Genomic DNA, 72,089 nt, shown 5'->3' with positions numbered 1-72,089 from the left:
AGTTCTTACTGCCTTCCACTCAGTCTCCTTCAAATATACTTGCTGCAGAAAGTGGAACTTGTTAACCTTATAACACTGACATTTAAAAAGTAAAGGTAATTATAAACAAGGTGAGCAAACCCTACCAAGCAAATTGGTTTAAGCTGAATACTTGTAAGGTCTTCTTCCTTTCTTTTAAAAGAGCTAAATGTGTCCTAGACAACTTTAATGAGGCAGCACAAACAGGAGTTATCTCAGAAGACATTCACCCAGAGATAACACTATCCAATTTCTGTTTGGTTCAGGATTTCACTCACAGTAGCAAACACTTATCCTGTTTAATTAAAAGAAACATTCATATAAGGAACATGAGGTTCTTGAATATGAATTTAAATATAGCAGCCTAAGAAAGCAGTTAAGATTAAGAATGGATTGTAATTCTAAACGAAATTATCTGCAATCCCTATACTTCAGAAAGTTCAATAGCTGTACAGCTATAATAAGCTTTGAATTCAAGGTATCAGATCTCAGCTAATGTAATCTGTTCAGATCAATCGATAGCATGGCAGCAACTCTGTGTATGTAAGGAGCCAAAACTTATTCATACTGAAGTTGTTGTCAAAGCCTTCAGCTACATCTGTGGTTACATGACTCCTTCCACAACAAGACAGCATGCAGTGTTGTTTGGGGTTTTTTTTAAACGCTAGCTGGATAAACCTGGGAAATGCCAAAAGCAAAATATGGCTCTACTCTGAAATAGCGCAGTAGATTTGCTCTGTCAATATTCAAACAGATGATGTCACTTTGACACCAGCTTCTCGAATATCACTAAAATTAAGGTATAAAGCTTTAATTTCTTGTTTACTTCCAAGCACATCAAGATCAAGAAGGTGACTAGGAACAGCAGATGGAGTCATCAAGAATGAATTGTGCTTGACCAACCTGATTGCTGTCTACCAGTCATCTACCAGTTGTGATGACTGGTAGCGTGGATGAAGGGAGAGCTGTGGATGTTGTTTATCTTGGCTTTAGCAAGGTCTTTGATATGTTTTCCCACAGCAGCTTTATAGCCAAATTTGGGAATTATAGACTAGAAAAACAGACAGTAAATAGGGTTGAAAATTGGCTGGATAGCCTGGCTCAAAGGTTCACTACCAGGGTCAGTAGTACAAAGTCCAACTAGTGGCCAGTAACTAGTGTCATCCCTGAGGGACCAGCACTGGAACCAATAATGTTTCGTGTCCTATAGGACAGAAAGCACTCTCAACAAGTTTGCAAATGACACCAAACTGGGAAGAACAGTAAAATACACTGGAGGGCAGAGCTGCAATTCAGAGGACTTCAATAGGCTGGAGACCTCACCAAGGTCAACAAAGTCAAAAGCAAAGTCCTGCACCTGGGATGGGACAGCTCACTGTACAGGCTTACAGGATGGGGGAAGTTTTTCTGAAAAAGACCTTTGGGTCCTGATGGACAAATTCAACATAAGCCAGAAATGGGCCCTTAAAGGCCAACCGCATCCTGGGCTCATGGAATTGCAACCAGCAGGTCCAGGAGGGTGATCCTTCACCTCTCCTTGGAACTTTTAAGACCATATCTGGAGCACTGTGCAGTTTTGGGCTCCCCAGTACATGAAGGACATTGACATACCAGAACCAGTCCAGCACAGGACAACCAGGATGGTCCAAGGGCTGAAGCACTTGGCATATGTGAACAAGCTGAGAGCTGGGTTTGTTAAGCCCAGAGAGAAGATAGGTTAAGGGATATACTGCAGTCTACAGATATTTAATGGCAGGGTGTAGAGAAGACACACTTCTCAAAGATGCACAGTGGAAAAATGAGAGGCTCCAGGAACGAGTTGGAACACAGGAAATACTGATTAACACAAGGAAAATGGGTGGTCAGACACTGGAACAGGCACCCAGAGAGGTGGCAGGAACTCTATCATTGGAGGTATTCAAATTTTAACTGGGCAACCTTGTCTAACTGACCCTTTTTTGAGTAAGGACTGAACCAGATGGCCTCCAGCAGACCCTCCAAACTACATGATGACTATGATTCTGTGATTCTAGCTCTACAGATTCATCAAACATAAATGAGGTAAATGAGCTACCTTTCTGTAGATTTCCCATGTGGCTTGGTGTTTCCACCTAAATGATCTGTAGAACTGTTTTCTAAATTATATTTAGTTTTACCCTTAGAAATGGATTCTGTCTACTGAAATGATCATTGGATCTTCTTTAGTATGCTTATCTGATCAGGTACTATATATCTTCTTACTGCTGGCTCCTAACCCTATTAAGTAGAAAGGTACCATCGCCCCATCATAAGAATGAGGAAGACTAATAAGAGAAGATTCAAGATGCTCCCAGGATCACACAAGAAGCTTTGGGGAGACCTGGGAATTCCACATATGCTCCCTGAATCTTAGGGTAACCCTAAACGTCAAGATGTTCTTTCTTTGTACTAAAGGAAGCAGACATAATTTTACAAAGGTAAAGCAACTTCTGAAAAATCCATCTCTTTCATACTACCCAAGAAGAGGTAATTTGGTGGAAGATTATTGCAGGTGGCAGCATGCAACTGCCATGGCTGGGGTGCAGGGCTAGAAAACAGAAGGTAGGAATAAAAGTTATGCATAAACAAAGTGAAAGAAGCGCCATATGACACTGCAAATGTGGAAAGTCCCCATACTACGCTTTTATAGAATCAGTTTCCAGAGTCTAGCTTCATTTTAAGCATTATATGTTGAGTCAGCCAACCAGTCAAGGGTGCCATGGTCTAAGGGTAACTGTTTTAAAACAGCAGCTGTGGTTTTTGATTCCGCCTTTCAGTGGGATCAGCTGGCCTAGCCAAATGCACACATAACACCACGCACAAGACCACATCTCTTTCACTACATGAGAAAATGTGAAAAACTCTTTAACATATAATACTATAAGCTTCTAGCTGTTAATTAGCAATGATAAATGTTTTGAGTGCATGACCTGGAATATATTATCCCCATCCTCCAATTCCCAACATAAATTAAAAACTGGATCTATTTGAATTGTGTGTGGGGGGAGAAAGCTCAAAATCAGCAAAGTGTGACTGTATTGTAAAGTTAAATGTGTAGGCAGTTCTCATCTTAAAGTTTTATGGGCTTGCAAAGATTAGATGATATGTCAGAACAGTTAGGAGGGGATTGGGAATCATATTTGCAGTTCTTCTCCAGCAGGCTCACTTCTCAGGCTGACCTGCTAATAAAGGCAACCCCCAGACCGTGGACAGAACTACTGAAGCAGAGCAAGGTGTAATGGCCAGATGCAGTATTAATACCAATTGTGAATTACATATTATTTAGGCCAAGCAGTAATATAGAAAAGGATATTTCCAGTGCTGGCTGAATGAGGAGAAAGAGGAGGAAATTGCTGACTTCAGTCATGACTTGGTATGTTGAAGGAATGTTTCTCTTCCTATGAACAACAGGAAAAAATATACATTTCTCACTTAAGCTTATTGATATGAAAAAGGCAGACTAGGATCTCAATAAATATCAGGGTGACATGTCAAAGACTGGTGAATTATTCAAATAAGTTGATGCTTTGCTAGGAATTCAAGTAAAGCAGGACAGAGACAAGGAATGGTGGGAAGTGGAACCAGGACAAGGGCAAAGCTTAGAGCTCTATTCTCATTTAAATACCTGTAGCATCTGTAAACCATATGTACTAAGTATGTGTGATGTTAAGGTTAGTCATCAGTCTGGGGACTTGTAATGGGTCCCTTGGCATTTATAGAGGGACCTGGCCTGCCCAACTCATGGTTGGAGGTAAATGAAACATCTTAAAACAAGGCAATTCACCTTAGTATACTTTAGTGCTTCACTTCACCCAGGAAACGTAAGACTTGTCTGAAGAGTATGGTCTTTGTACTATGCAGCTTTAGTAAACTTAAAAGACTCTGCCCGTGTACAAAGAGGAATTTGCACCAGACTTTTATGAAGAAATATTTTCAGCTCTAAGCAAGCAAGATAGCAGAAAAGCTATGGGATAAAGATTTGAAACAGTGCACAAAGCAGCAAAAGCTATAAAATCCTAGTTAATATACATGAGAAAATAATTCGTATGCATTGAAGCCTTGGGAAGAAAGCAGATGCACAAGCATTTTTACTGTAGATAAATGTAGTGTGGCTGCTGCTGAATGTCAAATACAGAAGACAACTTCTTTCTTCTTATTATTTGTCATGCTTGATGATCTTGCAGCAGTTTGGGATGGTAATGAAGTAGTGAACTCATCAAAATTAATGTTTTACCTCGTCCGTTTAATCTCATTTCCAGGGTGTGACTGTATGGGTTGGAATCAAGCATCCCTGTTGTACCCCTGTTGTCTGAAGGATACTGTTTCTATATGCTGCAAAAAGATGCAGAAATAATAATACTCCACATTTAGGATATGACTAAATTCTGGGAAGGGTATGAAGAGGTTCTGTACTAAAGACCAGTAACTAGCTCTGGCAGTCATCATCACCACCATTATAAAAAGCAATAATAATAATTTCCTTTGCTTTCCCTGCTTTCCTTGTTTTTACTGCTCCATTGTACACATTGTTCACTAGCATTCTTTTGAGGGTGGTTCAAGACCTCACAGTCTTCTAGCCTTTTGAAAGAAAAGTGGATAAATCGCTCTATCACCATAAAAACCTATGGAGAAGATAATTTCCTTTCCCATTCCCAGAAAATTAATGTGCAGACTACACCAGGAATACATATTCTGAGGAACTGCTGACATCTTGGTATTTCAGCTTACTATAGATATTCAGGGTATCTGGAGACAAATATAATCTTTCCCACTCTCTTCACTGTAACTATTGGATCCATAACTATAAAGTGGTTAAGCCATAGTAGCTTTATTCTCCTCTGGCATTTATGGTATAGAATATCCCAAGCAGGAGTAGAATTTAGCTTGTTTCAAGATTTGAAATGCAGGAAATTCATTGTGTGCTGTAGTAGTGGGAAATTTGAAAAGCAGGTGTAGATCCAAAGATGCAGCCTATGACATGATGACTCAAGAACTACTTAAGGCTGACTTTTCTGATACATAGCATAAAAGGGGATTAAAGATTTGGTCTGTTTGTCATCGTTGTTGAAGAGACAATCAGAGAAAAGAGAATCAGACTGTAGCCTCCACTGGCAATTACGGTGATTGTTTTTATATCATTTGCAAGTGCTTATGTTTGAACCCAAAATTAAGCCTTGAGGTGAGAGGCTTTCCTTGACTCTCTTCTTGTCTGATGAGGCTGTCCAGCATCCAGCACATCAAGAGCTCAGCTTTCCCCCTGCATGGCTGATGGTACTGTGCTGGAAGAAATGTACAAGCTGGCAGAGGCAGAGGGCTTCTGTGTGGAGAGAAGAAAGTGGTAACATGCAGTACTCTGAAAGGCTGTATAAATCTGACCATATTTCTAATTTCTTAGCAGCCCTGGCAAGGGGAACAGCATCAGGATCTGCACAGAGGACATTGCCCTGTCTTCCTGTGAAAAGCTTTGCCAGTGCCACACACACTCCCTCTGAAAACCAGCTCTGAAACGCAATCACTTGTCTTGCCAAAAGCGTCCTTTTCTCCGCAATAGTCCAAACCTCCCTTCTCTCTCTCCTTGTCATTAAGTGAACATTACAAGCCCATTCAGCACTTTCTATTGTTCCCAGAAGCACATTTCTACCACTGAGTTACACAGCAGAAGTACATGTAGCCACATGTTCATCAACCATCTTAATTTACACTCCCTCCAAAAATAGCACATTTCTGAAACCTCATCAGTTTGTAAAACAAATTACACATCACTTCCGACTTATATCAAAACTGAAGCAAAGCTCAACAGGACTCATCAATTCTCAGCAAAGACTAAACAGCATAGTGAGAGTTGTAATGCCTGTTTAAAGGGTTTTTAAAAATATGCATATGAACCTATGACTACCTTGAACTAATGTGTTTCATCATGAGTAACTAAGGGCAAACTGCAGCTGTCAAAATCAGAGAACAAAGAAATCTTTGTGCTATATATTAATATTTTGTGATAAATTTGCCATTAGCACACATTATACTTACCTTTCTGATATGTCAGGCTGAATTGCACCACATAGGAGATGGGCTCCACTGTCATTCTTGTGCCCCTTCAAGTATCAGGAGAAATCTGTCCTGCTGCTCTGGGGTGCAGAGAATTTTTCAGTTTCTTGAAATAAAGTGAAAAAGGGGAAAAGGGGAAAAAGAGCTATCTCATGGTCTTTGTGCATGTATTGCAAAGAAGAATCTGCAATTTTGATTCAAGATACTGCCTGTCAGAATCAGCAACTGGAAGCAAAGCTCAGCAGCTCTTCCAAATGTTACCTACTGGGCATTTTCTCTTAAAAAAAATTCTACCTTAAAGTATCAGTGGGAGAAAAAGAGAGCCCACATATTTAAAATCAGTGTCTCCACAGAGTCAGTGTCCATCCCCCATTGTCTATACTTTGACATGAGAGGTCTGTTTCCCCTCAATTTTAGAGTACCTTTAGGCTCTTCAAACACTGTTGCAGGAGGCTGAGGAGAGATTTCTGCCTGTTGGAGGTGTTCCCACCAGACTCAGTCACAGGAACAAAGGGCACCCCTTCTGATGTCCCTCATCTCTTTCCCTAAATCTAGTGCTTGATTGCCTGAAAGGGATATTTTTGTCTTCAGTTATACCCCTGAATGTTGCTACTCCAAGGCACAACCCATTGGGTACAATTCAGATTAGCATTTAAGGTTACAGTTATATAGGGGTTACACCCATATCTGTGAATTGTCGTTCTATGATGGTAGAAAAAAATTCCATCTAGCATCTGCCCATATTCTATAGGAAGCCCTGAAAGTCAAGGTGGGAGGATATATGCCTCTGTGGGCACACACAGACTGGATGTAACCCCTCTTATCTGAGACGCCTGTTGAATTAAAGATTGTAGTTTTGTTCTATGTGATTAGGTTCATAGGTGAAAAGGCTACGAAGCAGCTATGGTTCATTTGGGCCAGACAGAAAATATTATTTGCTTTGGTCCAGGATTGTGTAACCATTTTACATTGATTGTGCAACTTACACTTCACAGATGTAAGCTGCTCTAAAACCCCCGAAGACAAAAGAAATCCTTCCATTGACTTTAGTGGCTTTGAATCCACTTCATACTCTACACTACAATCTGTATTTCCCTGTCAGATCAATAAAACGCAAACCAAAATATTCACTATGTAGTGTAATCCATCCTGCCCCAGCTCTGTAGCAGACAAATGAGATGCCCTTTATTGAAGCTCACAATGAATAAATGAGACTTTCTGCAAGTTTTATATGTTCATCAATGTTCATTACTTCTCAATTGATTTTCTAAGGTCTGAAATATTCTTCTACCTGCATTTAATATACGCCCTTACTTTAGTTTCTTTGACTGCAATTGCAAGTGTCGTGGCTCTGAATCCAGGCTGAAAGTTCCCTATTTTTTTTGTGACTATAAGATGAAATAGTCCTAATTGCATCCTTCACTAAGGAAGGGTGGATACTTTATAACTCATCAAAAATTTACAGGCCAATGAATGAGTTTACTGAATTGAATAGCTCCAGCAATGAAAAAATTCAAATTAATATTACAGAATATTCACAGAAAACAAAACTTGAATCCAACCTTAGGGCTACATTTTAGAAATCCCTTTCTATGAATTATGTTATTCAAATCAGGAAATGAAAATGGCAGCACTATGAGTCACACAGATAATTTAAATTATCTTGAAATTTCAAAGTCAAACATTCAGGATGGCTGTCTGACTTGTACTCTTCAGACCAACGTTTAGTCACAAGAATGTTATTTTGAAAGATAAGCTAGTTTCCACATTTTCAGTACAGTTTGTGGAGGTCACTAACGCAACAGGATATCAGTAAAGGAAATGACAGGTTTCCATATGAAGCATCTGAAGCTTTCAGGAGAACATATGGTAGCCTGCAAAGAGTTAAGATGGTCTCCAAATGTGTGGCTTGCAGCCATTCCTGCACAGGTTGAAATATCTGCAGGCACCTTACAAACTCCCAATGCTGCTGCTTTTTGAGGGCTGTGTTTCAGCCAGTTACTTTCCCAGGGGTGCAAAAATTTCGCCGGAGGGAACTAGGAGCCAGAGGAACCGGGCTCCTCACCCAGCTGTACACTGCCACCCCGGTCCTCCTTTCATTTGGCTATGGCAAAGCTCAAATCTTTAAGACTCTAGGGATGTGTTTTCACACTGACTTGAGGCCTTGACTCGTCCTAAACAGTAGCCCTGCTGAAATCTCATGACTGTGACTTTAATCCTCTCTGGGATTAGGTGCCACGACATCCCAAGGACACAGCAGCGTGGATGCGAAAACGTGGGCACACAAGAAGGTGACTGAGCACATGGCCACTGCTTGATGGAAACTGACCCTTTAGCAGCAAACGAAGATTTAAGCTGATCATGAAACTACAAGCAAGACAGATGTTGCAAAGTTGAGCCAAAGCCACTGGGAGCAATGTAGACGCTGGAGGTACAGCTCAAATGGAATTTAAGCAATTGCTGCAAAAATTATTGGGGGAGCTCCTGGGCCTGTTAGCAGGTCATACTATATCTGAATAACTGATTCGTGCTTTAGACTCTCTGAATTTTGCGTTTTAGTATTTTCCAGGGCTTCTGATCCATCTGTCCTAGAAAGCAGATATTATTTGGGACTGGCAACAGCTGCCATGAAGAGAATATCTGCTCTCTTCAGTAAGGGATCACAATACAGAGACTGGGGGTGTGATAATAACCATGCATTGGCTGCAGCAATGCAGCTGGTGCCAGTTCTCCCCTGCCCGCTTGCTGGTGGTCACCCCTGCTGGTCTGTTGCTGAAATGGTCTGGGCTGAGAATGCTCACTTCCCAACCACTTCACTGTGTAGTGGATCATTTCAGTGATTCAAATTTATCATTCAGTCCTGGAAAAATATTGTATCAGAACAGCTGAGATTGTGGACAGGGGTATGGTGAGCAGGAACAAGAAGCCAGAGGTAAAGGGAAAACTGTAAGTCACTACACCCTTGGAAACAAAATCTGCCTCAAGAAATCAAGGAAGACCTGAGGCCCATGTTGTGTATTTTCTCTTTTAGCCTGAAAGTAGTTTTTCTTTCCAGATTGTAACTAATTAATACCAAGTAAATGTCAATAAGGGTAGCTAAAATGCTTTTTGGAGCAGTCAGTCGACACACAAGTCACCCTTTTCATCCAACACTGCTCTACTTAGAGAGTAAATGTCATTGCAATCTTAATCATGAAGCTGGAAACTCCACACTATAGAGGGTCTGGAAATTTTCAGGGGCTTGCCTTCGGCATTGGCATGGTGCTAGCACACTGGAGTCCTAGTCTCGGTTGGAATTCCTAGCTATAATGAATATACAAGTAACTATAAAAATAATAATTTTGGTAATAATAGTACCCTTATTCTGATTGACCTCAATCCAAGAATACAAGTCCCAAAGATACCAGAGGAAAATTTAAACACTCTTTTTTTAAACAGTGCTATATTGTCCTGAAAATAGGCTCACACAGATACTAAAAATACATTCAAGTGGCATAATGGTCAACAGTTTGTAGCATTGCTTTGTGAATAATTTTAGCTATGCTGCTGACTCCTCGAAGTGAAACCAAATTAATTTTAATTTTACTTCATTTTGCTTGGAAAGATTTTTCAATATACAGTTTGGGATTTTTTTCTCTTTTTTCTTTTTTAAAGCACTGCTGTTTCAGGTTTTGCTGGCAAATAGTGCTGAACTCATTCAGTCTGTTTGCCAGAGTTAAGGTCACTGCAGCTTTAGTTTTACAAAGAACACCATTTTTCTGTTTCTCTGTTAATCTTGGCCTGAAAAGACCACACATTACCCTTCCCAATTGAACAGTTTAGCCTTTGTTCCTTTGTTTGGGTTATACTATTAATCTGCTAGGTCGATAGCAAAAATGTGTGAACTGCTAGTGTGCCAAAATGATTGACAGGCAATTAGCAGCTTCCAGAGAACCACGCTTTGAATTCTGCAGATATGTGACTGCGTTGGGAGGCAGAGGCTGCTGATCTGACTTTTTTTGTAAACTTCTGCTGCAATACTAAAAATGGGAACTTTAAAAGAACTAGTGTAACTATTCTCAGGAGCTTCAGCTGCTGGAGTCCCACAAAATTGAATCAGAGGTGTGAAGAGCTTTAGTGTAAGCAAATAATTAATCTGTATCTATTCATATCTCTCGGAAAATAAGGTTTGCAAAGCAGCATTAACATTAAACTTTACCTGATGAGTGAGAAAGCTTCCCCACTGAAATACAAATTTGAGCAACATTCTTCTCCAGTTACCAGTTTTTGTGGAGATGATGTGTAGCCCATGAATAATGAAACTTTCGGCTTGCTAGTTTTTTGGGAGGCTCTCGTTTTTTTTTCTCCCTGTTCTTAGTTTCTTACTAAGATGGCCATCTACTTTGTCCTCTGTTAAGTTCTGCTAAAAGGTAATGGTGTGAACAGCATCCTAGAATGTCCCTATACTCTCCATTGAGATATATTCTGATTTTTTAAGTTTATACATTGAAAGCACATATGTGTGTTGTTTGGTACTCCATTTCTCTCTATATAGAGTAAGTCTAGGATATGCAGGTTACGTATCCTTCCCTGCCAACATTATAATATATTTAATTTCCTGAGAAGATTTTACCTGTGCAAAAACCTTCATCATCTTCAGTGTGTGACTGTAGGTCATTTATTACAGACACACATACGCACCAGAATACTGCTCCAATAGTGATAATTTCCACATTTTTTAAAGAGGCTGAGGCTTGGTCAGCCACCACCAGGATAGCTGGTTACACCTTTACTTATTCAGGTTTTATGCACGGAAATCTTGACAGACTCAAGCAGGGCAAAAAAAAATCAGATACTTCTTAGTTCACAGTTGCTTTGACAGCGTGAGAGCTGCTGGCCAAAGCCCTTCAGTAGCAGCGGTGCCAGACTGCACACCCCTCTGATTTGGAGAGTCGATACCCCCACACACAGGTCTGAGTACAACTGCAGGGAGAGAGGAAGAATTTGTAAGAAACTTGAAGCGGCTCCCTCTCAGCCCCCTCCCCTTCCCACATCTGCTGCAAAGACTTCTTTTGTGTAGACACAGAACAGTCAAAATCTAAGGGGTTTAGCTTTTGTCCAAGAGACTCAAGAACCGCAAGCTGCAAAAAGCATCAAATGCACTTTGTCAGGATGAAGGCACAGGCTGAGTGCACTTTGGATTTGCACCTTTGGTTCCCAAGAGAACTGGCATTTTAAAACCTGAGGCCTAAACCACCATATTGTCACACTCTTACAGCTTTAAAAACAGCCATAAAAATAAGCGTGTTAGAATTACAAGATGTTTGGTAGGGAGTATAATGGCATTGCACTTCAGTCAGGTATGGGTTATTTTCAAACAAATGAAGTGCAATCTGTTCACGCTTACGCTTCTCAGCTTCTGTTTGCCTGTTCCAAGTTGCATGATCTTTTATGTTAAAATGTCCATGTGTTAAAAAGTGCAGAATAATTCAGTAGTTTTTCTTTTAAACCAACAGCTGCAAAGCTTTTCAGATGTTCTGCAGTGAAAATAATTTTCCCCAGCTAGGGCTTCTTATTTCATTACATTAATCCCTTTTGGCTTCCCCTCAAGCAAATTTTATTGATGTAGTAATTTAAGTTGCTTCCAATTAGGCCTTGGAAATTAGGTATTCTAAACATTTCCATTAGAAATTCTTGATATTAGTTTAACAAGTACTTTGTTATACAGCTTTACAGCAGGCATCCTTACTTCAAAAGATGATAACCAGGACAAATCCTGAAATAAATGTTTCTTTTCTTGTAGCATCAAGGGAAGAAATGGGAACAGATAGAAAGAAAGTTTGTGTGCATAGGAAAGAGGGGCCATATTTCTCAGTTGCTATTAATTTCACTTTTTTCTCAGACATTTTCATTACTGAGCTATCAGCTGACAGAGCTGAAATTAGTCCCCCCAGTCCTGTTATTCCAAAGTAAGTATAATGTTCAGTCTTGCTTTCCTATTCTCTTAACTTCCATGTGGCTCAAATGTTTTAGCTTTCTTTTTCCTATTGATGAGAAAAATAGATAAGCAGTTGAAAGGGGGAAGAAGAAACCAAAACATAAAACAGACACAGCAGCTAAGGAATAATTTTAAGAGTTGAAGTTTCACAACCTGAATACATTTAATTATTTAAAATAATTCTAATATTATAAAATTCTCTGAGAAAAAAACATGATTTGTTCTCAATGAAAATAATTTAAGGTAATGGCTCTGATTCTGCCGCCTGCAGTAGTTCTTAGAACAGCAACCTGGAGACAAAGGTAAGTATTTAGGCCCATAGCAGCTCTGAGTCACTCAGAAAATATTCCTCTTATTTAGGAAGGCATTTATGAATCCATTAATCATTGTTATATACCAAGGCTTGTCTGCTACTGCAGAAATTCGTTTGTACCCTGCTGTACCATTATGATTTATCTCAGTTACAGCTAGTTTCATATTCACCAAGAGACACAGCTGTCTGCATCTAATCTTGAACTGTGGCAGGACTGAGGACCATCTCAAATCCCACCGTGTCCTGCCCAGCTTAGGTTTCATTACACAGTGGGCCACATCTCCCTTCAGGACAGGGTTTTAGTTATGGTGAACAGTACAGTACACAGAGATGCTCAGAAGGTACGTAGTGACCAAAGGCACCTACAAAAGCAAAAACATTGCAGGAAGCTTACGTTCAGTGAGAATGTGTTCAGGGCTGGAGCTGACAAGCCTCCAAACCTGCTTTGTAGTCCAGCACCTCTCAGGAAGTTGAAATTAACCCTACAGATCTTTTGGGAGTCTCGTAGAATTTGTCACCCCTGAGGCTTGGCTCTGTTTCTTCTGTAGGTGGGAAGGTCACCTACTTCTCCCAGGTGTCTCTCACCTTGATGTGGGACAACGGGCTCCCTGTTTACCACTCACTCTTTTTCTCGCTCTCTGTTAGTTTTACCCTGAACTCCAAAACTTTATCCACATCAAGCGTGCCTGGTCGACCCCAGGGAAGGGCAGTCTCCTTTCAGAAGATTAGATCTCATCCAGAGCACAGAAGGTAAACAGACAACTCCTCTCCCTGCTGCCCTGTTGTACAACCTCTTCCGTGTGACGTAACATACATGGTACCACTACAGTAACCATGGTCAGATACAAAAAACAGTTCTGATGCCTGTCCCAATACTCACACTTCAGGTGTTTCAGCTGTGTCACTCTTCAGCATCTTTGACAGAAAGGTGCCAATTTATTACTTTCCTTCTCATAAGTGAGGGGGAGGAGGCTGCAAGGCAGAGGATCTGCAATGCAGTCAGGAACCAAACCCAACTTGGATACCATTCCTGAAACACAGAATTCACCATTCATCTGTCCTAGAATATGCTGCTTCCACCAAGATGAACCCATCATCAGCTATAACATGCTCCTGGCTCCTGTCTGCCATGAACATCTGCTGTCTAGCTGTATACATTTAGATATTCTCTTGCAGTGGCAGGCCTAACATATTTATTCATTTATGTATCAAATATTATAGTTCAATAGTATGATATTGTGGGTCTGAAAAAGCAAAAGAAAATGGACAAAGGATGGAAGGCAGGAGAAGTAAAATAAGTAATAGCAGATATTGTTGAACATACGTTTTGTAATTTTGCTGTTACAATTCAAAACTTAGCTCAATGCCCATATTTCACTCACCAACAATTCATACATTCCTCACAGAAATTATGAGTTTCTCTATACCAATCAAATGAGTTGCTCTAAGACTAGGCGACGGCCTTTGGGACTGCAGACCCATTTGGTTTATTGCAGGTGAACTATGTACAAACCATGCTCTTAATGAGACACTGAATTGTTTTCCACGTGGTTGCCTGCGTCTGGTGTTTCTCCTCACAAATCACAAAACTTGGTCTAAGTATTAATGGAATAAAAGAAAAATCACAAAACTCAGCCTTCCTGTAAGTTGCAATGCTTGTCGCATCAAATTCCAGACAAACACTCAGCTTCTTTGGATACCTGGAAGATTTAAAGTCCTCTTCGATGCTACTGCCTATTGAAAAAGCCCAAGAGTACTGCCTTCCATCAAGAGAGTGCCAGGGAGTCAATAACACAGCAGAAAAATCTTCTGTATCTCCAAAATCCCACTGCACCTACACATTTAACACAAAATATGTTGACTTGGGAAATACTCCTTCAAGGTACAGTAACAAGCAAGCATTACAACTCCCTGTCCACAGACAAAACACCAAAATATCAACTTAAAGATTTTGTAAAGTCCCAATGAGTTTTGCTTTGGTTATGATTACCCGAGTTTGTACACTACAGTTTTCAGTGTCACTTGCAGACCTCAAACCATTTGTTTCCACCAAGTGCTCTGTGGCTTGTTCGTGTTCAAACTGCATTTTGGTAGAAACAAACTTGGGCTTGTACACCATCATCCACATATTTTCTCATGTTCACAACATGCCACGCTGGCCAACATCCAGCCACACTTCATCTGGTTCAGCAGCAGAGTGCTGGCCTACTTTTATGATGGATACCAAACACATTGTGAGATGCCGCTCAAGATTGTCAAGTCTGTTGGGATGTCTTTGCTACCCTGAGGATGTGCCAGGCCAGTGCTCCTGCCATTCAGCACATTTGGACGGACAAGGTTTGAGTAAGGCACCTTCACCCTATGCTTAATTTCTACCCCTGGTAAGCCAGTGGCCCCTCTGACCATGGCCAACATGTAGGCACACAGATGACCTAGAATTTGGGCATTAAGCCCAGGTCAAACCCTTGGGCAATGTGCCCCCTAAAGCCACACCCACTACAATCAGAATTTTAATGCAGATTTTAAGAAATATGCCTTCCATCACCCCTGGCTTGCTCATCAGTCCCTCGTGGCTGTGGGTTCATAGTTCCTTATAACTTCCTCCCTCATTGTACTTGCAGTTCGACAGAAAACAAATCTTCAGATACCTCCCATCCTTTCCCCCCTCCCTGCCACCCATCTTACTCACTCCCTACTCTGAATCCCTTTTCCATTACTTGATTTCCACTCTGTGCACCCCACCCTCATGCCTGTACTCACTCACTGCAATAGTCTGCTGAAGCCAAGGCTTCTGCCCTCAAGTCTCCTATCGCTTCCTGCAGGCAGCCTCTTCTTCACATTGCTGCCTGCTCACGAGAGGTACCCAGCAATGCAGAGGATGACAGTACATTATCAAACAGCAGAAACAACACAGTATCACATTGTCAGTGTTTTAAACATGCTCTTCCATTTTTGCAACAGCACATTTCAGGTTCAAAAACAGTATCTGTTTTTTTCAGGGTGAAAAGTAAACTGGCTTTCACAATCAAAATGTAAAAAAGCATTAGTTATTGGAAATGTGAAAAAGAAGTGTGCATAGAATGAATAAGTTTCTCTACTGGAACAAGGTGCTCAGTATAGAGTCCCATTTCAACACACAGCCTTGTTATTTACCACATTAAAAGCAATTTGGTTTTCTGATGACGACAATTGCATTTTTATAAAGGCTTTATGAGCTGTGTGACACCCAGACACCTACCCTGTGCTATTTATCCTATGGCCAGGTGAGATAGTTTACATCAGCAAGATCCTGCATCTCTCCCTCTCTACTCTCCTATATATTTTGATAAGACTCCTTTAGTATGGCAACTGAATACCAGGCATATTTGTTACCCTAAGCAGGTTGTTCTTTCTCACTCTGCCCAACAGAAAAGCAGGCCAGTTTCAGCTGCATAGACACATATTCCACTCGGAGCAAAACAGGCACATTTGGTTAGTGTAACAATTTTTTTTTATTTCAGTTACTTTTTCACATATAACTTCATGTAAGCTACAAAAATCATGAAATGCAGAAATGGTATTAAAACTGCAAACTTAAAAGTCTTGATAAAAAAACCCATGTGTCTTTCCCTGCTAACAATGACCATTTAAAATGAATCGTATTTTGATGGATTCATTTAATAAACATACCATACAATCCTCAAAAATAAATAAAGAACAACATCAGAAAAAACATCAACAACATGAAGCACTTAGTTGTCAGGTTTTTCTCCTTTAAAGACAGAAATGAAATTTCTAGGCACAGTTTTAGGCATTATAGAGGACACAGAGGCAATAGGTTAGTGTGCACTGGTCTGTACAAAAATACAGTCTGAATAAATTACATTGCTAGCCATAAGATTAGACTTCACTTACCAGTCAGTTCATTGCATGTTTAATAATATACAGTTACATGCTAATCCATATATATCATTTATATTTCAAACACATATGTCTCTCTATATTTGTTTTTAAAATTTACAAAAGCTAAACAAAGTTGTGCAAGAAATCCAGAAGAGGTGCTAGGTACTTGTCAGCACCGGACGGTATACCTTAAGCTTAAAAAATACAAATAACTAGCCCTGCTTGCAAGTTTGCTATATATATATTTATTCATACATATCTGGAAGAAAAACAGTGGATATGTTGTGTGAATCATCCTGCCCATGAGATAAAGCCAAACAACCAAAGTAACAGTGGCATGACACAAGCACAACGTACAAAATTATTAATTTGTCATACGTACACTCAAAGACACAGATATGTATCCTTTTTGTGGCTAGACAAAAAATCAGCATGTTGTATTTACTTTTACTTCAGTGCTGAGAAACAGAATGCTTGCCAAATTTGGCAAGGGGGGGGGGGGGGGGCACCCAGAAATGGCAGTAACAACATAAGCTAAGGGTAAGTACCTAAACCCATATACTAGATGCCCAAATGCAACAGACCTGAGGAGTTTGAGAGGTGTGTCCTAATAGATTGCCTTATCTTCAAGAGGAAAAGCAGGCGCTGAGACTGAGAATCAGATCTCTGACTCAAATATGTGTAAAGAACTTTGTCTTTAGGCATTCACGTTTGTAGATTTTTTTTGCCTGAATGTCTTTCATATTAAGTGCCAGGTGACTTCCAGAGCGCGTGCCATTAATTTGCATAGGCCTTCGGCCTGACAGTTGTTTTCGCTCAAACTCTACATAAAGAAAAGTTACTTGATAAATTAGTGGATATGATATGGGTTCAGCACTATACCTTCTTGTCAGCATAGGTAAAGTGCCATGCAAGATCAGCACCAAAACACCGTCCTCCTAGAAAGGTACAGAAGTCTTCTCACAGTGGGCTTCTCTATGTCAACCTAATTCCCATGCCAAACTACAATGTTCTCCATGCTGCTAAATAAGAGCAGAACTACACAGCTGTTCAGAAAGATAAAGAGTTAACTATATACTGAATATCTGCCTTAAGTCAGTCTCAGGAAAAAAAGCAGAGTTACAAACGTTCTCTGGCACCTGTAGAACAAGCGGACACAGTTTTTCCTCACATCCTTTTTGTTCTCCAGGCATTGCCACAAAATCCCTTCCAAGTCAAGCTATCATTTTGCTCCGTCTAATCTAATTAATCACCCCTGGTCCTGGAAAGACTGCTGATACGGAATATTCTGCCATGGTAAAGATTTAACTCCAGAGAGCCCCAGAGGTTTACAAACTATCTCCGTACATCAGCAATACTTTCACAACAACCTCCTAAAGGTCCCTGTGGTCCCACAGTCATTGCAGAACTCTGCGCCCTGCCAACGGTGGCACCTGCATTAACACTGTAGACACGGTCTTAACATTGAGTAATTCAGCAGTCTTTTCAGTGGAACCAGCAAAACCATTTGTGTAGAGGTGGATGTGCAACCCCAGCATATCTGCTTTTCCAGAGGTTCACATAGAATATATTTTAAATTTCTCCATTAAAAAAAATAGTTATTTCTAAAGATTAGAATTGTATAAAAATATGTTCATAATTAATTGAAAATATCCAAATAAGCAAATCGTAAACAAAAATAAAAGTGATGCGGCGGATTAAATTCATGTGAAAGTTCTCCCTATCTTGGGTTTCATTTCATGAGTACAGTCTCTAGATGTTTTAAGTGGGAAACATATTAAGCAAGGAGTGATTAGATGTACGTAATCATCAGCCAGTGCATTATAAACTCAGCTTTTAAAAACAAGAGATTACCTCCTGAAGTGCTAATGTTTTAATATGGACATGATGGGGTCTCAGCTGTATTCTTGATGATCAGACACACTCACAACCTAACCAGATTTTTTCAAAAAATGGCAGTTTTTTCTTTGCAACAGCCTTAGAAAACAATTTTTAGTACATACTAGATTACACGTGGAATAGCAAGTAGTTATTTTGTCCAGTTCTACCTTAACTTGATGTGAACTTTTAAGCATTTCCCATAACACAGAGTCTGTACAAGGGCACATACAGAAGACAAATCTTATATGTTTATTTTGTAACACCAACCAAAATTGGGGGTATCAATCCAAGACTCTCAAGAATGTGTACAAAGTTAGTATTTTAACCACTGCATCACAGCTCATATTACAATTTTAAGATGAATCATCTCTCTCCCTCTGCATTTATATTTGTATTTATTATATATATATTCATTTATACTAACAAATACCTTTCAAAAATATAACTGAACTTGTTCCCTATGCATTCCTTTCATGACGATGTTCAGAAGTTAAATGGGTACTTGGACAACTGCAATTCATTCATGCACTTTAGATGCCTCAGGGACAGATCAGGTCTTTTCCTACTCCCTCTTATCTCCACCCTCCCTGCAAAATTCTCAGAGCTGAGACAACTTCCAACTACAGAGTCAGAAGCACATGTCTCCAGGCTGGACTTGCTTCAACAATCTGCTACAGCTGGCACAGTGATGTCGATTACCAATTCATGAAATCCTGTGTGGTTGGTGGCTTCGGTTTCTTTTTTTTTAATTATTATTATTATTCTTCTCCCAAAAGACTGTTGAATGCAGATATTAGACAAGTCATTAACCAGTTACATTCACTGCCCTCACAGTCACTTGCAACTAATTCCTTAAGAGCTTTTTTTGAGCAAGTAAAAGGGGCCAACACAGCCTATTGTACAAGATGCCATTGCCTGCTTATCAGACATTTGAATCCTCTATGATACAGGGAAACTTCTAAATGGAGCCTATACCAGCTGCTCCCCTGAAGGCAACAGCAGATGCTGGCGTTGCATTCTCATTCCAACTAGTTTTCTCACAATGATCGCTGTCACATAGATCCTTTTGCTTGTTGTCAGGAAAAAATGAAGCTTATGTATCAGCAGCTTGCAGCATCTGCCTACGTAAGATCAGCAATCCTAGTGTTCGCAGTTCTTTTAAATGGTTGTAAAAGCTGGTTATAGTGTTCACACCCAAAAGGCAAAGGCTATTTTATCAACAGAGCAGACTGTTTGGTGCTCCACAAGTGTTCTAAAAAAACTGTGAGTTAGAAAAGACGGGGTAATCCTTTTGTTATTTTTCTCTTCATTAAATGACTCTAATAATAGTCTTCATAGTTCTTAGGGTTCAGGCAATAAAGAATGGCACCCCCAAATGAAAATATAGTTGCACCCCAAGCCAGGCCATAGCCCCAGTTGAACTCATGGTATATTTTCAAGCTGACCGTTTCGATGAACTTGATTGGGTAAAGGACTAAGCTGCACACCTGAAGAACAACTGAAAGAGAAAAAAACCCAAACGTCAGAAGCAGCCTTAATTCATTTCCATAAAAAAAAGGAAAACATCACATAACTGAAATTCACATTTAAAACGTTCTTGGTGCATTTTTAGCTTGTTAAGTACTGCTCTTTTTGAAGAAAAAAAAAATAAAGAAATCAATCACCTTCATTTCATCCACAGAGAACAGAGCAGTTCTTCCATATTCCCTCATTGATGAACAAATGTTATTACTATAGTATAATGATGATCCTTCAGATGACCAAGAAATAAACAGTGAAAGCAGCTTTTTCCCCAACTCTTTTCTCTCTCCTTTGTATTTTAGTTTGCAGTCATTATTCCTTCCATAAAAACAAAACTAAGATCACTTGTTCTATAGCTATTATTAAGAAGTCAAAACGAGAAACAAGAACAAACAAGTATTAAGAAATACAGCTCAGAATCAAATGATGTACTTAGCATAGAAATAATTCATTGTAGTAGGTGATACATATTTATGTTCAGTAGACACTCACTGAATTACGTATTTCATATGCATTACTGTGTACTGTAATCAGAATTAATGATATTGTTACACAGAATACCAAGGAATCTATGAAGTTTGATCAGTCACTAAACTTCCAACTGGCAAAACATTGCCTTGAGTTATGAATTTAGGGGGAGGGTCAGAAATGCTTCATGATGAAAAGAAAGCTAATAAACCAGATCAAAACTAAGGCAGTAAAAAGCTTAAAAATCATTACTTTCTATAGCACTGTCTCTGAGAGCGCCAGAACTCCTGCAGTCTGATCCACACATCTGCAGCAGAATTCAGCAAACCTGTTAATTATTGTGCTACATCAAAAAAAACCCCTACATATTTTAACCTGAAAAGGAAAATGTACAGATGAAGAACCCCAGTTTTCACAAGAAGATTTCCATTTCGTCGGCATCCATTCTCTTTTGAATTCAGGTGCACTGTTAACAGAAAATTGGGAGAAGAGTTTCCAAGGTAAGCAGGTGAAAATTACACTTGGTTTGAAGACAAGAACAAGCTGTATGACGCAGTGATTCTTCAGGCCTCTAGTTCTGCCACCCACAAAAGACTAAACATCACAGGAATGTACAAAACATCCTTTTGCCCCTCAGGTATACCATACAGCCTTATCGCAGTGCTCCCTTCCAGCATTTAACACTAGCAATTTTTAAAGACTTCAGCACGTGACTGCCTCTGGAAACTGCCCAGGCCCCCTGATGACAGTCAGGGTGGGCACATCCACATAGTTAAGCACGTGCTTAAGTATTTGCAGGCCTGAGACGTACCATGATGAAAGTTCAATGGTATGCGATGTAATGCCATAACAACTATTTTATTTAACATTGGCTGGGGCATTATTTACAGTTTATTAGGTACTGTAAGAAGAACGAACACTATTTAGAGAATCGTTATAAAGCCAGGGCCAGTATAAAATGCCAGTGAATAACAGAAAGGAAGACTACTTTGGACTACAGAAGGTTTTCTGAAATTACACAGAGAATTACAGGAAAATAAAATAATGTTAATTATATTCTCCCACTGCTTGAACACTTCGCACACTCAGAATCTGCCATTTGCCTTTTCAGTCCCACACGCTCTTTAGTGTTGTCAAACTGGCACCTTTAATTAGCCCTGGAAACTAATGCTCTCCTGTCCTCTGGATGGGGACTCGTATGAGGAAATAATTTCCACTGTTCATTACACAACCTTCGTGACAACACCTTACAAAACACTCATGGAAATTTCTTCCCCCCCTCCCCATCCACTTAGCCTACAAACTAGTCTTTGGACTCTTACTCGAGACTGACAATCTGAATAATGTTTGGATAGTGGATTTTCCATTGTGGATACCAAAGTCCACAGGATTTTTTTAATCCTAAAGTTATTGAAGTGTTACTTTGTTGTTCCGTTTTAATATAACTTTTGTCCGCCAGCTCACAAAATACCGTGCAACGCGAGAAATTTTGACAGAGTACACTAGGGGAAGCACCTACACTTATGAAAAGATCATGCATTACAATCATCTATAGTAAGAGTATCATCACACCCCAAAATACCTGAACATATGCTCAGCTTTCAGACACATCTTTAAGACCACTCAAAGTCAAAGAGGATTTCCTAAGATGAATGGATATAAGCAAGTTCTTCAGTTGCTCCCGAACTGGGGCTGCAGCACCTCTGCTGAGTCAATACAGGAATTGCTCTGTGTGTGTGTGTGTATCTGTGTCCCTGTCATGTTCCAACCCAGGAAGCTCTCCGCCTTCCTTCAGTCTAACATGTGAAGTGCGCTGAATTTTAACCTACAGATTGGGCTTGTCAAAACAAAACAAAAAAGTGATTCTGTTGGAAGAGGAACACGTGGCTAAAGGAGCCACACCCACAACAGGTATTTTGGACATTTTTATAGTGAGGGTTCCTGCTTTTGCTACTACTGGTCCAGCTACGCTATTGTAAAACTCAAAGGATGCGCTGGCAGCAACTGGCCAGCGGAAGCAGCCACACTGCATATTGCTGCCATCACTTTGCACTGTCTTTGCCTACCGTCATTGTTTCTCCCTGTAGAGCAGGAAGGGACCTGCATAGGCTAGAAACAGTGAAGTACTGAAAAGTGACCAGTATGACCCAAAAAGATATTAAAACTAATGCTTCCAGCTACTGATCTGCTTCTGCTGAATTTAAAGGAACTCCATGCTATACTGACATGTTTATGGGAAGAGTGTGCACTGCCTTCTTTCAGAAGCACTAGTCTTTTCCCATAGGGAAAAAACGCTGCAAAAGAAATCTTAAAAATAAAATTCCACTTTAAAATGCTACTCAAAAAACACTAGTCATCTCAAACTAGGCTATTCAGTACAAGTTTAGACCCATTTTTATGACTAGCACTACAATGCTTGCAAGACAACTGACTGGTGTGGCTTGCTCATTGATCTGTATGTATAAAAATGGTGGTGTTGGCTAGTAAGTTCTGTTTTTCTGCTCTCTACACCATTCCTCCTGCTCATTCACATGAACAAAGCACTTCATTAATAACCAACAGGTGTTGCAGTTTCAAAGATTAACGCACATGCAACTGCTACCCAGGAAATTGTTTGTACTTATTACAACCTGTGCAATTATTTGGGAAGCAGCATGAAGGGAAAGGGGGTCCATGCTGACTTTTAAAATATTGCTAGCTCAAGAACAGACCATGCTGCTACACAGGCAGACCAGGAATTTCATCAGGAAGACCAGTTGGACAAACAGGGAGATTTTCAATGAATGTGCAAGAAAGGAGCACACGAGCAGGAAAAAAGGACAGACAATGAAAGGGGAGTGCAAAAGCACTGTTTTGATACTTAGATACAAAACCAGGAAGTTTGAGGCCCAGCTGGAGCCTAACATTAAGCTAGGAAATGGCAAAAAGGGTAAGAAAAAAGAATCTCCACAGGCACAGTAGTTGCAAACTGAAGTTCAGAAAACGTATTTATACAATGATGGATAGGAAAGCCAGCCTAGTGACAGATGATACACCATGACACTTTCTCCAAAACCCCTAAGTGACATCATCTGGGAGCGTGTCCGCTGTGCAGGAACAAGTTAGGGATGACTTAAGAGTTGCATCCATATCTATGGGGACAGATGGGACTGACCCAAGGGTGATGAAAGTTAGCCAATGTGATTGTGAGCCCTCTTAACACCTGCCAAAAAATCACAGTGTTCAGGAGATATTCAGATGACTGGAAAAATGTTAATGTTGGGTCCCTCTTTAAAAAGGCTCGAAGTGAAAAATCCAGAGACTTACAGGCTGGTCAGCCTCAACTCAATCCCTGGAAACATTACAGAGTACATCCTCTTGGAGTCCACCTCCAAGCACATGCAGAACAAAGCAGCAATCAGTAGTGAACATGGATTCCCCAACTAAGGACAAGGGTCCAGAGAGCTGCCAAGATAATCAGAATCCTGGAGCAAATCATCCTTACAAGGCAGATGAGGGAGATAGGTTTATTTAGACTCATGAAGAGGCAGTTAAGGAACAATTTCAAACCAGCCTATGGTTACCTGAAAATGTAGCTGCAACAATGACAGAAAAAAACATCTTTGTAGCACCAGGCAACCTAAGACAAAGGCAATGGACACAAATCTCAGTTTCAGAGATTCTGGAAAGAAAGAAATATCATAAGGAGAGTAGTATATCACCAGGACAACAAGCCTGGAGAGACTGCGGAACCTTCATACTCGGAGTTCTTCTGGTCTGGACAAAGATGCAGCTGATAGACCTAGTGTTAATGATTGTCCTGCCTCAACAGGAAGGTTGGACTACATGACCTACAGAGCATCTTGCCACCCAGAGGGACCTGGACAAGCTCAAGTAGGCCCGTGTGAACCTCATGAGGTTCAAAAAGACCAATGCAGGGTCCTGCACCTGGGTCAGGGCAATCACCAGTATCAGTGCAGCCTGGGGGATGAAGGGGTTGAGAGCACCCCTGCTGAGAAGGACATGGGCGTACTTATGGATGAAAAGCTGGACATGAGGTGATAATGTGCACTCACAGCCCAGTAGGTCAACTGTATCCTGGGCTGCATCAAAACATGTGTGGCCAGCAGGTCAAGAGAGGTGATTCCTCACCTCTGCTCTGGTGAGACCCCACGTGGAGTCCTGAGTCCAGCTCTGGAATCCCCCGGACAGGAGAGACAGGGATGAATCTGTCGGACTGGGTCCAGAGGAGGCCACAAAAATGATCCAAGGGATGGAACACCTCTTGTATGAAGAAAGGCTGAGGGAGTTGGGGTTGTTCAGCCTGGAGAAGAGAAGGCTCCAGCTAGACCTTATTGCAGCCTTTCAGTACTTAAGGGGGATTATAAGAAAGATGGGGACAAACTTTTTAGCAGGGCCTGTAGCTACAGGACAAGGGGTAATAGTTTTAAACTAAAAACAGGGTAGGTTTAGACTAGATAAGGGTTTTTTTGTTTTGTTTTGTTTTTTTTACAGTGAGGGTGGTGAAACACTGGCACACGTTGTCCAGAGAGGTGAAAAATGCCCCATCCCCAGAAACAGGTTAGAAAGGGCTCTGAGCAACCTGATCTAGTTGAAGATGTCCCTGCTCATTGCAGGTGGGCTGGACTAGATGACCTTTAAAGGTCCCTTCCAACCCAAACTATTCTATGATTTTATGATGTTTCCTATCAATATTTCTTTGATGCTACAACTCTTACTGCCCTGTAGCAACTTGCACTACATCCTACTAAAGCCAGTCCTACTTTTTCAGACCATTCCATCAATGTCTCAAAATCAATTTCTGTCCTCCAATGCATCTGCAATTTTTTCTAGCTTCACGGTAAAATTTGACAAGTAGACTTTTACGCTATTTTCCACATCATTATGAAAATAGGTAATAGCATGGAACTCAGAGCAGAGTCTGGCTGGATTGTGTCCTGACTCCCTGTCAGAGAAGACAAAGATACATCCTCTACGTATTCTCCAAATAACACCTGCCATCGTTCTTTTTTTGCTCTCCCACTTGTAATACTTGCACTTAGCCACTGCTTCCCTAGCTTACATGTAAAAGCATCCTGTGAAGTGCGTTAAAAGCTTACTAACCTCAGCAGGTTATTCTTCTAAACATTGTTAAGACATAGCTCCAGAAGGCAAAAGTCTTAAATTACCTTTTTTGTTTGCTTTTATGGACTTTCAACAATCACACTTTCTACTCCTACATTAAAGCTCGGTTAGCACTCAATTATCTGGTAACCATACCATGAAACTCCTTCACTGACAAGTCTGTGAGCTTGTACTTTGAGGATGCAGCTTTCAGGGCCAGTATGGTTCACGAGCACTAAGACACCCCAGCAAGTACCTAAGCTAGTGACCTCTGTTAGACCAAAAACACTGGGAAGAGCTGCATGAGCCAAGGTCGCTCCACACAAGAGTGCCCTGTAACTGCCTCTCTGTGTGCTCCACATTTTTCTACTACCTGAGGTATTCCTGTTCCTATCCCCATTACACAATAATGCCGGCAATATGTATTTTAAACACATTCACATCTGTTGCTCACTTGCTGGCTTATTCTCAGTATCTAGGTTGAATTGTTTTTTCTGTCCCTTTCTCATCTCTTCCAGTTTTAGTCAACCAATCTTCTCACATACAGAGTTGCTAACTGAAACCTGACGCTGAGAAAAAAAGAAAAATAAATAAAAATAAATTAAAACTAGAAGAAAACAATACCTGGAGCCAACTGTTTGGACTCTAAAGTGCCTGGAAACCACTTTTCCATTTTGTCCTTTCTCCCACATAGGTCACTTTTTTTCTACCTGACACCCACACACATCCTTAAATGTCTCTGGGCAACTGATCCTATGTCCTTCTTCCAGAGGCAGCTGGTAGACTCCTAACCAGAGTCATACAGAATATTTGATCTTGTCAGCAGATTCACAGGTCAGGCAGGGTTTATCGTCAAAAATCTTCTGTGAAATCCACAGATGAATCCATGAACAATTGCATAAGGCACAAACTCCACTGTGCTGCAGTCTTAACCTTCCCCTCTTCAGCAGGGGACTTTTTCCATAATTCTTTCAATATATGCCAGTCCATATTCACTTCTAAAACTAGCCAATATTAAAGATAATATCTGTAAGGAAATTACACTAACAATGTCAGCATCAAATCCCAAAAGGATTCTCTTCAAATCTGGCAGATAATGGAGAAGAATGGGGCAGGCTGTCTTGGTCTCATCATCTCTCTTCTTATATGCTTCAGGCCACGGCTATTTAAAATGCATGCGCATACACGCACACACAGAGGCAAAGGCAAGAGGTGAACATCGCTCATGAGCTAAAGCACCAATGTATTTTCCTCTTCTGACGCAAATAAGCATTAAACCTCACTTCCTCCCCCAACTTTTGTAGTAAAGACTAGAACTAATTTTATGCAGAGAAAAATAAACTAAGCTTTAAGCCAAACAATAGGATTTCAGGATTTTTTTTTTTTGTAGTACAAACTTAACTGTATACTAAATGAGCAATATGGCAAGATAGGCAGTGTATGGCTGAACAATTACTAGGTTACACTACACAATGTTATGAGAAATTAAGTCAAACTCCAAATAAGAAACCACTACAGAAATTCAATAATCCCATTTTCAAAGTTAATTGCCCAGCATGCTTTATAATCTTAGAATTAATACTACATTTTAAAATAATGGCACCAGTGCCTTTATTGATTCAACCAAGCAAGCAATGCGACACGTAGAACAAAAAGATACGATTTCTGCTCAGGAAATCTGATCCTAGGTCGCATTCATTTCCTAAAAGCAAATGAAATATAACCTACCGATATCTTTTCGGCAAATAAAAGTGCATCTTGAAGGGCTGCGGCTCTGTCAAGGTATCGTTAACAGCAGGGGGCAGCAGGAGCCTTCCCCGCAGCTTTGTTTCATTCCTGAACACCCTGCAAATTCTGTGCTCTTATCTTTTCATATCCTTGTAAGTGGCTTTTTTTTTAATACACCCCGAAGACTAGGTTCTGTCATCCTCTTCATTACGGGCTATCAGAAGGGGCTTAAGCTGCTGGCTCCAATGCAGATATGAGTGACAGGATGAAGGCAAACCACGCTTGGTGAATCTCAGGAGAAACAGAAACATCCGTGCTGACTGAGCCCCAAAACACCAGAATGTACAAAAGGAGATGATTTGATATTGCAATTATACCTCACTGGACCTGTCTTATGAACAATTCAGTATCATAGGTCTCCCTTAAGATTTTGTGATAGTCTATATAAACTGTTCCATTTTCATGCTTTTAAAGCCAAACAGGGACTACGCTGTGACAGCTTGTTAAATTAATAACTAAGTAAGCAAGCTGACACAATGAAAATAATTCCTCGTGGCACAGGGGCATATATAAACAACCTGCAACATAATCCTATTTATTTTCACACATAGGGCTTCAAGCGTTCACATTTGGGTATTCATTTTCCTGTTTTCAAATTGTAAAAGGAAGAACATTAAAATAATAGAAATGGCTTTCATGAAGAATAAAAACAGGGACATCAAGCAGCACAAAGTCACAAACTAAAAATGGTACTTTGAGATTTATCCTCTGTAGTTTCCCCTGCTGCATGCACTTAACAAAACAATAAATATAATGCAAACAAATAATTGTTTATGAACCAATAACGGTGCAACTGCAAAAATTATTCATGCCGTGCAGCACCGGTATCCTGACAAACCTCACTGGAGTTAAGGCTGAAGTAAACCAAATGCCTCCGAATTAGTATGCAGAACAAGGCATATCTTCTTTCACAAAAGTGAAGTAGCTCTCATGAAATTTTCATAATGGTGCCAGTAATCTGCTTACCTGCAGCGAAGAGCATGACTGCAACCGGTCTGTAGAACCGCCTCCGAGATCCCACGCAGATAGAGATCAACCCAACCAGGAAAGCTATGAGAATGATGGCAGCACCACCCAACAGCAAAGCAAGAGTAGCTATCTGCCAGTCTAGTGGGAAAAAGAAAGGGAAAAAATAATACAATTTCAGTAAAACAAGCCCATAGGCTTGACAGAAACAGCAGAATATGAGGAATGAAGAGCCTGCAACAAAGGCTCAGACAAACAAACAACTGTGCTTTGGATTTCTTGTCTCCTAATTAGCGAAACACCTTTATACAACAGATGTAACTCAGGTTCAAAGTGCTGCAACCTCCCGTAATTTTTCAAGGCTTAGTTGGCCTCGTTGGGATTTTGGTTCGAGTAAGACTAAATAATTTGGTCCCCTGTTTTTTCTCCAATTTAGAATGAGAAATTGAGGCTGGGTAAGGAGTAGCTAGCGTGTGTTAGCTGACCCCCAGTCTGTTGTAGCTTTCTCACAGAAGAGAGTGAAAGTCAAATCTCTGCTTGATCTGATTAGGGTGACATAGGAAGGAAAATGCATGGAGGCTCATCATATACAGCTATCACTTGGGAAGTACCAAGGCCACATAATATGAATAACAGAACTATGGTAAAGGAAGGAGATGCTCAAAGGAATTTAAAAAAAAAAAAATGCAGTTACGAACAACACCCTTGCAGCCTTACATCACATAAACCAAAATCCATTTGGAAGCTGATGGTCATCATGGGCCTGTACAACATCCAGGATCTAACTTAAGAGCCTCTGTAGGACTTTAGAAAGACACAGGCTTTGTGCTGTCGCTCTTTGCAAAAGAATATAAAAGACACTGCCTCTCTCCGATAACAGGCATTAAGAAAAAGAATCTGATCACTATTTACTGTTTATCTCTACTATTTAGTAGTTCAAGGAAGATGATCTAAAATCAGCTTGTGGGAAAAGGACCTATGGATCCAATGAATCTCTCGTTACTTTGAAAATACTAGCACTCATAAATAAATAAATATAATAAAATGTCCAAATGCATTACATAGTTCAAAGAAAATAAGATCAATTATTTAAAAAGAAATTTAGAGATCTTAAGGTTACTAAAATAAGAACAAAAAAAATCCATGTTCTCTTTTTGAAAAGCACAAAACTCAGTGTTCTAAAAAACAGTACATCCAGTTTGAAGAGGGACCTAATCTGCTGAAGATACCCACAGTGCAGCTGTGGGGTTTGGGAATGCAAAGGTGGCAGCTATTAGCACCAAAAAGCCTTCATATATTATATGAAAAAGGATGAAGGAGGTTAAATGAAGAAAGCGAATAGAAGAGCTATAAAAGCATTGCTAGCAAAGAGAGTTATTTTAAAGGCATGTTTGTGCAAGTATACACATTTATTTTCATTCTTTTTAGAAATCCAGGCATGTTGTTTACTAATACTTTAATTACAAAGTACTCAACCTTCTAAGCTCTTTTACTCCTTGTTTTCTTGCTGGACCAAAACCCAAGGCTGGGAACAATCTCACATTCTCCTACCTTCAGCATGCAACCTCTAACACCTGTTTGCTGTGTGCCCCACTGCTTTACTATTACTGGGATGGAAATATGATTTTAGTTATGGGTGGGAATGTTATGAAGAGTGGTTTTTAATGTTGACATGACCCTTCAGAAACACCAAGTGGTTAGCGTACTGATGATTTAGAGAGTATTCTTCCAATATCAAAGTGCATTACAGATATAAAATACAGAAATAAACAGAATGGACCACTTTGGAACAACAGGAAAGGAATCCTTGCACCAGAAAGTTACACAGATACAAAGACTAGACACACAGATCTGTATCGCCCCAAAGATAAATGCCATACAAAAATGATTAAATAAATCGAAGTGCCAGATGAGAAAACTCAGAAACTAAGATTTTTGAAAGCCACCACAAATAATAAAATATTAAATTTTATCTTCACATTGATCAGACCTTAAAGTTTCATGCAAACAAAAGGTGTGCAACATTGAAGTAGCAACTAAATGGAAAGATTTGAGTATCCTATTGCTTTCCAAAACCACACTGGCAAGACCACCAAACAAGTGAAAATAACTAAGGTAAAGATGATATAAGCACGGGGTTAGAATATAGTTTAACTTCCAGGACAGATATATCTACGGATTTTGGAAAGGTTAAAAAATAAACAAACTACCTTACTATAGTACTGATGTGGGAGGTAAAAGGACAAATCAGTGCTAGAAGACACCTACACTCCCAACTGAAAAAGAACTGACTTAGTTAAACAAAATTAATTTGTTGATTAAGAGAACTTACTCAGCAATGTTGACAGTAGGGCAAAACCGAGGCTTTAAATGGTCCTCATTATTAGCTGAGGATCAGGTACTGAACTTTGTGCTCTGGGCTACGATGTAGGGAATTGCCTCTCTGTTTTAGCTCCCACCCCATTCATGGGAGCATACAATGCTACCAGCCTTTACCTTGAGCTGCAGCTGAGGGGGATTCTTGTTACAGAACATCATTAGTGCACACATAATACTAGAGTGAATTGTCTACCATGGAAACTACATGTTTAAATTTCCTTGTCATCTTAGAAAAACCTCAACTTTCAATTCTGAAAGCCATTTGATCTGGTGACAAAATAAAGTTTATGTTGGATTAAGGAAGTAAAACCTTCTGCACAGGACTTCTCTTTAAAAGCAAGTCTTTTTTAAGAAAAAAATCCAGGCCACTGGACTTTATACAAAGAAAAGAAACATCCAAAGAAAACTGGATCACTGCCTCTGAAGGAAGAACACTCTCTAAGTTAGATAGCTACAACAATATAACCACATACAGCAAACACGGTTTTCTACAATAAAAATCTGTAGTTTTCCTCGGATTTCCCATGAGTGATTTATAACACACAGCATCTAAGCGGGAACAGCAGATTGCTCTGTTACATAGTGTTACTGGTACACAGAACATAAACATCATGAGCCTACTTTACAGTATCCAAAATATGCTTGCACCATTTCTAGGCATGCACCAATCTTGAAAATAAGTTGCTGTACTCAGTTCAGTAGCCTCAGCAGTTCAGTGAGACTGCTTGTTTTCAAAGAGATAGAAACATGCATAAACGTGAGCAAAATGGGATCTTATAATTATTAGTTTACTGGATTCAAAACACAATTTGGCCACACTTTAAGAATGCACATCAGTATTTTTCAACGTGTATCACTACCGTTTATTTATACCGCACATCCACCATCTAAGAAAAATGTTAGGAACTAGTAAAACCACACTCCCACAAATCTCAATAAACTTTTAGAATTTAAAAAGCACTATCATCTCACAATTGTGCCCAAATTAAGTTGCTTTGTTGGTTTATAACCGTAAAGTCATCAGAAAGCATAACTAGAGGTTTTCAGTGTTGCATCATTTTAGCAATATAATAAGAATTACACTGATAATGCCACTTATCCCATCCAAACAACTAGGATTTACACATTTTTGACAATCATTAAGTAACTTGAGACAGATTTCTTAAGAAAAGCCTTGCTTAATGTATTTTTAGGTCTGAAAATTCAAACATTTTGTACAGCACAGGAAGCATCACAATATCTATAACCATATACACTGCAGTTCTGACTGTGATTATAGCGTTTGCATAATTTTTATTATAACAATTTGCCTATTAGTTTAGGGATATAGATTTCAATATTTGGAAAATATGAACCTAGGTACCTAACACATTTTCAAAACATACGGTGTAAAATTTATTAAAAATACCATCTTCAGTAAAGAAAAAAAAAAAATCAAAAAAGCCCCAACCAATCCCCCCAAACTATGATGGCAATGTTTCTTTTCAGTTAAGTCCTCATGCGTAAGTCAGTGCCTTTTTGTAAGGACAGCTTGGTCTCATTACTCTTTGGAAATTGTGCCTGTTACTTAATGATACGGAAGCACAACGTTAATTGCACACTGAAATGTGTGACTCTCCTCCCTTCTTCCCCCCAAATGAAATGACCTAAGGCTTTAAGCTGTATATTCATTTTTAATTAAGAGCAGCTCTATCTGCTCTATTTCCTGGGCAAAATAATACTTCAGTACTAGGATACAATCAGCAAAAGCCATAAAAGGAGGCAAAAACATCTCAAAGTTCTGAAATGTTTATTTTAATAACTAGGTCATTTTTTAAATGAGGAAGAGTAACGTGAAAAGCTAGGATTGTCATAGATTTCATGTTTTCAGCAAGTTCCCCCAAAATTAAATATTTTATCTACAAGGTATTCTACAGTAAAAGATGTGGTGGACATAAAAACATATTGTGGAATACGTGAAACATTTCTGTGTAGGGCTCTTTCAGATAATGCAAGTGAACTGAAATCATCTCTCAAGACACAATAAAGTATTCCTTTCTTTCAATAAATAGTTCTCCACCAAGTCCTCTCTTCATGGAGGCTGAAGTAAGAAAATGCATGCAGGTGTTACATGATGAAGGTAATGACTGACCTTCTTCTAGCACTAAACAAAACCTTGTGAAGAAACAAAACACAACCACCCTCTTAGGTAAGTTTTTCTGATTCAATGGAAAGCTTCCACTTATCACATACCTGCCCTCAGCCAATAAATATTCTTAGAAATTGTAATACAGCATTTAAATTCAAGAATAATGAATTTGAAAGAACGTGTCAAGTAAAGCATAGAAAGTTGAGGTACCCACGCATAAGAAATTAAATATAACCCACTGAATGTCATAACAATCAACTAAGATAAATAAGATAGCTAGAGATATTCCTAATTGCTTCATATTCAGAACTATTCCTAAGTTTATAAACATTCATCAACTTAGCCATCAAATAGCCAACAAAAGTTTCAAAAGCGTAGTGATTACATAAAAACACAAAGGTAGAACCTAGTTTCCAAAAGTGCGTTTGTCGCACGACCAGTAGGGTTTCAGCAGGATCAGGTGCACAGACTTCTGTGGAAGGGCAAGCTCCGTTGAATTCAGTACTGAGGTAAAGTACTGCAGTTGCCATTAAGTTCTCACATAAAATCATTCCACAGAGAAGACAGTCCTTTGGAACCCCACCTGAGCCAAAATTATGTTTTTTAAAGAAGCTGCTCAGATGAATTCTGCTCTGGATGGAGGGGATATTCGCTAAAGCTGGGAAGCTCAGTATCCGTAAGTTACGTGGTCCATCCTCCTCCGCTCTTGTACAGCCAGCACCACGAGCGCAGTCTTTTGAGCCTCCGCATGCTGTAGAGAGAAGCGCTTTCTGGCAGTATCTATACCAAGCCTTCAGTAAGCTGCTCTAGCCACAACTTTCCACACTGGAGCCTTGTACAAAAATTGCAATAAATAAATATTTTCTGCTTGTTCTCAGTTTGTATAGTATGTTTATTACTGCAGAGATGCGCTCTGGCTTTTACATTTCATTTCATGGATTGAGAATAAGATTTTTCTAAAGTATGAAAATGACTGCGTGTCACACAGACACTTAAAAAGCGTTACCAGAGCTGTGGGAACCAGCTAGCTGAGGCTGAATGCATAATTCCCTAGAGAGAACTCCAACACTGCACCAAGGCTTTCTTCTGAAAGCCGTGAATTTGAACACATGAAGTAACTTATGTGAGGTCAGAGATACCTCAAAAACAAGCTGTCTCTGGAAGAGACAAAATAATCTTCTGCTGCTTCTCCAACAGGAGATTTACATACTGAACTATTCTCTAAGAAATCAGTCTTCATCCGCACACGGCAGCACGCGGGAGGACAAAGCCCTCGATAACCCAAGTCTTGCACAATACAGGTGGGCTTAACAGTGAGGCTTTCTCATCGCTCTAATTCACTAGGATTTTGACAACACCCAAACAGAATTTTGAGCATGTTATACTGGGTGCCGTGCTTCCTAAGGAGAATTCGGAAGCTCCACATAAGGCATCAGTCACTTTCCATCTACTGTACAAGACACTTGTAAGATGATTTAGCATTCCTGATGCCAAGTGGAGAGTCATTTAGAGCCCATCAAAGAAAAAGAGAACAAGCACAGAGACACATCCAAAAAATAGCTAACTGGGGCAAACCCAGGTCTGCCTGTGTCTTGCCGAGGCACAGAATGCCAATGGCTAATGATGGCAGCTGACTAACGAAGGTGGAAAGGCAGGCGCCTCCTTAGCTGCAATATTGCAGGGGCTAGAGGCCTTCTCAGAAACTGCAAGGTCTTTGCTTCCCAGCTCCCACTCCAGACTTGAACCTCCACTCCCATTTCCCAGAAGAATTTCTTAACCACTAGGATAGACTGAAACAGCTTTCTTCCACCTGCTAGACCCAAGTTGGAAGAAGATAAACATGATATCTATGGGGTCCGTGAACAAACAGGTAGGAAGGAATCCACATCTGAGTCTTGCTTCGAAGTGCCTCTTATCTAACTGGTCCGTTCCAACTTTCCGGTGCTGTTTCCACACCTTGCCGCTGACATACAGAAATACCCAAGTGTTACCGTAAGGCAGCCCAGACTCAGGGCCCTCTCAGTATTGAGGAAGAGTCCTTAGACATCACCTACAGAGTTGCACCCCTCTCGCTCAGGCTCCTCCGATGGCTTTCCGTTCCTCCACAGCAAGATAGTCGTGATCAGAGGGGAAGAGGCCGGCTCCGTTCCTGGCAAGATAACAGCCCACTGGCAGGACGCTCCAGGCAGCAGGTGCTCTACCACCTACCCTTCTCAGCCTGGGAAGGACACGCTAGCTAGGTTGGGGAACTCATTAAGCAACCATGGTGCAGACTCTGCTCACCTTCCAATGGCAAGCAGAGCTCCCCTGCCTTCCACCCACAGATGCCGCTGAGCACAGGGGGGACAGTTTGGTTCCCAGAGAAGCAAGCAGCACACAAAGAAGAAACGGGCTCGGGTTTCTCAGTATGATCTCTGTGGCAGTCTTGTGTAAGATACGGAATGCATTGATCTGCCTCATGTCTCTGCTTCAGCTGCCATGTTCATCAGACTCTTTGTGGCCACGAGACTGTTGGACTCAAACTTTCTCTGTGCTTCAACACCACCACAACTTTATCTCCCATCTCTACAGGAGATCAGACTGAACAACAAAAGCTATAAAAATATGGTACGCGACTCGGCTGTTGTGCAAAGGAGACAGATTTTTGCAAGACAACAAGATGGTCTAATGCCCGGGGAGGGTTGCAGATATATGAGCAACTTGAACCATAGCAGGTGCTTACTATCTGCCCACAACACACATCTCTCCTGAAGATTAAAGCTTATGTTCCTTATTTATACAAAATACATACACTTTGGGGTTTTTTTGTACAGCTGCTCTCTAAGCCATCGCCTGCCTGTTTCTAAAATCACAGAGTGAAATCCTTTAAATGAAGTGCATCTTCAAATAAAGAGTTAAGTGCTGCCATTATATAGATCTTTATTTTATTATTTAAAGGCAACATGCATTCCATGTTACTTTAGCCAACAGAGAACTTCAAGACAAGCACAGCATTAGAGAGTCATGTAATCTATAATTCATTCACAGAATAGTACAGCATGTACTTAGGCATTTCTTCCATTGGATACACAGCATTCTTCTGAGATTAGCTCACTACTATGCCATTTTAATTATTGGATATTCATTCATTCAAGGGGGAAAAAAAAACACACTAAACAAAAAACCACTCACACCCACAACTCCAAGAACCTCACAAAAACCTGGAAATCTCAGAATTATGTCATTAGGAGAGAAGTGTGGGAGATGTGTTATACAAGCTTTTCAAGAAAAGCTCACCTTTTCTGACCTTCTCCATATATACTACTACATTTAAACAATCTTAAGAAGGAGGAAGTACACTTCACGTTACAACAGGAATGTAATTATTTCCCACAGTTACCGATGTTCTTCAAGTAAACTGGCTATCTTTTGCAATTTTCAAATCTCATTCCATTGTTCCTTGAGAAAAACAATTAGCATTTAAAATAGTTCAAGGAGTATTTAGCATCGGAACGATGGCCTTTATATTACAGAAATGGAACAAGTAAAAACACATAAAGCAATACAGCTGGATAGATTTTACCCTGCCTCCTGCTTGTTACCTTGAATCTTATGTGGTCATCTTTGGCCTCATATCAGTAACAGAGGCAAGGTTACTCTCTACGTGATTCTAAATATAAAATCTCATCAAATATTTAAATCACTTATCCCTAACACAAGGAACATCTTTTAACTTACTGGTGCAAGAGTTCTTTATTAAGTAAACAAGACTTAAAGCAACAGCATACATTACCGATTTTAAAATTGCAATGAGCAGCAGTAATGATAACCTACTAAGGCTAGAAATCTTCCTCAATTTTTTTTTAAAGAGTATTATTAATCACAAGGTGTATGGTGCTCTTGATCTGATCAGATAAAAACGCATACAAACTTCATGCGTTACACACCAATGTCCTGTAACCCTGTCTCTTAGCTGGTTGAAGAAGGGTGGCTGAAATGGTAGCCTCCATCACACTAGAAGTCCAGAGTACTGAACAGGAGTCTCAGATCAGCTGCTCCCACAGAGTTCAGTCTTGTGAAGTCTGAGGCTAAAATAACTGGTCCATTTGTAAAAGAGGGAGCATACCTTGAAATAGTCCATCTGGGGCTACTGTGAACGGTAGTTAACAAATTCAAAGCATTTTCAACATGTTGAAGCAGCCAGGTAGACATCAGGTATAAACAGAGAACCAGTCATCATAGAATCACAGAATAATTTAGGTTGGGAAGGACCTCTGGAGGTCATCTAGTCCAGCTCCCTGTGGAAAGCAGGGCCAATCTCCAAGTCAGACTCAACTTCAAAGTCAGATCAGCTTGCTCAGGGTCTTAGGTGGGAAGTTTGAAGTAGTATGGATTTTGATTTTATATCCAACTTCAGATAAAGCGTTGGGGATGATTATTAAAGAAAGTAATATTCAAAATGACAGGCTACAGTTTGCAAAACCAGAAGGAATGTTTTATTAACATTGCTCCTTACGTTGCATGAGACTTTCTTCAGACTTAGCCAAATGGCACTTGTTCTTCCTATGTTATATTATAGCAAACTAAAAGCCTTGCTGAGCTTTTTACAAGTATGTGTCAATATCAACCCTGAGCAAATGATCCAGATCTTCTAATGAGGAAGCTGCTTTTGAGCTAGCAATTTCCCCTTGGAACAACCCCTTAGATTCAAAACAAGCAGATACCATCCAAGACTACTGAGCCATGTAATTCAGATATCTCCATCTAATATATAATTAAGGTTAAACCCCTTCAAGTGCTACCAAATGAGCAGCCTCTGATGCTTTTTGATTTTTATTTTAAGAACAAATTAGACAGAATTATAAGCACAAAACTAGACTCAGGTTGTTTTAGTACACTATGCTATAACTTAAGCTTACCTTTATGGTTTGTTCACTGCCAAGTTTAAACATGCAGAGAGACCCTTTTGCACTTCTTTCCTTGAAATTGTTTTGTCTTTCAAACATGGACAGTTCTTAGAATATAATGATCTTATAGAAAACTGAACATTGCATAAACAAATATACAGACTGAGAATTAACAAAGTCATATGCCCCCCACAAACCAGAATGAATACAGTTAAGCAGTATGAAACCATTCAGATGTATTTTTATATATGCGATTTCCACAATAAACTGAAATGCTGCAAAGGAGCCATTGTTTTCTATGAATAGCATACATGTGTTGTATTGAAGCCAAAGTTTACCTGCAGATCAGATTCTATGGAACCATTTGTGTCTTCCACATCATATTTGCATACCTTTGATTTAAAGAACTACAATGGCTGCAGTCTATTGCATAAATTCAAGTTTACTGTTATTAATTCTGCAGGAAGATGACAGCTACCTGTACAGGTACAGGCACACCATGCAGTTGTACATAAGACACATTTAATTTTAGGCAGATGCTGCGAGAGAAATAAATATTCATACATAACTCAACTTCTGATAAATCTGCAAATGAACCATTGCAAATTAGACGTAATTCACTTCAAATGAGGTCTAAAAAAAATTTTCTTTAAAGACACCAAAGGAACACTCCAAACCCTGTAGGGTTGGGTTTGTTTTTTTTTTCAGTTTTGCACGAGTATAAAATACAGCTGACTCAAAGACAACTTGTGCATTAGCGAAGTTAAGCTTTGATCATAGAAAATAATTTTATGCCCAGACAGCTGGTGAAACTGTAGAGCAGCATTGCTGGATCTCAAGATTTTACCATGAAGCTCTCCATACTGGCAACTTTGTTAGTTTTTCAGCTCCTGAAGTTGCTATCAGTGGGAATTTTAGAATTTCTTCAAGGGAAGAGGGAGATGAGGGATATGCAAGAATACCTTTTCTAGCTCCTGCAATTACAAGGAAAAAAATTGAACAGGTGATTTACATAGACCCTAAAGACTCAAAAAGAAGAAAAGCAAATTAAGATGAAATATTTTTATAATCTTCAGATTTCTAAAAATCAGTTTGACTCACTATTTTACATACTTGAACCAGCAATATTGTGAAGTACTTACACAACTTAAAAAGCAGTACAAGAGCAAAGGATTGCTTGCAAGCTATAAAAAAACCCCTCAGAACAGTTAACGAATGAATGCAAAAACACATACTCAAAGCACAAGCAACGCTGAAGGAAAACTGAGGAGGATTATTTCCTGCTATAACAGCCAATGTAATCATGCTCTGTACATTTCCTTCTGCTCTCCACTACTAAGTTGCCCTTTTGATAGCAGTCAGGGGTCCTACATCTAATTAAAACAAAGGTTTTTAATTAAACCTCGAATATGCTTTAACAGCTTCTAGCATGAACTTGCCCTTGACAGTGCCACTTGAGGTGCTCTCCTTCAAGGGAAGATGAAGTAAATCTCTTAAAACCATGGGTGAAGATGCCTTTTTCCTGTGCACACACTACTGCTTTTCACAGCTAGCCAGCTACAAAGCTGCTCGCGCCGGTATCAAGCTAAAAGATCTTTCCTGTGGGAGCTCTCCACTATCTCAAAAATATACCGCTTGCTAGATTCTTGATGTAGGAGGAATGTGCACTTAAAATATTAAGGCAAGCACACAAAATGGTCTCAAATACGAGCCAAATCCAACTTGGTGAACTTACTGGGAGCCTTCCCATCGACTTTAATGGGAATTGTAATGCTAGCAGAAGGCGAAGGAAAAACAGTAGAGTTTCTTATATTTCAGGTCTCCTCAGAGTGCAGCATTGTGTGCCAAACACGAGGAAAATGAAGGGTTTATTCCAGTCACCTGAAATAAATCATTCACATCTTCCCCAGTAGCTTGTGAAACCTGGCTCCACTAGACTGGAAAGTATCTCAGGAATATAAGTAAAGCTCATTCAGGGAACTTGAATAAAACTGGACAGGCAGGATTTTTTTGCACAAGGTAGAAGAAAGCACCAGGAGAGGGCAAATTTTCAACACACAGCATCCAACAAACCCATGTTTCATTCCTACCCATCCATCTTCCTCCTTCCCATAAACAGACAGGTGACCAATAAAACAAGAGAATTAACGTCTTTTTATGCTGTTCAGTAAGCTGTCCTGCTTTTCTTCATGTCCCACTTGTGTGTGTGTGTGTGCGTGCACGCATGCGAGGCAAGGAGATGGATTGAGGGGGGGAGCCCAATAATGTGTGTGCAGAGGTGGGGGGGATTTGAAGCAGGTTCTCTCTCATTCAAGCCATCTGAAAAGTCTTTCTGCAATCAAGGGGATACTATTTCAGGAGACAGGGAGAAGGGGCAAAGGATTCACGTTGCTAAGGAGACACGTAGAACCTGACATTCCTACATAAATTTCCATTTATACTGGGGAAGGAAAAGAAAGCTCTCCAAAGTTTGTGTAGATACCCTGGTAACTGATTGAAACCGACATTTCTTTACAATTCGTTTTGGCATTACATTATTTAAAACAAAACCCCAAACAACGTTTGAACCTTCAAATATTACTCCACATAATGACAGAAACAAATAAGCACAGCAGCAAAGGAACCTGTGTAATTTCTACTCAAGCAGAGATCAGTTATTTCCCAGAACCTATCCAAGGATTTCAGAGAAGCGAGGAGAAAGAAAAGCAGCAAGAACATACAGTCAGTCCCTTGCCTTCTTTCCCAAAACAAACATCTTGTCCCTGTATGATTTACCCAACCAGAGAGCACAGCAATCCAAATGGATGATTTAGAAATGCAAGTGTGTGTGTGGGGAGGACAGGGAGGGGGATGAAAATAGGGCGGGCGGGGGGGGAAGAGGCTGGCTTCATTTGAAAATGTTTCCATTGGGACTCCAGAAGTTGCTATCAGGCATAAAGTAAATGAAACAATTCATGAAAACTGCAACAATTATGGTACTATAAAAGAATTTACTGAAAAATATTCAACAGGCAGCTTGTTTGTATCATTCACAACCCGATTTTTAAGTACTCCAAGCAATAGTGAAATAACATTAAAGAAAAAAAGAAAAAAAAAGAAAAACACAAACACCAAAACCAAACCTGTGATCAAAGACCTAGAAAGCTGAAGAACGAACGAGCATCAAGAAATCAAAACAGGGAGTGTGGCAACAAGGCAAAGGAGTATGAGAGACGATGGGAAGATCTGGCGAGATATCCCTTGTTAGGGAAGGACACACAGAAGCACACCCAGGGGGACGGAGAGAGCCAGAGCCCAGGCATCCTCACTCCGGGCAAAATAACAATCGGGTTTGGTTAGTGGTTAGGAAGCCCCAACTTTCCAAGACTAGTGCCTTCAGGAGCTGGGGCCGGGGGCGGGATGGGTGGAAATTATAAGATGCTCCATCCCCAACAGCTTCTCACTGCATGAGAACAGCTGCCACACGGGAAAAATAACCAAAACTAGTCCAAACTCGGAGTGTTTTGTGAAAACATAGTCAAAGGCAGATACGAAATCAAACCTTCTTTGCCCACAGAAGCCAACCTCACACCTTTCCGGCACCCCAGACCACCCGGCAGGCAGAGGGGCGAGCCCAGCCCGGGCTCTCGGTGCTCCCCCGCCCGCACACGCTATTTACAGAGACCCGCCGCCGCCGCCCCAACCCGCAAGCCAGGGAGGTGCGGGGTCGGGGCCGCGCAGCCCGGCAAGGGAAGGGAAGGGAAGCCCGGGACCGGGGAGGCAGCGAGGAGGATGGGGATGGACGAAGCGGGTCGGGAAGGGGAGGGGTGCGGAGGCGGGAGGACAAAGGTGCCGGCGACTTTTCCCGGCGGCGGCCGGAGCGGGGAGGCGGGCGGGGAGCCGGGGCGCCAGCCGGCGAGGCGGGGCGCCCGGAGGGGCAGCGGGGGATGGCGGGGCTGGGCCCGGGCACTGCTCCGCTCCGGGGGGAGAAGGGCTGAGACACTGTCCCGGAGAAGACAAGGGTGGAAGAGCGGCGGCTCGGGCTCGGGGGTGCTGGCAGGGCAGCCAGGGCACGGCGGGGCGGGGGTAAGTCTCAGCGCCCGGGGTGCGGCCGGGGGAGCGGGAGGCGGCCCGGGGGCGGGGGGGAGGGCAGAAGGGGCCGAAAGGGGGCGGCTGCGGGCTCGGGGTGTCGCCGGCGAGGGGGGGAGCGGAGCCGTGGGGGTCCGGGGCAAGCCCCGGTACATCCGTATCTCACCGCTGTGCAGCGTCGACTCGCAGAGCCAGCTGTCCAAGTTGCCGGGCTTGCGGCAGGACTCCCAGAGGGACAGGTAGTACTGGTGGTCCGCCGTCACCCAGGCGGGGCTCAGCACGGCTCCCAGGTCCAGGCACAGCGCCAGGAAGATGCACACCAGCCCCACCAGCTTCAGCGGGGTCAGCACCGAGACGCGCACCTCCTCCATGCCGCTGCCGGCCGAAGCCATGAGGCCCAGAACGAAGGAGGAGGAGGAGGAGGAGGAGGAGGACAACGACGCGCTACCGCCGGCCCCGAGGGGAAAGGGAGCGAGAGCCCAGCTCCGCGCAGAAGGGGCGGGAGAAGCAGCGAGAGCAGCGCTGACTAACGGCGGGGAGAGGCTTTCGCAGGCGGCGGGCAGCGCCGCTCGCTCCCGCCCTCGCTCCTGCCTGCCCGCCCGCCCTCGCCGCGCTCCCGCCCCGGTGTATCAGGTGCAGCAGCTCCCCCTAGTCCCCCCTCGTCCGCCCGGCCCGGCCCGGCCCGGCCCGACGCGCTCCTCCCCCTGCCCGCCCCTGCCGGGGGAGGCGGCGGGGCCCACCCGGGACCGTCGGGGAGGGGAAGGGAAGGGAAGGGGCGGGCGGCGGCGCGCCGTGGGCGTGGGGACCGTGAGCGGGGCGGGGGCGCGACCCCTCCGGCTCTGCGCCGCTCCTCCCTGACCCGCCGCGGCGAGGTTTGGGGAACTTCCCCACACACACGCCCCGCCGCCGTCCTCGGCCGCCCTGGTGGCGGGGGGTGGGAGGGGGCACCGGTCTGCCCGGCGTAACCCTAGGCGTGGGGCAGGCGTCACGCGTGGCTGCGAAGGGTGGCCGGGCCGGGCCGGGCCGGGCCGGGCCGTGGCGGGCAGCGGGGGCTGTGCGGCGCGGCCCCGGGAGGCACAGAAGGAGCACAGAAGCGGGAGAAAGGAGAGGCTGCCTGGGATGCAGGATTAGCGGTGTCTGACCTTGGTTTCTCTTCTGAAGTGACCTTTAAATCACAAGTTATTAGAGGGAGGTTTTAAAAAATAATTCGGCGTTTCACTGTTCGTGCGCGGATGTACTTGCGGTTCCCGCTTCCTTCTCCCGTCAGCGGCGTTTCTGATCCCAAAGCTTGAGGAAGGATGAGTACTTTGCCCGGTTTTCATTTAATCTCTGTTTATTTTGCTTAATTAGCATTACGGTGCTGAGAATGTCAAGGGCGAATGTTTTGGTTAGTTATTAAACATGGGTGCTGCTATAATTCACTTTCTAAAGCAGCTCTCCCTCCTGAGATGGAAATACGCACAGACACGAAGATAGAGTATAATGCCCATTAAGGATTATTAAAAAAGAAAGGACAATTCAACCTGCAGATTTGAAAGCAAATGCTGCTACTTACTTGTGAGGCAGAAATATAAAATGGGAAGAGAGAAATCAAGCCAGCAAAGCCATCATCAAGTGAAGAAACAGAAAAAAATTGTCCCGAGGTGCTAGTTATTATACATCTATTAATATTATTTAGCTTTTTTTTTTTCCCCAAAACTTCAGTTTTCTTTCTAAGACCTCCAGCCATCTTTCTCATTAATTTCAGAAGGTGCAGGATTAAGTCCTAATGGTTTACACATCTTTCTTCCAAGTTTCATTTCTCTCTGTTCAGATCCTTTAAGGCAGAAACAGAAAGAAAGAGTATCGTTCACCTTGCAAGCTGCTCGGAGCACAAACAGCTTTGCTCTTACAGCTGTTTATAGGAGTTAGCGTATGAGGTCTAGTCCTGCTTTCCTGGTGGCATTGCATTAGAGAACCCTTGCTTGTTTTGTAACGATTTCTCCTTTTTTTAAGCATTTAAGTGCTGCCTCTGTTAAAAACACAACGACCAGAGCCGTGATACCGTAGTAGGTGTATCTGAGTGCACATACAAACCGTGATGTTAGCGGAAGTTAGGTGTATTTTCAAGGTGCCTAAGCCATAGGTATTTGTGAATCAACTAACACCAGTGTGTCATTAATCCAGAAGAAGAAATGCGTTTCCTTGACCTGTTACAGCTAGAATTTGGAAGGAAATGAGATTTTTGGGTTTTGTGGGGCTTTTTTTAGTGTCTCATATTACTTCAGTGGGTATGTACCAGGCATTAATATAGTTAAGTTTGTTTGAGTCATGTTTGAGCCTCACTGAGCCCCCCACTTGTAAAATGTTAATTATTGGAAGAACATAGCAAATGTAATTTAAAAAATGAGAAAGGATTTTAAAACTGATAAAAAGCATAGGTGTGCCAAGCTAAACACACTATGTCAAAACTGTATGAAATGTAGAATCATGGTTCTGTTCTAATATTTCATAAAAAGGAGGAGAAAATGTCAGCAGTTTACTAGTATATATGAAATCTTGAGATATTATATACAGAAATAGCACTGCTAATGTAGCCAGCACGTTCTGTACAAGACACTTTTTTTGTTTTTTTTTACTTCCTCAAACTTTTTCCGTTTGGGCTGGAGTTTCCTCTGGAAGATATCTGCCTCAGGTTGATTTCTTTTTTTTTAAAGTTCCAGCTAAAGTTCAGTCGTATGTAGTCTGAAAAATACGTATTTTCACTGTCTATAAAAGAAATTCAACTTCAACGTGTTTCTCACTGAGAAGCAGAAAATTGGCATGCAGCCCCCCCAAAACACAAACCCAGCAACAACCTGCACACCACACTTCAGTTTGCTATGCTCAAGAGAGGTGTGTTCGCATCTTAAATTCTCCAAGCATTTTATCTGTAGTGAGCACGCTGCATCCATTTACAGCTTCTGTGTCTGAATGAATGGTGTATCCGCAAACGGATGCTTGGGCATCCTCCAGCCTCCGCCTTCTGGCCACTCACTGTGCCTGAAAGTGCCTGGGAGAGCCCGCAGTGGGAACTGAGATGTCCCCCCGCCTCAGAGATGTTCTGCTCAAGGAGCACGGGAGAAACAGCCCAACTGACAGGACCACTTGGTCCTAAGGCACCATCAAGCATCAAGGGTTCAAGGGTTAGGAAGGCGGCCAAGGCTTCACAGAGGGCAAGGAAGGCTGGAAAGAAGTAGGCAGAGACAGCATAAATGTACAAGCAAAGATTAAGTGAATAGAGGCAAAACGGGAAAACACAGCAAAGAAAAACCAAAAGAGCAGAGTTTATAACAAAGTAACAAGCACCATTGCCTCAAAATGTGTCTTTGACTTAAGGAATATTGTGGCCATCTTCTTCCCTTTAGTGAATGGATATGAAATCAACTGGAAGAGTCTCTGCCCTGCCTCCCTGGAGGGTCAGTCCACAGAAGGAACAGCTACTGAAACTATTAGTTCAAGTGATAAGGATCTCTGCTGTGTCACTATGAAGCTCTGACCTTTGCTGATGATATAAGTGGCAGGTCAGTGTAATTTCACACAATGTGTGTTTCTACTGCACAAATTACTCATTTTTAAATGTCTGAATGACATACCTGGATTCAGGTCTGGAGCTCATGTTGACAAATGAACTAAATTGCAAGGATGTTTTTAATATGTAAGTTATTATAAGCTTGTTATATATTCCCTAATATCAGGTACAAAGCACCCAAATTTGTCTTAACATCAGTGGGCAGTTTTGATGATTCTCAGTCAGTCTGTACCTGAAGTCCCTCTTAGGAAACAGAAAAAAATACACCATCTCCAAATCTGACAAAGGTATTCATTACTGTTTCTGAGACCCCATATGCTAAAGTCACAAAGACCATAGAAGTATCCCAGCAGAATTAACACTGTTGTATTCAGTAAAATATCAGCATGGAGGTAAAAAGCAATAAATAAATAGTAAAGCTTCTAAGAAGTACTGACTGCCTGCTTCATCTCCCTGGAGAGGCAGGGATCCTCTGGAAACATAGCTCGTGCTCATGTGTTGTTAGCATGCCACCATTAACATTATTCAGTACATGTGTAGAAACAGCTGAATTGAATCAGTCTAAATCTCATAATTTCCAGACTTCTAAGTGCTACGCTTTGGAACAACAATATCCTTTAAAATAAAATACATTATTCTACATATAATTTAAAATAGCTTAATTCTAATTTAAAGCATTTCCAATGGGTAGTATTTTTCTAAGATACTTAATATGTTATAAAAGTAAACATTGTAATAGTTAATTTCTAGAATGGCACCCCATTTCTCAGTAGAAGTACTTTTTCTTCGGATATCAACACAGCATCAGCATTTATCTTTTCTCTCATTTGTTGTTTTTTTTTTTCCCCAGTTTGTGTTTTGACTATTATAACTTTTTTATTTTTCTCTCTCTCTGACTTCTCTGTTTTTCTTAGGGCACTCTCTCTCTCATACATTGTACTACTACATCCATAGGCCACAGACTCAAAGAATAATTTTGCCTGGAAGGGGACCTTCAGAGGTCATCTAGCCCAGCCCACTGCTCAAAACTGCTGCGTCCACTCATGACTTGAACATCTCCAAGAATGGAGATCCCACAGCCTCTCTGGGTCGTGGTGCCATGGTGTCTGAATGCCCTCCTGGTAAAACAGCTTTTCCTAATATCTAATCAGAATTTACTGTGTTCCAACTTCTCCCTATTGCTTTGTGTCCCATCACCATGCACCTCTGTGAATAATGTGGCACCACCGTTTTTATGTCCTCTGCCGAGGGAGTAATAGGGTCTCCCTGAGCCTTCACTTCTCTAGACTGAACAAACCCATCCCTCTCAGCATCTTCTCATAGCACTCATTCTCGAGTGCTCTGACCATCCTCATTGCCCTGTTCAGGACTCACTCCAGTATGTCAATATCTTTCCTGTACCACGGAGCCAAAATTCTGGATAGAGCACTCGAGAAGTGGTCTTGCAAAAGCCCTCTTGGCACCTGCTGGCTCCATTCTTGCTAAGACAGCCCAGGATGCTTTTGGCCGTCTTTGCTGCAAGGGCGCATTGCTGGCTTTTGTGCAGTTGCTGCCCACCTCAACCACCAGGTCTTTTAGTGCAGAGCTGCTTCTTAGCTGGTCACCCCCAGCCTGTACTGGTGCATGGGATAATCCTCCCCAAGGTGCAAGATTTGCATTTGCGTTCTTGAACTTTGTGAGGTTCCTGCCAGGCCATTACTCCAGCCTGACCAGGTCCTTCAGAATCACAGTCCTGCCCTCCAGTCCATTGGCTGCTCCCCCTCCATCTCCATGTTGTCTGTAAATTTGCAGAGTACTCCTTATGCTGTCATAAGTCACAGCTGCAACAACTGTATGCCTAGTCAAAGGCCCTTCTAAGTCAAAGAGCTGAAGAGATTGACCTGAATGTGATAGATACTGCATAAGGAGAACTGGGGCAAACCTTCTCCCCCTTCAGTCACGAGCAAGACCCTTACGGAGAACAGTAGAAAGCAGTCAAAGTCCAGTCTCATATGTACCAAGCTGCCTTCTACCTCAATTGTCAATCCTTTGCAGAGTCAATAGGAAAAGCTGTGCGGCGGAGGTTCCCTGAGAAGGTTCCAGCCCTGCAACCTTTAAATAATGTCCATGCAAGCAGGATGTTGATTTCTGTGGGACTTCTTCCATTATGCATAGTATCTTAGGACTAGACCGTGCGATAATAGCAGTAGTACTGAGGCAGCAGTTCTGTTATCTTTCTCTGAAGTGGATTAGGGTCTGAATTATGCATGGGTTGAGATCCCTGGTGCTAGCATGCTTGGTTTTAAATTAGATTCTAAAGCCAAATAGCACCCAAAGTGGTAAGTACCTCACCACCTGTTGTGGCTTAACCCCAGCCAGCAACTAACACCACACAGCTGCTTGCTCACTCTCCCCACCCCGTTGGGATGAGAGAGAGAATCAGAAGGGCAGAAGAAGTAAGGAAATTCCTGCATTGAGGTAAGAACAGTTTAATGCTTGAAATAAAATAAAATAATAATAATAACAACAACAACAATAAATTGTAATGAAAAAGAAAACAAAAAAGATGGTGTCGTATGGTATGGAATATCCCTTTGGCCAGTTTGGATCAGCTGTTCTGGCTGCGCCCCCTCACAGCTTCTTGTGCACATCCTTGCTGGCAGAGCACAGGAAACTGAAAAATCCTTGGCTTAGTGTAAGCACTGCTTAGCAACAACTAAAACATCAGTGTGTTACCACATTATTTGCATGCTAAATCCAAACCACAGCACTATACCAGCTACTAGGAGGAAAATTAACTCCAGTCCTGTACTCAGCACTACTGAGGCCACACCTTGAATATTGTGTTCAGTTTGGGCCCCTCAGTACAAGAAGGACATTGAGTTGCTGGAGCATGTCCAAAGACGAGCAACAAAGCTGGTGAAGGGCTGGGAGAGAAACCCTTATGAGGAGCGGCTGAGGGAACTGGGGTTCTTTAGTCTGGAGAAGAGGAGGCTGTGGGGAGACCTTCTTGCTCTCTACAACTACCTGAAAGGAGGCTGTAACGAGGTGGGTGTTGGTGTCTTCTCCCAAGTAACAAGTGATAGGATGAGAGGACATGGCCTAAAGTTGCATCAAGGGAGGTTTAGATTGGATACTAGGAAAAATTTCTTCACTGAAAGAGTGGTCAGGCATTGGAACAGGCTGCCCAGAGAGGTGGTAGAGTCGCCATCCCTGGAGGTATTTAAAAGACATGTAGACATGGCACTGCAGGGCATGGTTTAGGAGATGAGGTGGTGTTGGGTTGACGGTTGAACTGGATGATCCTAGAGGTCTTCCAACCTTAATGATTCTATGATTCTATGATTCTAAACTACTGCCTTTTCCTTAACTGTGGTGAACCTCTCACTATGCAACAGAAGAAAACCTTTAGTTTCTCAGTTGTGGTTTAGTACTGACTGTGCCACAAAGTGCACAGTCACCGAGAAAAAAACAAGACAGACACTGAAAAAGCATGGGAAAAGTTTATCCTTAGTAAGAATAGAAAATAATGTTATTTCCATACAAGAAAACAAAATGTAATTTGAAGACTGGGATGAGGCTGAATATGACATATTAAAGAAAATAAAAAGGATACGTAGGGACTACCCTTTGCAACAGGTGGTAGATATTACAAGGGAAGATGTATGGTTAAGCTAGTGACACACAGAAAATTCATTGTGACTGATTTATCCAAAACTAAGATGATGAGCATCGTTACTGCAAATTTTAATATCCTTTTTTTTTTTTTTTTTTTCTGCAGAGGCTGGGATTGTAAAAATGTTATCTCCTGAAATGTTGTCACCTCATATGGTCAAATCAGCTACTGCAAAACCTCCCAGACATCATATCTGAGAAAGTGTATTTGTTCTGCTTGTTGATGCCTGTTGGAATTTCTTTCACAATGTTTTGAATCTTTCCCCAAATCGTTGTCATTTGTACATCTGACTGAGTGCATTTCCTCACTCATATATTTTAACACTTCTCATATGCCCTTGAGCATCAACAGAAACGCATTTTTCATTGGCTGGATTCACGTTGCTGCTTTTTTCATTGCATTTGTAACGTGACATTCGTTTTTGTTTTGTGTGTTTTTTTTTTCTCCTGGTACTCCACTTATAATGGCAAAGTATTTAGAAAGAGCAAGCTGGTTCATTTGATTCTGCTGTATTAAGAGAATGCCTCTAACTGCAATGTTAGAGCTAATCTAATTAAAATAAATGACAAATAAACAGCATTTGAAAAAAGGGGTATAAGAGAATTTACAAAACACAACGAGAAGTCAGGATTTGCACTATATCTATGCACTTTGATTACTTTGGTTAAGGTGAAGGTCACCTAGAACACCATTCCTACCCAGCGTCCATACTGTGGATCTAGCTCCCCTGCTAGTGGGAAGGACAGCCAAGGCTGGAAGTTTTGCTACTGTTCCAGGTGTGAGACTGATCCCAGGTCTGTGCTCCCTTAGGCTTTTACCTTCCTGTGGTCCATTTGGCACAATAAATGCGAGGCATAAGACGTCCCCCAGCAGCAGTCCAGCAGTTCCTTTTTCCTAAACTCCGGCCCTTTCGTCTCCTCACATTTCCTCTCTTCCTGTGTTGCCCTTAAGTAGAAATGCAGATGGCGAAGGGCGGCTAATGATTGTTGAGGACAATCCTGGAGGCTAATTCTAAATATCCCCCTCTGCCCATTAGTAGTCTAGCAAGGCTACTGGTTTATTATTATATGGGAGAGTTACAGTCATACTCTTTGCACTGCCTTCAAGCAAATCATTCAGATCTTTCTCCTAAATGAGGGAAAGAACAGTCTCTTGGCTCTTTTTTTGGATACCCCGAGAATCTGTAACACATGTTTTAGACCCATCCTATTTGTGATCTCTTCTAACAGATTAACTGAATGCACGTTTAACATATAACAAAAAGAAAAATGACACCGGCAGTTCCCTTTCCTCCTGCTCCCTCCTCCACATTGTACACTCACCACTTGTTTTTAGCCAAGAAGTGGTGCTCTACAGCTCCAGTTGCTATGTTGTTCATATTAAGACTGCCAGTAAAAGATTTTCATTTGGCTTCTTTCAGTCATATAAGTAGTAAAAATAAAAGTAAAGGGAAGCTTTCAGTCAGAAAAACAGCCAAGAAAGGCTTGCAGTGAGCAGTCTTAAGAACTTAAATTCTTGAGAGAATTGAATACAAAGCTTCAGCAAATAGGGAAAAATTTTTAGAAGATTGAGAAAATAGTGGATGTTAATTAGGACATATGTCTAGATCTATTTTTAAAAGTTTTGTTCCTGAAAATCCTTCATTAACATAAAGAAACAAAACATACAAAATCAATTTTCAAAATTACTTTAAAAAAAGAAAAGTGAATTTAAGTTTGCGCCAAAAAATGAGTTTGAGCCAAAAAAAAAACAACCTCATGGAAGATGACTGTTACACTTCCTTTTAACGTGCATCTCTCTGCTAGCTGGTTAGGTAAATTGCTCAGTCCCCTAGTCCACTTAATCTGGGAAATGAAAATCCACTGGTAACATCACTGAAAAAACAGTGAGTCACTTTTCCTAAGTCTCTTTACCACAGCCCTGTGTTTCTTCCTTCACTGGATGTCTCCACATTAAGAAATACGGAGAATGAAGGAGGCTGTCATTGTCTATTGAGAGATGTCAAGGCACCTTTGATGTCTTCAAGATCCTTGTTCACTTGAAGTAAAACATTAGTTATGAAACAAGGGACCAAAGAGCTGGTGAAGAATGTGAAATTAGTAGAAACGCTAGAACAATACAACTTACAAAAATTAAGTTTGTCATTCAAAAGGCAAAAATAGCTCACACCGATGTCCAGTGTATTAAACCTAGCATCACTGGAGCACAAAGCATGTACCAGTCAATTACTGATTGAGAGAAAAACCATATGTCAAATACAGTATATGATAGATTGAAGAAAAATCACTTTGACTAGCATGAAAATTAAACCCAGTCCCAGATTCTTTGCATAGCCCAAACTCTTATTGATTTGAGTTGAGTAGATGAATACGTTAGGAATGCGGACTGGGTGCAGAACAAGCACTGGTAATAAATATCCCATACCTTTTTGCAGCATCATTTCATTCTCCTTTCTCCCCTTTGCAGCCCCTTGAAACATTTGTATTTTGGTATTGCTTTTTAAAAATCAATAAATAAAAAAATCAAAGTTCCTTTTCAGTTTTAGGAGTGCAGGGGTGGGCTGAGATTTTCCCTTTTCTTTTATCACTTACAGAAACATTATATAATCCCCACAGCTTTATGTCCTTCTGGGACCACAGTGGATGACAGCCAACTGCTGGCACTGGCACTGCTGGTTTTGCCCTGCTGCTGAAGTCTTGGCTGTAGGCAGTGTGTGCAGAGACACACTAAAAACAGATGTCTGTGGTACGCTGCACATTTTGAGATGAACTGTTACAGACCTTTTGCACTGTGCATCCCTCCATCTCCAAAATGTGGGTTAGAAATGTGGGATTCAACTGTTTGAAGAGCCCCATCAGTGTGAAGAATGAAGGAACCGATTCACAAATGGATGCAGCCTGAATGTACAAGGAGCATTAGGAAGCAGGGAAGCCACGTGCTGGGTGCTTGCCTTTGCATGAAGACAGCTGCAGATTGGCAGTGCAGGTCAAGGGGTTTGAGAAGAACAGATTCCTTGGCTGTGTTGTATCTTACGTCTGGCTCTTTAAAAATGGCATTTGGGATCCAAAAACTGACTAGAAACAGTGGCATGATACTGCAAACAAATTAATTCCCAGTACAGTGAAAGAAGGACGTGAGACAGGAGTTTGTTCTTCTTTTTAGCCTACATCAACCCGTATCCCACTACCCTGCCCCCCCCGTCACCTCCCTGAAATAGTGTGTCTGACAGGGAAGTTATCCGTGGGAATGTCGGTGATTTTACAGCGGCGTTGGGTCAGCCTCTCATCCATAGCAATTCACATTGTGTTGGTAGAGTGCAGTGACATAAAGGTATCCTAATACAAAAGAAAATAATGTCTGGCCTCTTTTGTGCTTAATAGCACCAATTCCCACTCTGGAAGGAGTGTTCACATACTTTAGGTTAGACATGTCTTCAGTGCCCTGGCAGACAGAGGCAGATGTTTCCCTCTTTGCGCTCCATCTGGCAGAGAATAGGGCTGGAACCAGCCTCACAGGCTGCCAGAGAAAGTTACCAGAGAGCACAAACTTTTAAACACTGCAGAATTTGGCCTGACTATTACCAATGAAAATAGAAGCTAATTTCAAAGTATTTACCCATAATTCTCCACCCCTTGCTATTTTAAGTGAGTTACTCCATTTTGTTGTCTACAGCCACCCGAAGTCTTAAATTTATGGAATTTATGGAGCCCAAAGTTTTAAATTTATGGAATTTTTGGACTTTTTTGTTTGGTTGGTTTTTTGTTTGTTTGTTTGTTTTTTGTTTTCCTTTAATTTCAGCTTTATGGAAATTGTGTGACATTGAGGGTTGGGATCAGATCCAAACTGTCTGTGCCATAATTATTTTCAAACCTTGCTGAATTGTGTGACAACTTTAGCTTAACGCCAGAATTTCTGTTGAGCACATAAGCATCAGATGGTGCTGAGTATGAACAAGTGTACGTGGACATGATAAACTAGCATCTCCGTATTGACTTGGAGTGACTCCATGTCCCTGGCTTCAAAACTATGCAAATTAAGGTTTGTCATACTGAATTTGTCTCCTCTTCCCACTCCAAGAAAGAAGCAAGAAGAATGTGAATTTCAAAATGTAGTAGCAAAATGTGTTGTTTTTCCAAATTGATTTCTTAATTAAAATTAATGAATTCTGTGGCAAGAATAGTAATTCCCAGTGTGGGGAGGACACAAAGGACTGTTGTAAGAATTAGAAATAGCCATGCAATTTGGAGACAATAATTTCTGTCAAATATTCAGCAGCCTTCCTATCTCAAAGCACTTTAAAATTCAGCGTCCTTCCTATCTCAAAGCACTTTAAAATGATGACTCTCACTTCTACTCTGTGCATTGGTTTACTTCTTGTATTAATGAGCCATATTCATTTGTTCTTGCTTTTGGTGGCTGCTACATTTGCATTTGGAAACTTTAAAAGACAATGTAATGTGTATCAGGAGTTTAATAAGGTTTTATGAAAGCTCCTGGATCAGGCTGACCTTTCATACTTAGGAGGCTGGGTACTCTGCCTTTTCCTTGCTTCAGAACTATGTGCTTTTTCTTCAGAAAGAGAGTACAGAGAAATTTTTAAAAAAACCCAACAAACCACGGCAGCCTTCCAAATCCCTTTGCACTGCTAGCTATGAAGAAAGCTGATGAAAGTTGGGGCAGTAACAGGGAGAAATGCAATGGAAAGTTAAGAAGGCTGGAGTGGAAGCTGAAGAAGGGTGGGGATTAAACGTCAAGGATCCTAAATGGAATTTGGAAAAAAAATAGAACACCAGGAATACCTACAAAATGATGAGAAGAATGATTATGTACAAGGAGGTATTCAGAATGTACAAGAAGCAGCAACAAGGTTGAACTGCTAAACAGAAACTGCTGAAATGTCAATGCAATACAATGGGGTTTATAATCCCTATGACAATGTTAGGAGTAATCAGCTGTGGAAACTCAGATACACTCATGTATTACTGAATTCAAAGGTTTGGATACCTGATAGTCTATGTGCTATCTGTGACTGACATGGAAAAGATGGATTACACATACAGACGCAAAAAATTGATGCTCATTTAATAGGCATATCATATTTAAAAAATAGCATTTAAAGGAGAACGGAAAGAACAAAAAGAAACATGCGGAGTTTATTTTTGATGCAGTTCATAGTGTGATCAAACTGTGAGTGTAGGGCTTTAAGAAGTATATAGGCTAGGATAGATAATAGATGCAAGGTATCCTAAGTTGTCAGAGCAAAGTCTAATACTAGTGAAAGCTATAACTCAATTCAAAGCATAAAAAAACCTATAAAAAAGCAGCACTGGAATGTATATACTAGCATCAGAGGACATACCACATCCAATAACACCAATGCTGTAAATACGTCAATGACAAATCTGAGAGAAGCAATAGGACTAAGCTCATACCATGACAATGAAGAGCCATAAAGTGGGAGGGCAAAGAATATTTATGGGAGGAAAGACGTCAAAAACTGCAGAAGATATGGGAAGACACCAACCTACAGTTTAAATAATACATACGTCGACCAAAAGAGGCAGAATGAAGGAGATGAAATACCATGCAATAACACATCCAGGTCACCTAGAAACCCACTGAACAGTCTTGAATAAAACGCTATTATTGGGGGATTATTCAGTATTTCTTGGTGTGGTATCAGCAATAAAGAAGGATGACAAAATTGAGTCTGAATTTAGGTAAAAGTGATTAAATTTTATTTTAAATATAAAATTACAATGGGAGAAGCTGTTACCACTATTAAAAATACCAGCACACATGGAAAAAAATATGCAAAACCACAATCTAACTATTCACTAGCCCATTAACACATTAGATTTCTTTTTGATCAAGCTTTCAGAATACTGGGTGATGTGGCATTGTCTATAGGATTATCAGCCATATGGATTCTTCACATATCCCCCAAAGAATCTAAAAGACAGTATAAAGCAAACTATCCAGGTGATACATCTGCAAATCTTCAAGGCTTTGAAAGACAAAGTACAAAACAGCGGTGATGCTATCAGCACTGTCTTTCCTTTAAGCTTCCTTGATGTTTAGAATAAAAGTGTGTAGAATTGCAACTTAGTATGAAGAAATTAAATATCTTTTAAAATATTTAATTAAATTTTGAAAATTACTATTTTAATGCGTTTGCATACCCGAGAACTTAAATAAAAGGCTAAAAATATATGCAGGATTAAAATGAAATGGTAAAATGCAAGGGTCTTCAGGTCCTTGGAAGATAATTTAGTACTGATAGACATTGATAGAGTGAGGGACAGGAAAGAAGGCGTTACAAAAATAGGAAGCTTCTTAGGGGAACAACAGCTATGGACTATTTCCAGTAACTTCTTATCTTAAGAGAATGAGGCCAAGAAACAAGGACCAACCACTTACCAGAAAAGTCATCTCACTCTGTGAAGCAGCCAAAGAAGACAGAAAGGGAGCCGTATAGTAGGAAGTGAGGAATATTAGTATTAGCATTCTGTGTGTTGCATAGGCCAAATTTCTGGAAGGCACATTTAGGCACCCTTTCTATATGCTGAAGAGATCAATGTAATGAATACTTGATTTCCTTTTGGAGGGACTATGAGGTCTAAATGACATTTTTACCCATCTTATATCTCAAGCTTGTAGAGTTTCTCACAATAGCCTTCTAGAAGACGAGGAATTGATAGATTCCAAAATACTGTAATTGAAACAATACACATTTTATACAGCCAGAGAAGAGCATAATGCAGCGAAAAACATTTAATTAGGATTATTTTATATTATATTTTAGGATTATTTTATATTATATTAACAACTTGGTTGAGTATTATATCCATATTCTGCTATATTATCCATTTTATCACTGTCACAGAAATACAGTGACAATATCCAATGCTGATTTGTTGGTCCAAAGTCTTTCCACAGCAGGTCATGATGCAGTATTCCTTAGAGTTGGATGTTGACTCTGGTCTAAAAAGAGACTTGTAAAAATCCTCAGTAATTAGGTATTTCTTCTACTGACACTATACTCTAAGAAGCTGGTGTTTGTTATTTACTGCTACCTGCATACTGAATAATTATACTCAATAAATTGTTTCCTGCTATACTTTTCTCAGATGGTTGGATAAGATTAGTCACAGCAGAATGTACCTTCATCCTTTTAAAAAGGCAATCTATTTTTTCCGGAAACATAGGCATTCATTTAGATGAGGGAACTGCCTGATAATCTATTTTGAGTTGCAGTGGTTTTTTAATCACCTTTTCACATACAAATTGGTTGTGGAAAACAGTGTAAATAAAGGGAAAATTTCTTACTTAATGGTTTTACTTTACTTTCAAAAGTATGTACACACACACATATAAAATACATACAACATACATATAATATGCTTAAATATAATCTGCCTATAAATACATATGTATACCACAAATATTTTAAATGGAGAAAGAACAGAGTTACTGTCAGAAATTCATATCCTTCTGTCTTGATAAAGGCCCCGATATATGCATAATGTAAAAATAATATGAATAGCATTGATCGCCACTTCCCTTCAATTTACTTTATTGTGGTGCAGAATCAAACATTTAATTTAAACACTGGTAAAAATTAATGTCTGCACTTGAGCTAGAAGGTTCTAATATGGCAACACGTATCCAGCAGCAGGACCTGCTGAAAGCTCCTGTTTAACTACATGTCAAATTTTTTGGTAATTGCATTCACAGGCAATGAGATTTAGTATAAACCCATTAACCTTCATATAGCTCAGGATAAATAAATCAGAAGATATGAGTCTGTATATAAACGGCAAAACTTTTCATGGTTGACTATAAATTATATAGCTTTGTGTATTAATATGGAACTCCTAAAACAAGTAAGATCAGATACCTTAGGCACTTTGAAATGCCTAAGCTCCTTTGAAATGAAAGTAAATTTTAGTTTTCTTGCAAGTGGCATTATCATTGGGTTGCTACTGTCCCTGCTTATTGTAAAGGTGAGGGATAAAAAGCATATCCCATAGGGCAAGCTGAGAGGGACTTCATTACCTTAAATGAATCATTATTAAAGTATCTTCTTGTGAACACCTTGGTACTCTAGTCCCACTCAGATAAGTTTAGCCACATGAAGTACAACTATCAGGAATCCTGGTAATTGCTGTCTTCTCTCACGCTTTGTCTGTCACCCAAACTTCTTTTATAAAAATCGATGTAATAGTTTTAGGCTTGCACATTGCGCATAGATGGCTATCAAATGGTTACGATAAAGAAACAATTACAGTGCTTAGCTATGAAATTTTGTGTGGGAAAGATGAATTGTCATTTATGTTAAGCAGCAGCCTCTGAAACAGTTGTCTCTCAGACCAGAGTGCTTTTTAAATGCTTTTCCCTGTGCTAGAATTCTGTAAGTTAAAGATACAACAAGAAGTACTTTGATCAGAGGTAAAGACGGTCGCAACATTGGCTCATCAGCACTTGTTTTTTTAATGGCAGGAATTTTGTGCAAATAAGAGGGTGTGCATATGTTTTTATGTACCAGTGGTAGTTACATATACTATCAATGGTAGGCTTATTAATATATCTTTTCAAGGCTTATAATGTACTAAATCTTTTAGCAGCTTCACACATCTGCTATTTAATTAAAAACAACCACTTACCAGAGGAGTATTTCATTCTTTCATCCCCCAACATTAACGATCCTTTCAAACATTTACCTTGTCTAAAGCCAAGGTTGGACAATGCTGTCTCCATCTTCAGTACTGTGCAGTTGGTTTGGGTTTTTTTTAGGTTGTCTGGACACCTGACATCTGCAGCTCATCTGGGTTCTTTTATACAGGTGGCATGAATCCACCCTGCAATTATATGCTTAATGCTTCTGGAAGGAAATTCGTTCCTGGTCTCCAGCTAGGTCTGAGCTTGGAGACCTCTGGGTATCTCGCTTTAAAAATAATTTGGTTGGGTGTCAAATACTCATTCATATAGTTGAAGAGGTTTAAAAATATTGCTTATTTAAATTCTTTCTCATAGATATGTGCAATTAGACTCATGGTAATTAAGGGCCTAAATCTGCTCAAGCCAATTTTAATGGCAAAACCCCAATTAACACCACTGGAAAGAATACAAAGGCCTGGTGGCTTTGCTAGTGTCTATGTTTACATACAGGAATTGCTTCATCCATCACTGACACTCAGCTGTCACTATCTGTCTAGAATAGGCATTATCACCAGTAAAATGTTGTTTTATTATTTGCCTTTCAGAACGATCCCCAGACTTCTTGCTGGATTTGTCATTCTGTTTTATTTTCAGTGTTATAATGTCCTTAAGTGTACATCTTCCAATCTGGGGTATGTTGCTTTCTCTGGAAAAAAATAAAATAAAATTAATCTCTTCTGGAAAAAGAATGCTATTTTCTTTCAGTGGATAAAAATAATGACAAATAAAGTAACCATGTCTGATTATATGAATCCTAACACTGGCAGGCAAGGGCTTTGTTCAGTTCCCTGTAGAATGAGGATAAATGTGGTCAAAGGATTTGCTCTGAGCATCGTCTACATGTTGGGGTTCTCCATAAAGCGTGGAAGAAACAATTCTCCACCATCCCTCTGAGCAGCTTTAAAGTTATGGATTTAGTCTTGTGTTGAAGAGAAAGAGGAAAAATATGGGGTGAAGATACCCCATCTAGCCCTACAGACTGTTGTTATTTACAGGAGAGGGTGCAGATGTTGATTATCCACACTGGTGGCTACGGCTGCAGCCTCTGGCGAGGCTCAGAGTGTCGCACGTGTGAAGGAGGCATAAATCCACTTTGCCCTTGTTGGAGACAGCTTTTTGTTGGAGGCACACTGCAGAGCATCCTGCAATAGCAGGGTGAGGAGATGTGCCCCTCACATGCAAACCCCAGCATTAGGCTCTTAGGCAAGCAGATGCACCAGCTGCAGGGAAGCAGCTCTCAGGGAAGCATCTGGCAGCACACAGGTTGCAGGGTCAAACCCCTCACAGCAGCAGGCAGGACTTTCACTCCTTGGAAAGGAAGGTCTGTTTTAAAAATTCAGCTGTGACCAAAATAAAGGGGTGTTTCTCTATATTCACTCATCTGTTGTCTCAGTTCTTTTTTGAGTTTGTTGTAACTTTTGCTGTGATTTTTTAAAATTTGAACCTTGCTGTGTAATAATTACCCTTCATCTGAAAATTAGAAAGAGCTTTTAAGCTCTCAACCTCAGCTCCACAGGGTTAGGTATTACACTTACTGTTCTGATGTCTATTTCAAATGTTTCTTTTTTCTTTTAAACTTTCCTACTTTGCAACCAAAGGAGACACTCCTGACTTCATTTTATCCTCCACTAAAGGAAGAGTAACACATTTAAGATTAACTGCATGTGAGGTCAGGCAGATCAGCCAACATTCCTGTGACTTTGGACACCAGATGGTCTATAGGAAAATGTTATGACTTATCGGCACATTTTAGTCCTGACTATAAAGAGTTTAGAGAAAATAATGTGATATAAGCCTGGGACTTAAAAGGAGAGCCGAGCAGGATATAAACAACTGCACTGGCTGTTGACATCAGGCAACGCTCATAATCACTCACTGGGATGGGAATTTGCAATGTTCTTCAGCACAAAACCTTCATTTCCTGCCTACAATTTAAAAGGTTTCTTGCAAAAGTTTGAACTTGCATCACAAAGAAAACAAGTTATTAAGGATACTTATTATTTCCTGATCTGATGTTTTATGTGATTTGCTATTTACAACACACATTTCAAAGGCACAGTTCAGGATTTTGATTAAAGGTTGGTTACAGTCTGTGTAATCCATGCTTTTGTGAATTATGCTCCAGACTGTGCTGCCATTCAGCTGGAGCTGGACAGGCTGGAGAGCTGGGCCGAGGGGAACCTCATGAAAAAAACCAAATTTTGTGAATTCAGCAAAAGTAAGTGCAAGGTCCTGCACCTGGGGAGGAACAAGCCCATGCACCGGTACAGGTTGGGGATGACCTGCCGGAAAGCTGCTCTGCTGAGAAGGACCTGAGAGTGCTGGTGGACGGCAAGTTGATCACAGGCCAGCAATGCGCGCTTGTGGCCAAGAAGGCCAACGGTATCCTGGGTTGCTTTCAAAGGAGTGTGGCCAGCAGGGTGAGGGAGGTTATCCTCCCCCTCTACTCTGCCCTGGTGAGACCGCATGTGGAGTGCTGCATCCAGTTCTGATCTCCCCAGTTTAAGAAAGTCAGGGAACTACTGGAGAGAGTCCAGCAGAGGATCCAGGATGAGGATCCAGGGAACTGGATCATCTGCCTTATGGAGAAAGGGTGAGAGACCTGGGTTTGTTTAGCCTGGAGAAGAGAAAACTGAGGCGGGATCTTGTCAATGCTTATAAATATCTGAAGGGTGGGTGTCAGGAGGATGGGGGCAGAGTCTTTTCAGTGTTGCCCAACGACAGGACAAGAGGCGATGGGCACAAGCTGCAACACAGGAAGTTCCTTCCACCTGAATCTGAGGAAAAGCTTCTTTCCTGTGAGGGTGCCAGAGCAGTGGCACAGGCTGCCCAGGGAGGTTGTGGAGTCTCCTTCTCTTAAAATATTCAAAACACGCCATGAGACGTTGCTGTGCCCCTGCTGTAGGTGTGCCTGCTCAAGCAGGGGGTTGGACGAGATGATCTCCAGAGGTCCCTTCCAACCCCTACCATTCTGTGATTCTGTGTAAGAGTTACAGGTAGCATTCAAAAGGATTTGAGTGCTTATCATGGGATTTTGTGCTAATAAATCTAATTCAGTAGTGCGTTCTTCAGTGCAAATATATAATTGAGATTTCCAGTATTTTGTGTGCCAGGGTATTGTGACATTATCTAGTCAGATCTAACAAGACCTAAATGTATCTCTCACTTCAGTAGGAAATACATTATTTATAAAAGGTTGGGTTTGGTTCCTAATTTGTGTCCAATATTTTAGATCTGGCTACTCAGGAGTTTAAACCAAGTACCTATCTAAGTAACTTTTTTTTTTTGGTCTCATTTGAAATGCAGCCATGGCAAAGGTGATTATCATATATTATGGAGCACTAAGTTGGCATTACTTAATTGTATTTGTAGCTATTTACCAGTTGCTTACATCTGAAGAGAAAGCTAAAGGAATAACCACTTGCCTTCATTTTAGAAATCAAATCAGAATTAATGGTGTAAAATTAAAAGATCAGAATTAGATAAAAGGAAACATTTCTTAGCAAAGAAGCAATTAGCTAATGTAAAAATGCTTTCTACTGATGAACCTGAGTCACCTTCACTAATGGTGTTCAAAAATAAGTTAGATAGATAGATAGATAGATAGATACATTTCATGTTGGCTTACTGTACAGGAATATCATGCTCCACATAGGAGGTCATACCACATGATCTGAAAGAGCTTCTCCAGCTGAATAATCAAAGGTTTTACAAGAAACAAAAATCATTACAGATCAGTGAGTTTTCTTCACCATCGTTCAACTGGAATATTGTGATTTGTCACAAATACTATTTAAAATAATCTCATAATTTCTCATTTGGCTAAGTAAAAACTTTTGCAGCCCTTCTACATGAGCTCACTGCTTTCACACAGATTCCTGACATAAATTAAGAGGTCTCAAACTGTGGCATGTGTATACTACTAGTGGTACAGAGCTAATTCAGAAATGGAAAATGGCCTGACATGAAAAGGCTCACCACGCTGCCTGCTGCCTGCTACCATCACTGCTTCTAATGGTGAGAGTTTGCAAAAAAAGTCTGCAAAGATGTTAGAGTTTGAATTTAATGTGCAGGAGATTCCTTTTATTAACATCTCTTACATTGTAAAAAGTTCTGTAATATACTTGCTAGTATCCCATGCATTTAGAACTAAATATATATATTCAAGGAGAAAAAGAAGTATTGGAGATTCAAGAAATTTTCCTATTCTTTTTGTTAACTTAGGTACTACATCAGTGACTTAAAGCCTCTCTGTTAGAAAGAATATGGAAATTACACAGAATGATAACATTTCCTTGTGATGATACTGTCACGGTTTTTTGTGTGTTACAGTGATACAGGAGAGTTACCTTTCTAAAAGCTTACGTATCTGCTTTCCTTTCCTCAGACTTTTGTATGTATGAATTTTACAGCCTGTCACCATGCTTAGGAAAATTAATTGAGTATACTAGCTTGATTACTTAGTCTTTTCTGCTATTTGGTAAGCAAGAATTCAAACTTAGACCCCTATGTGAGCAAGCAGTTTTTGTCTTCAGATCAGGGGGAATCATTTTTAAACAGTTACCTCTGGGACTGTATGTTTATATAAGAGAAAGCCCAGATATATTTGAAAAAATGCGAACTTTTTTTTTTCCAGTACTTTGTAAGGTAGCAATTATGTGACTTTGCATGGCAACATCATTTTCTCAGTCATTTGTTGTATATGGTATGTTACAACTCCATTAACTCTTACAGTAGATACAACATGAGTGCACAGAAAAATAAGACATACAAACAGAGCTAAGTTTTCACTGAAAACAGGGCTACATATTTAGCAACTCAAGAAAAATTCAGAAGCTTTACTCAGTTTTGATTTTTAAATGAAAGATTGTCTTCCCATTTTTATCTGCCTTTGTGACTTGCAGGAGAGTAAGAGATACAGGAGAGTATATTCTCCTATGCACAACTGTGGGCTGCGTTGTGCCAAGCCAGGAAGACTTGCCCTGTTTGAAGACTGAGAAAATCCACAGAAATGTCTGAAGGCTTTCATTTTCCTGCTTCACTGCATAAAAAAAAAATTTTGGCCTAAAATGCTGTATCCACTGTTGGAACTGAGAAGCCAAGCTGGCACTGCACGAAAAGTCGAGGCAAAGTGAAAGACTGAATTTACACCCCCCCAAAAAATTCTGGGAAATCAGGAAGTAATTTCATCTCAGCCACTGAAGAAGACTGGGAACATTCCCACACTGGCTGCTAGCCCAGGTGGGAGACAGGGACCTACTGCAGCTACCTGTTGAACTTGTCCCTCTCCCAAGTCCTACATCCCCTACACAGGCTTCACATTCAGCAACTACTTTTGGAGCACAATCACTGCTACATACTGAGGGAAGACTGCTGCCCCAGGCCATGGTGTGTGGGGTAGAAGCCTCTTTCCTTTTGTTCTAGATCAGCCCCAGGTTAAGAAGTTACTGAAAGTAATAAAACCCCCTATCTGATAGATATTCTGTGCCTCCTGTGAACATACCTGCAGTTTGCTGGCCCTGTATTTGTACAGCATACAAAACTGCACCAAGAAGCCGAATCAACAATGTTCAGTTACTTATTAAGCCTGGGTTTTGTTAATGCACTTGTAACATTTTTATAGGCAAATGTATTATTTACATGGCTGCAAGAGTGAGCTATATTATTCAATCTATTCTATATACATTGCCTTGCAATACCTAGAGTTGCAGACACGTTAGCAGCTCTGCTGAATCTGTGCTTGAATGTGGCTGCTTCTGCTTTCTTTTCAGTCTGAGAAAGATTTTAGGATAGGCATTACATACGATTTATTCAGTTGGGGCAGCAGTTCACCTCAGGTCAGCCTTAGAGAACAGAGCCAAACAGTGCAGGCTTTAGAGCCCAAAGCTTAAAACAGAATAGCTCAAAAAGCAAGCATTCCAAATAAATAAAAAACGCCCAAACAATCTGAACACAATTCCTGAGTTAAAATGTGTTAAGCTAGCTGTACTTTTAAGGGCAGATTTGAATTACTTTCTGCTAAGCATATCTAAGGATTTTTTTATTTCTTTTACACAGATTAGGCTGGGACAGGATGATAAGATCAAACAAAAATATTATTAATACACATATATGGAAGATTAATCTCTGAATACAAAACTTTGGCTCCATATTTAGAATATAACCAACATTTTCAGATTTTCTTCATATTTATATTCATATATACAAACACACATGTGTGTGCACATGCGCATGCACACTATTAGTACCCATAAATATTTAAGAATTTCTATATTTAGATATGGATTTGCCATATAACAACACTTTGCAAGCCTTGTTTATAGAATTACATCTACAATGTAACCTGCAGAAGGACTGCTAATCAAGTAGGAAAAGAAGACATCTAATATTTGGTGATGAAAATTGCTTTAGAGTGACTGATTGTGCTAATCAATCTTCGCCAAGTAAATCACCACTAAAAGATAGTCGATAATTATAGGATCTTTCCCTGTAACTGAGTAAGAAGAGGAATAAAAATAAACTCTCACAGCAAAGCTGTCCTCTTCAGTAAACACAGCAGTTTGCTTTGCTTCCAACATGTTGGAAAGAAATTTGGATAATGTGTCCAAGTTGTCTTAGCTTTCAGAAGTATAATTCTTGTGCTGATTGAGCTAACTGTGGTAAAATTGGCCATTAAAACTAATATATTCAATGATCCTCACAAACCGTCTACAAGCAGGTTGCAGTCTTACTAATTTCTTCATGATTCACAAAACTTTGACAGCTTTTATAAAAATGTGGCCGCTTGTGGCATTTTGCAGCTTAAAATAAAGGATTTTTCCTTTCTCCACTGTTCACAGAATTCTCAGATAAAAGCAGTTGTCAGATGCCAATTCCAGTAGGAAACAAGTATTTTGATAAAATTATGAAATTTTATGAAGATGATGATGAATAAATATCTATAGATAAATCATTGAAGTGGTGAGTTCAGCAAAGCAAATTCACAGGCTTCAGCCACAAAAGAGTCCCAAGAAAAAGAATTGGATTTTGATTAAAAACTATAGGACACCAGTACAGTGTAAGAGCCTCTACAGACCAGAGCAGAACCTCATGTGGGCAAGACAGAAGCATTAAGAGCTGCCGCAGGGCAATAGTCTGAAGGAGTTGCATCCATGCTCTTTGTGAATGGTATTTGTGAGAGTTATGCACAGCTCTGGGGCCCCGCTACACTTAGTCTTTCACTTAGCACAGACAAAAGTCTCTTGGCTCAGGCAGCTGGGAGGGCCTCACAGAGTCCCACTGTCCCGGTGTCAGAAGTCCCAAACTGGGTTGTGGCACATACCATATCAGGGATGAAAGTGGAAGCAAGTTCATACATCCCATGTCAATGGTCCTGGCCGCTGCTGTGCTTTGATCGCTCTGCGAGCTCCTTGCAGACTTCTAATGCCAACCTAAAATTCACTTTCAACACCTTCAGCAAGTTGGGGTCCAACTAGCCGAGTCTTCGGCCATAATCTGTCCAAGGTAGTTGCAATCTTGTGGGAAAAGGTAAGCTAAAGAGCCTCCATCAAAGTGTGCAAGGGCAGGAAATATATAATTTCAGCTGAAATATTTAGCAGAGAAATGAACTTCCAGACTAATGATGACATTCAGGGTGCACTGCAGGAGCCTCTTTGAGAGAAGCTTTCTCACCATCATAAAATTAATGGGGGATGGAGAAGAGTAAAAATGCCATGTTTACCCAAAGCAAAACCTCCTAAACTAGGAAGCAAGCTCCCAGTAAGGAACCTATCATGCATATCTAATTAACCAGAGGATGTTAGATACTGCAGTGATGAGTGCCACAAAAACTCCAGGAAAGAAAAAGCTCAGAAAAACCTGCAGGCTGTATTTGCCCAACTTTATGTAAGTATCGCTACCAGATATTGTTATAGCTGTGACTTTATTGTATAGTCATCCATTACAACGAAGCGGCAAAACTTCCAAAACTTATTTTCTTAAACCAGCTTCAAAGGTTGCTACCACCCACAACATTAAAATGCAGATAACATTTTTCTGGATGAATAACTCACAGTGCACCTTTGTGTCGCTCCATTAGCCCACTTCACTTATCTATCATTCCTGAAGATGACAGGAAGGTCATATATCTTATTCCCAACTTCAGAACAAATGCTTCTCTGGCATCTTTGGACCTTTTCTGTCTCCTCTCGTAATTTGTAGCTCCTGAATTCCACTGTGAAGATACCACGTTGCTATGTGAGGGGAAATTTCAAGTAGTCATGAGAGATGTTTTCCACAAGTGAACTTTCTGTGGTGAAAATCTTGAAGAAGGTGGTCCCCTTTGGCCATCTGAACATTATGAAGTGTATTGAATATTAAAGGGCATAACACGCCTGATTCCTTTAGATGACAGTGCTATTTTAAGAGGTGGGTACAAAAATTTGTGCCAACTTATTTCTAAGAAAACTGCTTCTCTGCTCTGTCAAGATTTCATTTGTGAAGGTGAGAAAAATAAGGCACAGTTATTGCTTCTTTTTTTTTTTTTTTTTTTTTTTTTGTACAGGAGTTTAGAGCCTATACTTCCCCTTCAAAAAGTAGCAGAATTTCCCATTTCTGTTCAGCTTGGGGTATAAGCAGGGATTTTTTTATGCCTATTTCCCCTTTGTCCTTGTGGAACAAACCGAACATCATGTTTAAGAGCAATACCAGTGTTGACAAGATATTTTTTTTTCCATACTGCATTCTCAACTGTTGTCGGATACAAGATCCTGGTTACTGCTTTTGGATGACAGCACTGACACTTGGAGGCACCTGTTCTGTTCTTGAGTTTCCACTGCTGTTCCTTTGTCAAAGCTGCTGCTGAAAACTAGGCCTGCAGGAAAGATATTTTACCAGCAATTTATAGCTAGCTTACAGCTCAGATTTGATTTTCCTCAATGGGCCCTTTCTTTCCTTCTTCAGCTAGCCTTTGACAGTGCCTTAAAGACCAAATTTCATCCTTCAAAGCCAAAACAATTTACATTTTCAGACATCAAAACCCACAGTCTCTGAAGTCAGTTCTTTCAGTCCATACAATAAGTGGTACATTTCCACCTGCAAGAGTCAATTATATACCCTTGTCAATTTTCAAGCTCATCCTGTTGATATTGGCAGCTGAGTCAAAGAGACCATTAAACCAGGCATAATTGGATGCATTAAAATTAAAATTGTTAATGTGCAACAGATGGTTGATGTTGACTTCTTGTTATTATTTACCCACCAAAGAAGTACATGAAAAGAGTTGTTAAGAGTCTGCTTGACACAAAACAGAAATAGAAGAAATGCACATCTAGGCCTGGGCCTTCCAAACATTAAGTGTACCTTCACATACTTCTCCATGTGCTTCAATTTATCTACACGATCAGATTTTAACTCCAAGTCTCCAACATTTTGTTGCATCTTCTGTCATATCCTTATATGACTGCATAAAATATAATCTCAGGTAGTTTTTGTGCTCCCCGTATGCAGATGCTGTGGGGCCATCAGTCAACTTTCCTTGCAGACAATAAAATAATCACTGCAGAGAAGCCTAAAACATTCCCTTTCTCAAGGGCTGAGCAAAACCTGGAGTGTCCTTAATGAGATCAAGAGATAAAGATCTGTCTCTCTTATGGCTGCTGAGAATAGTAATCATCCAGGCACTAAAACAATCTTCTAGTTTTTATATTATTCATCGTATTCAATAAGATATAATATTTTGTTTCATGCAAGATAACTGTATTGCAACTGAGCTCTTTTGGTCTTTGTCAGGAAGTTTACTTCAGCTTTGGTCTTCCCTGCTCTCAGATTGCATTCTGTTTTCTCAACACAAGTACATAATTCCCAGTAAAATGTTTCCCTTTCTGCTTCTGAATGTTCCCTTTTCTCTTCATGTACTGACAGATGAAAAGAATTCAAATGCTGCAAATATGGCAATTAATAAATATTCAATCACTATTTAAAATCACAATTCAGTGCCTAATTTTACAATATCTGTTTTTGAATATATGGAATAAAAATTGATTTGTAAATTGAAAAGCTAAGTAAGATCTGAAATCTCTTCATCTTTTCCATTCAAATTAAGAATCAAAAGTTAGACTCCCATCTTCCTATTTAAATGCAGAAGCAAAAGATTTTCAAAATCAGTGGTTTACTAGAATTTTCTGTTAAATTGAACAAGGCGTTAATCCATAAGGCTCTAACAACAACTGTAGGGTAGATACCAGTGCCTGTGAAATGAAAAGAGCTGGATACCTGACAAAGAACTCTAGTTCCTGCAGAGCTAGAAGCTTTTGCACAATACCCTCTCAACATGAGCATTCCTAGACTTGATGGTTCAAAAGACCATCTAGTCCACACCCCACATGAAGTTTATGTCAAGTGATTTCAGCTGAAAAAAGCCTTTAGCTGTCTTATGACCTCCTGGTCCCCATCTACATACAGCAGCAAAGCTTCTCCAAACATGCATGGTGTGTTTGCAAAGTGGTGGTGACATGCTGAGAACATACAAGTTCCCACAGCATAGCCCGGGAGAAGGTGCCATAATATTTTTAATAGTAGCACCATGTGCCGATTCCAGTGTACGCATGGTATCTTCACAGGTTTAGTGGGATTTGAATAACATGGTCCTTCAACCAGGGATTCCTGCAGCTGTTACTGAACTGTGCTGAAATTTGCTTCAACTGTTTTTCCACTTAATAGATATGTCTTTTAATCTGCTTTAGTCTAGCTCGATTTTGCAGTGCTTCCCTCCAGTCTTAGGATGGAGTGTTTCTGCAGTGCAGCCACTGCAAGAGGTGGCTCTTCTCTTGGTACCGATGAAGCCTTCAGGTATGCATCAGAAGGGAGACCTTTGATTTCAGTGAGAACACAGTTCTGGAGAGCTTTCCCAGCTCATGCTTTCCATATAAGACAGGTAATGGAAACACTGATATTATTATGACTTCAGATGATTTTCTAAGAGACTAAGGCATTGCCGCAGAATTATGAAGCTCTTATGAAGGTGGTGTGAGTACACACTAGTATACCAGTGGGTGATATATTTTTTCTGACCAACAGAAATTCTCCAAGCTCACACCAGCTTGAGAAGTAGAAAAGCACCTTTTGGTATGACGTATGCCCTAATATATAACAAACCAGGGATCAAATTGAGGCAGTTCAGAACAGAAAGCTGAGCTATCCAAATCAAGATAAGAGAGCTAAGGCTTCTGAACCACAGGTGTAAAACATGCACATGAGTTTTGGACTGAGCGTGTAGGTGATCTAAGACACACATTCTCCAATGTCTTATATTGGCGACTGGTTAGGAGAACATCAGACACGTTTCAAATTCCTATTTGACTAGAAGCCTGACTTTCCTACTTTGCATATTGCTGTAAGTCAGTCATGAGGGGTCAGAGTGTGGGGTTGCTAGCCCTGTGTCCCTCAGACATCAGAGAAAGAGGATGACTTTGCAATCTAACAACATTGAGGACCCTTACCCAGCAGTGGGTGCAGTGCTCAGCTGATGTGTGGAGGCTGTAAAGTGAAGTGCAGGCAGGGTTACTCCTGAACTACCATTTACTAATGAACAGGATGATTTACAGAGCAGCTCTGCTGACCACTCTTCGAGCTTTGCCACTCACTGCTGCCCTGTGTAGCTCAGAGTGTCACAGGCCACCACACTGTTAACCATCTCGGCCTTGGGAGCAGGGAAAATGAAATCTCGCCACACTGTGGATGGGCTTAAAGGGGAAAGGAGAGGCCTTTGGTTCCCTCTGTTTTCTACTCTGTGTATGAACAACAGCGTGGGCAGGACCCAGTTGAGTCCTGGGTAGATGGTGGAAAGGAGAGAGCATGGTCGGAGGCTTGGATCCTGTGCTGGCCAGCAGCCTGTGAGGAGCTCAGCCTTTATGTCCGGGAGGGAGCTGGTGCCAAGAAGTGGACTTGCAAACTTTTCTTCTGTGAGGCTGGGCAGAGGCAGGGATCAAAGGCCAGTGCAGTCACGACTCTGTCTCCACTTTTTCCCTACAAGCCACCATTTCCTGAGGGCACAATATTGTTACCACCCAGTCCACAGGGCAGTCCAAAAGGGAGATGGTGCCCGACGGGGAACAGTACTGTGCCCTGTGATGCAGCAGCTTGCGATCATGTTGTAAGTATCCCATACATTGTACTGCACAACTAAGCTAAATGAAAAAATAAAGGTTTAAAAAATACTGAAATAGTTTCAACAGTGAACACTAAGACTCCAGTTCAAAAATGCACCTCCTTTTTTTTTTTTGTAACAAGTAAGCCTAAAACTTTTTTCTCAGATGTTAAATGCTAGAACTCTTATAGAGAACATACAAAAAGACCTCCACACAAGGCAAAACCCATTAAAGTCATGGTACGTATGAAGTTCTGCTGAAGTAAATGGGTGCAGAATATGCACTTGTTCATTGCTGCACCAGGGCTGAATTTCAAACTAGAGTTTTACTCTTTTCTTTGTTATTATTATCATCATCATCATCATCATTATTATTATTATTATTTTATTTTATTTTATTTTTTAGGACAGTTTATATGGAAGCTGATGGTTTTCCTTTTTATGAAGAAAATGATAGATTTAAAAAATATATTAAATATGAAAAGTGTGCTATGCTGGCAACAAAATCTAATGTGATATTGACCTAACCAGAGCTTGGTTTTATAGATTTAGACATCTCAATATGACAAGGCATTCTACTCTTTCCAAATTCATAGTTTCTGTTGTGCTGTCTCTGATCCTTGTGGGTCCCTTCCAACTCAGGACGTTCCTGTCTTTCTCATTATGCTTTTACTCTGCAGTCTAAAAGAAATCAAGATACCCATCCACCAACAGTTTACCATGCTTCTATGTAGATATATTTGTATTCTAATCAAAATACAGAGAAGTGTGTGATATTTTTACAGCTTCCAGAAATATAATCAGAATGTGGAAGAGTGAGAGATATATGACATATTAATATGTGATAATAACAAGTTAACACGTTTTTTTTTTTTGCAGTGAATGTCTGATTATACTGGTCTTTACTGTTATCTGTCCTTTGGAGGTCACTGAAACATTAAAAAGTGATGTAAGCCTTTTTTCCTTTAAACCTTTTAAATACTTAGGCAGCTTAGTAACTTATTTACATTTTTAATTCAAAAGCTTATAGAAATGGTATTAATAGTGATAAGTACAGAAAGTAATTAATAGCTCCACTAAGTTCATCCAAACATAGCTTTTGAGATGTCATAGTAAGCTGTTCTACTAGTATGAAGTTATTTAGAGCTTAGATTTCACCTACCTTGAGGCTGTTATTTGAATGCTAGAGCTCTCTTCTAAATCCACTGAGTTATCACTGAAAAGGTATTAAAAGTTGTCCCAAAAGTAGAAGACTACAATTTACAGTGGTCAAAATATCAGACTTGATAGACAGAGCCTAAAACCTTGCAGCCTATTTGCTTTCATAGTTCTTTCAGCAATGTATCGTTCAAGGGTGGTGCATCTTGTGCACATCATGTGTTCAGGTGAAAACAAAAACAAAAGAACCCTGAAAAACAGTCCTCCCCCCCAAGCAAGACACAATATATTTCAGTTTTGTAATTGCTGAGAATTGTATGGCTGCTATTTAAATTTTCAAGCTTCTAAGAAAAATAACAGCCTTCTCTATGACTAATGCCTCCTGTAAATATACAGATTTTTACAGGTACTGATTAAAAGCAAATGAGCTTAGAGGTCTGAACCAAGCACCTCTGACTGAAGTACAGAAATCAAATTTTTGCAGATGATCTTTATTACTATTGTAGTAACTCGTATCTATGGAACAGAGCATATCCCGGCCCCGAGGTTTTCACAGTCTGTACCTGTAAGTAACTATCTGTTGATTTGAACATATTTTAAACAAAATAGGAATATGAGATTTTGCTATGCTTTGGATAATGACTGGGTATGTTTTGTCAAAACTATTAACACTAGCACATATATATTACAATGAAACAACCAATAGGGAGATAAAGCAACAAAACTATTCTGGAACACTTCAAACCTCTGTGGAAATGGATTAGGATGCAGTACAAGGGATGACACCACAGCATAAATAGTTTTGTGGTTACAGGATTAAAAAATATTGACTTTCACTCTCTGTAGCAAGATGAAGCATGATACATTAGCTACAGCCATCAATAAGTAACATGACCATTTCACTAAACTTACATGCTAAATGTGTTGAAAAGCAATATGCTTATTAAAAAGAAGGTAATAAAAAAAAGATAAAACAGAGAAAGAGAGGTGGAGCCAGTAAGTAGTGCTGCAGGGCAGATATGCAGATATCACTGCATGAGAAGATGACAGCAACAGCCTGCAGTGAGGTACACTCTAAATATGCTTTTGTAATGATTTGTGTACTTCGTAGTTTTCAATATTCATATCTCCTTTACCAGGATAGGAATAACTTTCTTAAGGCTTTTTAATAATATCAGAATTGAATAGAACCCCAAATTATTCACATCTAACACACATGATAAATTGGCGAGTATATTATTTGCTTTGGGAGGAAACACGAAGATCAGGTTCCAACTTTTCGAGTTAGGATACTTACAAATAATCCCTTGCCACCTCTCACTTAGGAACCAAGGCTCCTTTAAACAGCCTAATTCAGCCAAAGCCCTTAAATGCATATTTAATTTTCAGTGCATGTCATTCCAGTAGGGAGTAAACACATGCTTAAGTAAGTTGATGAAA

General features: G+C 40.5%; 1 protein-coding gene and 1 long non-coding RNA gene across 2 annotated transcripts; one reads left to right on the top strand and one right to left on the bottom strand.

The window, feature by feature from the left end:
* Nucleotides 1-16,007: 16,007 nt before the first annotated feature.
* On the bottom strand, nt 16,008-42,040 carry TMEM47 (transmembrane protein 47). The gene is made up of 3 exons (XM_064473506.1): nt 41,608-42,040; nt 27,981-28,121; nt 16,008-19,632 (listed from the first exon to the last, which is right to left on the bottom strand). The coding sequence occupies exons 1-3, from the start codon at nt 41,831-41,833 to the stop codon at nt 19,454-19,456; spliced, it is 546 nt and encodes a 181-aa protein (XP_064329576.1). The 5' UTR covers nt 41,834-42,040; the 3' UTR covers nt 16,008-19,453.
* LOC135317351 (uncharacterized) lies at nt 41,302-49,225 on the top strand. The gene is made up of 4 exons (XR_010376331.1): nt 41,302-41,438; nt 44,828-44,983; nt 45,906-46,112; nt 48,752-49,225. It is a non-coding gene; the product is annotated as an uncharacterized LOC135317351 (long non-coding RNA).
* The last annotated feature ends 22,864 nt before the right edge of the window (nt 49,226-72,089 follow it).

The sequence above is a fragment of the Phalacrocorax carbo genome, chromosome 1 (assembly GCF_963921805.1).
Source record: "Phalacrocorax carbo chromosome 1, bPhaCar2.1, whole genome shotgun sequence".
In the NCBI taxonomy this organism is placed as follows: domain Eukaryota; kingdom Metazoa; phylum Chordata; class Aves; order Suliformes; family Phalacrocoracidae; genus Phalacrocorax; species Phalacrocorax carbo.
Note: the sequence above shows the minus strand (reverse complement) of the source record. Positions and strands in the feature narration are given on the sequence as shown.

Excerpts from the sequence above, each read along its gene's own strand:
- TMEM47 (XM_064473506.1), bottom strand. The coding sequence starts at position 41,833 with ATGGCTTCGGCCGGCAGCGGCATGGAGGAGGTGCGCGTCTCGGTGCTG. Across the intron at positions 28,122-41,607 it reads CGAGTCGACGCTGCACAGCG|ACTGGCAGATAGCTACTCTT; the intron begins GTGAGATACGGA and ends TTTTCCCACTAG. Across the intron at positions 19,633-27,980 it reads AGTCATGCTCTTCGCTGCAG|TTGTTCTTCAGGTGTGCAGC; the intron begins GTAAGCAGATTA and ends TTTCTCTTTCAG.